At 51.2% G+C, this 72,089-nt stretch overlaps 1 protein-coding gene and 2 long non-coding RNA genes across 3 annotated transcripts; 2 read left to right on the top strand and 1 right to left on the bottom strand.

The window, feature by feature from the left end:
* Positions 1 to 9,529: 9,529 nt before the first annotated feature.
* On the top strand, positions 9,530 to 11,895 carry LOC149365354 (uncharacterized). Its single transcript, XM_089581758.1, has 3 exons — positions 9,530 to 10,177; positions 10,333 to 10,433; positions 11,195 to 11,895. The coding sequence occupies exons 1-2, from the start codon at positions 9,750 to 9,752 to the stop codon at positions 10,421 to 10,423; spliced, it is 519 nt and encodes a 172-aa protein (XP_089437884.1). The 5' UTR covers positions 9,530 to 9,749; the 3' UTR covers positions 10,424 to 10,433; positions 11,195 to 11,895.
* LOC149365355 (uncharacterized) lies at positions 10,755 to 11,886 on the bottom strand. The gene is made up of 4 exons (XR_016290834.1): positions 11,173 to 11,886; positions 11,039 to 11,107; positions 10,908 to 10,955; positions 10,755 to 10,844 (listed from the first exon to the last, which is right to left on the bottom strand). It is a non-coding gene; the product is annotated as an uncharacterized LOC149365355 (long non-coding RNA).
* A 13,822-nt stretch (positions 11,896 to 25,717) lies between the features above and the next one.
* Positions 25,718 to 32,963, top strand: LOC149365356 (uncharacterized). The gene is made up of 3 exons (XR_016290842.1): positions 25,718 to 25,878; positions 30,163 to 30,279; positions 32,799 to 32,963. It is a non-coding gene; the product is annotated as an uncharacterized LOC149365356 (long non-coding RNA).
* The last annotated feature ends 39,126 nt before the right edge of the window (positions 32,964 to 72,089 follow it).

Here is a 72,089-nt window from a genome sequence, read left to right on the forward strand (position 1 = left end):
CCAACTCGTGGCAGATGGACCACTTCAGAGTTAGAAGCCCTGGCTAGAGTATAAATTTCAGTCGGCAACGTTCGCGCCAAGGTAGATAGTATAGCCGCACTTTTCAAATCTCGTAGTCGAGAGGCAATAGAGAAGGCCAGACGTTTTCCTGCCTACAAGGAAATTTTGGATAACATCTCCAAATCGCAAGAGGTTTCTACCTCTGGGTCAACGGAGGTCGATTTGGCTTCAGACTCTCCCATATATTCCCATTGTAGATGGGCAGAGTCTGATCTGGTTGCTTTGGCTAGTGCTGAACTTAAACTTGGGTCATCAGTTAACATCAACCAAGCTCTCCATGACAGTTTTTCTTCCCGTTCCATCTCGGCGATCGCGCAAGCTCGTCGCCGGGAGGACTACCAGAACATTCTGTCCATGATGCGTGCAAATAGCGTAACACCTCCACCAGCTCTCCCTAGCTTCCATCAATCGGCCCCCGTTGCCCCACTGGCGCAATCGTTTTCATTAGACTTAGAAGCCACCAAGCAGGCCCTTCTAGAGGCAGGAGTGGAGAATGAAGGTCTGGCATCAGCTTTAACCGTTGGGCCCCTCTCCACGACAGACCTTAGGGACCTGTACAGGGCCTTCGGTGTCCGCATTAAAGTACCTAGATCCAAAGAGCGGACGGAGGTACAGGTGAATCATGGTACAAATAGAAGTAGTCGCCGCAGAGCGCGTTTCCGCGAACACCAAAGGCTTTATGCTCTGGGGCCGAAGGTCCTTGGAGACAACCTTTTGCTTGACGGCACTAAAGCATGCTGCTCAATGGACGATTTGCACTCTCTCTATGACGATATTTTTGGCAGTCCATCAGCCCTTGTATCTTCTCCTCTCATCACGGAGAAGAAGATTGACGTTGATGAGGGTTTGTTTTCAGTGGGTGAGGTGGATCAGGTCCTCCATAACACATCAAAACACTCCGCCCCCGGTCCAGATGGAGTATCAGTTAAGGAAATCTGTAAAATCCCTTCCGCTATCTTAACAGCAGTACTTAACAATTGGTTTGCTTTTGGGGCTTTACCTCAAGAGATGAAGGAAAGTCGCACAGTTTTTATTCCGAAATGTTCACAACCTAAAGGTCCCTCTGACTTCCGCCCAATTTCAATTTCCCCAATCTTGTACCGATTATTTTCCAAACTTCTTTTGTCTCGCCTCCAAATCTCTAGCAAATTTAATTCCTTCCAATCTGGCTTCGCAGATGACCGGTCCACCTCTTCCAACTTGATCATCCTCCAAGCACTAATGAAGTTTTTGAAAGCACAGCATCGTCCTTTCTTTGCTGTAAGTCTAGACTTGAAAAAGGCCTTCGATTCAGTTTCCCATCACGCCATTTTTTCCACGCTCGAGGCACACAAAGTGCCCCTAAAAATTCAACTCCTCTTATTGGAAATGTACACTAACTGCTCCACACGGTTCTGGTGCTCCGGCGCCACTGATAATGTCAAGGTGCCCCTTAGAAGAGGCATCAAGCAAGACGATCCTCTATCTACCTTTCTTTTTAACTTAGTTCTAGATCCCCTCCTTGACCAGCTCAATTCTTTGGGTGCGGGGGTCCATCTCACTAACTCTTCTGTTTCGGCTTTCGCTTTTGCTGATGATCTTCTTTTGATTTCCGATACTTATGAGGGCCTAAAAACCCTCATCGATCGCACGTCCGCCTATTTAAAGAATGTAAATCTAGAGATCAACCCCACAAAAACCCAGTACTTTGGTTGGCGCCCGGATCACCAGTCCAAGTGGTTTAAATACGGCCTTCCTTCCATCAAAATCAACAATGTCCAAATCCATAGTAAGCAACCCAACGAACCAATTAAATACCTCGGTCTCTCTCTATTTGTTAATAAGCCTCCTCAGGTAATCTCAGAAAAGGCAGCTGCACTACTTGAGCTGGTGGGACGGGCATCACTCAAGACATTTCAAAAAGTTCATTGTTGGCGGCAGCTGGTCCTGCCTGCATTTCTTTATGGAGCCTCCAATAGTCTTCTTCTCCAAACCGAAGCATGCCGTTTGGATCGTATGGTTCGACTTAAAGTTAAGAAAACACTACACCTTCCGCCTGGCTTCCCCAACTCCCACATTTGGCTACCTTCCAAGTGTGGGGGCTTGGGATTCATTCACCTTGAGCGCGTTGCTCAAGTTGTCCATTTTAAATCTCTGTCACGACTCCTCAGACTTAACGAACGTTTCATCTCTGAATTATTCGATGCAGTCCTAATGCCCCACTATCGGCGCCTCGCTGAGAGGTTTGAAGTTCCAGAAGGTGTTACTGATTCCAAAAATGTAACCGCGGCACTGAAGCGGGGTGCCGAGAAGTGGTGGCAACAGTACTTAGCCCGCTATGAAAACTTAGACTTATTTGCTCATCAGCACCAACCCTATGCCAACACTTGGCTTAACACAAATTCCAAACTTCTACGTGATGGGGACCGCATAAAGGCCCTGCGTTTGCGGACAAACCTTTACCCAACTCGATCACTCACTAATAAACAGAGTAGCGACGCAACTGCCCAGTTATGCAGGAGATGTGGTCTCCGAAGGGAGACCACTTTCCACATACTGCAAGAGTGCGGGTCTATTTCTCTTCCGCGCACAGAGCGCCACAACTACATCGCTAAGCAAGTCGCTCGACTTGCAAGGGAAAAACTCCCTGGGGTGGAGGTCCGTGAAGAGCCTATCTTCACTACGGACTAGGGGACTAGGCTAAAACCCGATCCCGATCTAGTCATAGAGTCAAGCTCCCAGGTACTGGTAGTAGACATAGCGGTAGTGTGGGATGCAAATGAGGGTGTCCTTACAAACAAGAACAATGAAAAGGCTTCCAAGTACAGAGTACTCCGGGCCAACTTTCCGGCCAGGAAACAATTCCTGGTGCACGGAATGGCTTTTGGTGCCCGGAGTATGCTTTGCCCATCGACCATCAAGGTGGGCAAGCTGCTTGGTCTCAGTTATTCCGACCTTTCCTGGCTAGCTTCGCGAGTGCTTCTCGGAAGCCTCATTTGTCTCGGACGATTCACCAAGAAGGTGATCATGTAGTTTTTACTTTGGGGTTTTCTTTTGTTTGATTGTCCTCGCGTTGGGTTTTCACTTTCATGAGTTTTAGGGGGCTGGCCGCTGCTTTTTTCCATCTTCGGGGTTTTTAATTTCTTCACTTCTTTCTTTCTTCCTCCTAAGTCAAACATGAACTTGCGAGGTCAAGGTGTGCTTGCTACCAAATGCGGTGAGCTCCGGCTTGCTCATTTTGGGCTCGCAAACCATGTCTTTCCCCAGCAGCGGCCATGTTCACTCTGGGTGGCATTCTTGCTACCCAGGGAAATGCATGTTTTTAGCGGACAGACGAGAACTCAGTGTCAGATTCCTCACCAATGAGGATATAGCTGGCAACATAGAAGAGTTTTATAGTACTAACGAGAAGGTGGCAGCTATCGTAATTAGGCTTAACAATATGTACACGCTGAGGGTGGTTCAGACCTACGCACCTACATCAAGCCATGATGATCAGATCGTTGAAAGCTTCTATGAAGACGTGGAATCGGCAATGACCAAACTAAAATAACACTACACTGTACTGATGGGCGAATTCAGTGCGAAGGTAGGCAAAAAGCAAGCTGGAGACCAGGTGGTAGGTGACTATGGCATAGGTTCTGGGAACAGTAGGGGAGAGTTATTATTAGGGTTCGCAGATAGAAATAATTTACGGATTATGAATACCTTCTTCCGCAAACGAGCAAACAGGAAGTGGATGTGGAAGAGCCCCAATGGTGAGACTAAAAATGAAGTAGACTTCATACGGTGCACTCACCCTGACATCGTAGAGGATGTGGAGGTCCTCGGAAAAGTCCGTTGTAGTAACCACAGATTGGTAAGGCCTCATTAATATTAGCTTAGATTTGAAAAGGGAACGGAAGAAATTAGTGAAGTGAAAGCTTCACCAGTTAGCTGCAAGAAGGAAAGTAGAGGAATTCAGGATACTGCTGCAGAACACCTGTTCGGCTATAACTGAGGAATACGATCTTAATGTTGAAACAATGAATGATAATCTCACACATATCGGTACGGAGTGCGCCGTAGTAGTAGGCGGTAGGATGGTTCCACAGGATACCGGCAAGCTATCAAAGGAGACGAAAGATCTGATTAAGAAACGCCAAAGAATGAGGACGTCTAACTCCATCGACAGAATAGAACTAGCAGAGCTATCAAAGTTGCAATAAATAAGCGCAAGGTAGCCGACATAAGGAGGTTTAATATGGAGAGAATCGAGCGTGCTGCAAAGGATGGAGGTAGCCTAAACACGGTGAAAAGGAAACTAGGCGTAAAAAACAAGATGCATGCGTTAAGAGACAAAAAAGGGCAATGCCACTATCAATATGAGAGTAGCCTAAGAGTTCTACACAAATCTATACAGTAGCCAATGTAATTAAAAGGTTAATGAAAGAAGCAGTAGCAAACAGCAATAGGACATTCCGCCAGTAAAAAAAAAAGAGGAAGTAAAGAAAGCCTTAAGAGCAATGCAAAGGGTTAGAGCAGCTGGTGATGATCAGGTAACAGCATGTCTCTCCAATTTGCCACCCAGGTAGCACACGACGGCGGGCCAATATTGGAAATCCACTGGCAAAGCGTGGCCCTAACTAGGCCCAGAGTTGCCAGTGAGCATCCGATATTGGTTGTGTCACTCCTTAGCACATCCAACAATGGCCCTGGTTGTCCGTCGCTTTACCAGTATTGGCTGAGCCCTCATTAGATCCTGGCTATCATGGGCCAGGTTAGCCAGGATTGCCCCACTGTTTGCCATTGCTGGCTGTGCCATCATCGAATCATGGCTATCATGGGCCATGTTAGCCAGTGTTGTTCCACTCTTTGCCAGAATTGGCTATGCCATTTCCGGGAGCTGGCTATATTGGCCTAGGATTACCACCGCTTATCCAGTGTTCAAAGTATACTGGCAAACGTTGGTAAACATTGTGTCATCCATTAAAATGGGTTCAAAATTAATTTTATTGTCGAGTACCATATCGGCAGTTCATAATTTTCGAACGCGCTAAAACATGCGAGTTCAAAGATTTGGTTTTATTTATTATTATATTTTAAGCGAACACTTTTGCAGTTTGTGAGCAAAGCTATCCATGATTCCGTTGGAAAAACTGCACTCTGGTTGCGCAGTGAGCAGCAATAATACGTTTAGAATTGCGATCGAAGTCCTGTTGATCAGAATTAACGTTCTGATTACACCCGAGACGCCTTCAACAAAAATCAAATAAGTTTCATTTTATTAAATTTTTGGAATAAAAAATCACTTTTTTTTATTCGCTCTAGGAATTCACTGCCGCAGTGCGCAGCTGGTGTCTGCTTCAGGGAGATCGCGATACAAACGTAATAGATTAGCGCAAGTGCATTCGCTAAACCGAAATTGTGCTCAGTTTTGGCAACGTCCAGAAACGAAGGAGTCGCCTCGCAATTTTGAATTATGCGTTGCGCTCGTGAAATATTAGGCGGGTGCTTCATAAACGCACGCGGACACGTGCTAAGCGATTCCTACGCTTCCCTACGTCGTGCCCTGTGATTGCGCCTTTCCCGTGTTTTCTGATTTGCTATTTCCTTCGTTTTCTGCAAATCGTTGTGTTGGAAATTGTTGTTTTTGACCATTTTATTCTTCTGTTGCGTAATTTGCATTGGGGGCAATATAGCTCTTGCTCACGTCCTTGCATATTTACTCGCAAGTTTTTTTTTTCTTTCGAACATGACCTTTATTGATGAAAACCGTCGAAAGTAGTTGCGAACCACAATTCAACATGCCTTTGTTTGTTTTTGCTTTTTTGCGCGAAACTTCCACACCAACAAACAATTTGAGGATTCTTCGACGACCACTGAATAAATGGACTGACAAGTGGCGTTAGACGCATGTTAACCTAGCTTGTTTGGCGCATGTACGGTACATGAAACTATGAAAGAGCGCGCATTCTGCTTGGATATTTTTTTTGCTTTATATTTTTGTTATTATGTGGTAACATTTTAAGCTATCTTGAACTAACAGAAGCCACATCATACGGCCCCACAAAATACGCGAGTGTCTCAAGTCGTTTTGGCGAAATGCATCTTGAAGCTCCAAGTTTTTCACTTCAAAATTTTCAGGCTTTTGCTGCAGCTTTGTAGCAATACTTTGACGCTTCCGTGTTTCCCATCCACTTCTCTCTTGTAGATATTCCTTTCTGTACTGCCTGTGGCCATGTGACTCATTCTCCAAAAATTCCAAACCCTTTTCACGTGTTTTGGCCTCTTTCCCTTTCTCTTTCAAGTCTTCAAGTCCAATATCTCCCCACCTGTTCTCCCGGCCATGCCCCTTTCCAGGTAGCGGGCTAACACCCCACCCCGCGAAGCGCTATTTTTTCTTTCTGGTTGTCACTTTCTCAAACCTGTTTTCCCTCGCGCGCAGCTACGCGCTTCGCTGTTCCTCCACCTCCTGGCTCGTTCACACTTGGTCATTCGGCGGCGAGAGCGAGCGGAATCCGCCGCCGCCGAAACGCTTCGTCGTTCACACTCCTCCCGGCCGTCCGGGCCAGCATGTCGCCGCTTGACAGTGAACTCTCGTTAACTCCCGAGAATAACGAGGTATCACGATATCTTTGCTGGCGCCATCTGACGACAGCCCGAATAACCTGTTATTTTCGCGCGCGCGCGCCTCTCTGCTCACCCGTCTCCGCGGCTGCTCACCGGTCTCCGCGGCTAGAACTTTTGGGCTTTCGCGCGCGCTGCTTTCGTGTTCGTAGTACGAGCCTTGATCAGCAATGGCAAATTCTGAAGAGGAGGAGATTCTCCTGATACTTCTCGCAAACTCGCTGTTGGCCGCGCGCCAACAACAGCGAGTGCGGGAGGCGCCGACGACGCTGGTGGGTGCGACCTGCGATCCTACAACGCGATGAGCTCGGCCACGCCAGCAAGTTGTTGCCACTTCTTCGTTCCCGCGACGTGGAATACTACCGAGAGTAAGTTTGGACAACACTATGCATTTTCTTTTAGTGTCCAGGTTATGTTCAGTTTAGAAGTGATCGAGTGAATAGAAGAAGCAGTGAATAAATAAATGACTAAACTCTAACTCGCCGCGGTAGTGTTGGGCTGCTGATCGCAAAATCGCGGGTTCGATCTCGTCTGGGGAGGCCGTATCCGGTGAAGGCAAACCACAAAAACGCAGGTGTGCAATCCGATTTAGCGCAGTCGAAAAATGCTCAGATGGTCTAAACTAATTTCATCGGTATCCATCTATTACGGTATCGCGTAGGGACGTCAACCCCAATACAATAAATGGAGACACGCCGCAGTGTCTGTGTTGAAGGCGCTCTACTACTGAGTAGGAGCACCCGTGTTGGAACCCGGCCGGGGCGGCCTTGTTTCGATGGGAGGCTAAACTTAGTATGCGCCCGTGTGCTGTCCTATGTAAGCGCACGGCAAAGATTCCCAGGTGGTCGAAATTATTCCCGAGCCCTCCCTTACGGCATTTCCCTCTTCTTTCTCTCACTTCCTTCTCGATTCGACACCCCCCCCCCCCCCCCCCCCCCTTCACCTGCGCGTTTCAGGTGTGACCAAAAATGTCTGCCATTTACAGCACCTTTCCTTTCTGACAACTAGTTATTGTTCATTCCTTTGTTACAGCATATGGCAAATTATTGCTTTTGCTTTATTTTTCAGTTACCTAAGGATGCCTCCAAGAGTATTTGACACCCTCTTGGAGCTGGTTGGACCTGCAATCAGCAAGAGGGACACGAAGTTTCGAAAAGCAATCCCGGCAGCGCACCGACTTGCTCAAACTGTGAGGTAATAGCTTTTCTTCAACAAATGCATTAGTCCGTACACTATCATCGAAGACTGCTGCATTGTGTACATGCACATGATCTCATTGCTTGCATGAAATAATTCTTTCTTCAGGTTCTTAGCTGCCGGTGATACAATGCGGTCGTCGTCCTTCTGTTTTTTGAATGGCCGCTCCACCACTTGTGGGATTATATCTTCGACATGCCAAGCGATTTGGGACATCCTTGGCCCGATATATGTTCCGGTCCCAACAACACCTCAGGAGTGGTTGCAGGTAATCAAATAACTGGGCATACTCATGGCTACCACACCGAAACTTCTTTACGCTTTCCATCTAACATCCCTAATTTTCAAGCATCTCAGCTTGCTCCCTGATTGCTTTACGTATGAGAGTCAATTATTTCTTTCACCTCATTTTTCAGATTGCTCACGACTTTGAAGAGCGATGGAACTTGCCACATTGTTTGGGTGCGATTGATGGCAAGCATGTTGCCATTGAATGCCCTGCTAATTCCGGCAGCCTCGACAGAAATTACAAGAACTTCTTCAGCAAATCACTGCTTGCTATCAGTGATGCTTACTACAGGTACAACTCCTTGGTAGCAAACTGTGCTCTTTGCATGTTCATCAACAGGTCCATTGAAACGAAGAGCTTACTTCATTTATATTTTTGTCAATGTTGCCTTGCATAAACACCCATCACGCCCACATGTAAGGATAAAGAGGTGCAAACTTCCTTATGTGCGATAGATGCTTATAATGAACACATGAAAATAGCTCTGTGCATTGTTGCAGTGCTGTACACACTGTATCATGCATTAGCTGCCTGCCAACGTGATATGATTGAAATTCATGCACAAATATAAGTGTGGTGTGAATTGACTTGGCGTGCCTATGAAAGCACTTATATAAAGTGCACCATTTCACATCTTCATTTTAAGTTACATAAACATTCTGTGCCTGTTGTTTCATTTTTCAGGTTCATTTATGTCGAGGTTGGACACTTCGGGAGCGAGTCTGATGGCGGAGTATTTGGCCGCAGTACCCTCCACGAATCAATTCAAAGCAACCAGAGAGGTCTCCCACGTGATGCGCCACTGGGAACAGCAGGCAATATGCCTTATTTTTTGTTGGGGATGAGGCTTTTCCCCTGAAAACGTGTATGATGCGTCCGTACTCCAGGAAAAGTAAGCTTCATCAATATGTTTGCATGAGTACTTTGTTGCAGTAGCAGAAAGCACCGATCTTTGAAACTATGCTTGAGCTCTTTTTTGACAAGCACTATCATGAAACATTTAGGCCGACATGCGTTGAAGAAAGTGTGAAGTGGGATTCACCACTTCCTGTATTTCGTTCGATTTCTAACCACAAGAAAGCTAGCCAAAGGTGTTTTCCTCCGCTTTCTCCGCAGCTTGACAGCAATGTGCATGAGAGCAACGTTTAAAACCTGGCACCAGCTATCACTTAGTGGTATAATGTACTAAATTAGTAGCAGTGGTAATCATGAGCCTGGGCGAGCAGTCATACCGATGCCTCAGTGACCCAGGGCTCGCAAACCTTCTGGTTGGAGGTGCACAGTAGCCATTGCAGCAGAAAAATGGGCTGAAGGCACTGAAACAAGAAAAATGTCTGCCCGACGGAATATAGTGCTAAAATTGACCTGCGATATGCTAGTCCCACATATTCAAGGCTCATTTCTTATATAATAAACTTGTTCATTCCAAAATCATAGCTAACTTTCTTGCATGAAGGTACTATTGCAGTAGAAAATATCACTTGGCCCAATATTATGACATATTGGCTGACATGTCACTGATATATGCTGTCCATGCTGGTGTTTCATCAGAACTCTGTAGTGAATTGCTGTTGTCAGCTTGTTAATTTTTAATGTATTCAATTGTTCTCTGCTCATGGTTCACATTACAGGCCTTCATCCGCTGTTTGCCGCCAGTGGTTCTAGTGGACCACAGCCCGGCAGTCAAAGCGCTGCCCCAAGTGCTTTTGAAGAAATGCACCAGAAAAGAATATTCAATTACCGTCTAAGCCGGGCTCGCAGGGTTGTTGAAAATGCCTTTGGCATTATGGCCCAGAGGTGGCGCATTCTGCGTCGCCCTTTCAAGGCAAAAGACGAGAACATCAGAAAAATAATATCGGCATGTATTGCCTTGCATAATTTCCTGATGAAGGAGTCACATACTTCTCAATCTTCATATTGCCCGCCCGGTACAGCTGACAGCACTGATTGGCAAGGAAATGTTATTGATGGAAGTTGGAGGGCAGAAGATGGTGCAAATTCTGCATTGAGGGGCTTGCCCCACTCTGGCAGCAACTCAACCAGGTACTAAGAGCTTGCTGCTGAATGCGGGTCTTTTGCATGCCGGTGTTCAGTAATTTTTTCAGAACTGTGCTTGCATGTTGTTAAAACTTGCATCACTTGCTTCAGTAACAGTGTTTCTCTATTTGACGTGTGTTTACACCACATTTATGTTACAGGCTTGCGTATGACGTAAGGGACAGATTGTGCCGGTACCTTATTAGCGACGGCAAAGTACCATGGCAAGTGTCCATGATAAGGGGGAAATAAGATTCATCAGGTAAAATATCACATTTTTATTCGCAGATGAACCGCTTCACAGTTGCGAATAGTTGTCATGCTTCACAAGTTCGCCTCCTATTTTCATTGTCATGCATGGCACCTAATTGTGCTCAGGTGAATATAATATATTAGGTAACATAGACTCAGGAAACATATCACAGCTCTGTTTACAAAATAACTGCAAAAGATTTAATTATCAAAGAGTAATGCTTCCCTCATTTTTGGGTACATAACATTGTCGATTTCATGCATGGCATCAAGCTTCTGCACTTTGCTCAAACTTCGCAGTTTGACAGCGAGTGCCATGCAATAATGGTGTGGCAGATCTTGTGTTTGCTGTTCCGACTTCATTGATGATAATCGTTGCAGGCACGCCGAAGCTACTTGCAGATGCATATCCTCTGAAGAGCTGGAAATATAATTTTTGTGTGTAAATTACAGTTAATCCTGTTTGAAAGCATTTTCACTTTACCTTCCTGTGGTGGTCGCAAGTTTATGAGCCTTTGCTGGCTTAGGAGTGCTAGAAAGAAGACAGCAACTCAATTTAGCAAAATTTCATAAGTACACTACATGAATAGCAGCAGGCTATCATAAGGAAAATACCTTTCAATGTCCAACTGAGCGTCCAACTCGGCATCTAGCCCAGCTTCCAATTCGCTCCTTTGCAGTGACCTACGATGAAGACAACATTGCTGTTTTACCATTCTGTAATGCAGTAGTGACCAGTTTTTCTTCACCTTTCACTTTCCGCACTTGCAGGTCGTGTAGGTCGAGGTGGTCCAGCTGGACTTACAGGAGTGTGAAGGAGCTCCTGTGACTGAGGCTCTTCAATTGCTTGAGTAGCCTCTGTATGTGCAGTTCTGCAGCAGGATCATATCATCATCATCATCAGCCTGACTACACCCACTGCAGGACAAAGGCCTCTCCCATATCTCCAATTAACTCGATCCTGTGTTAACTGCAGCCATGTTATCCCCGCAAACTTTCTAATCTCATCCGCCCATCTAACTTTCTGCTGCCCCCTGGTATGCTTACCTTTCCTCGGAATCCAATTCATTACCTTTAATGACCATCGGTTATCCTGCTATCTCATTACATGTCCTGCTTGTTTCAACTGAGGTGTCACGAGCTCGTGTGTGTTCCCTGACCCATTCTGCTCTCTCCCTGTCTCTTAGCGTTACACCTATCATTTTCCTTTCCACGGCTCACTGCGTTGACCTCAACTTCAGCTGGACTCTTTTTGTTAGCCTCCACATTTCTGCCCCATATGTGAGGATCAGTAAGATACAGTTGTTACACACTTTCCTCTTGAGGCATATTGGTAAGTTGCCATTCATAACCTGAGAGCGCCTGCCGAATGCACTGTGCTCCATTCTTATTCTTCTAGTGATTTCAATCTCGTGGTCTGGAACTGCGGTCCTGCAGTAAATGTATGTATTCACTCATGCAGTATCATGTAGTGTGCCATGAAGCAAGCTTGCGTGCACCAACCAATGCTTTAGACAAGAATCTTTGCATCGTGGCTTAACTCTGTCATGAGTTCCTGTTCCTTTCTTGTCCTTGCTACCAAAAAAACTAATCATAGCAAGTGGCTTTCGTGTTATGCATGCCTTTGGGTGTTGGCACTTTTGTAGTTTGACATACTGTTTTAAAACAAACTACATTCTAGCAAAGCAAGAGAAGAAATTCTCTGCCTATTACTTATGTATATAGTTCAAGCCTGTAATTTGTAGTTTGACATACTGTTTCAAAACAAACTACGTTCTAGCAAAGCAAGAGAAGAAATTCTCTGCCTATTACTTACGTGTATAGTTCAAGCCTGTAACAAAGAAATTTTTTTCTACACTGAGGTTACTTTTGACTCCACCTGATGCCTGTAATGACAACGCTTCTATTACCCCCCTCTATTGACATGTGAGTTGAAGGTAAAGTGTGTGTTCAGTTCAGAGTACAAAAGAAAGCTTTGGCTTCAAACAGTACTGCAGACCTACTTAACACACATGTAGTGAGTGCTGTTTAATGTGAAAGGAGTGGTGAATGCCTACCTGCTTCAGGGCATATTGAAGTTAGTTACGTGTACAGGCTTTGTCAAATAAAATATATAGCTCAAATGATCTGACTTGCTTTCGTGCTGTGCCATGCGGCTTCTTTGCCGTGATCTTCCGTGTTCCAAATGTCTAGTAGGGGAGACAAACTTTTGTTTGCACACTGAATTCATTCTGGATCTCCAAGGGTTCAGCATGCCCCAAAACACGCCTCAGAAATGAATCATAGGGGCTGTATATTGTTGACAATGGCTGTATTTGTGTCCTTCAGAACATGCTTCATGTGAGGTTCCCATTCATATTAACGCTCACACAGTGCTAATAGTTGAAAGTAGTGTTATAACTCACTCTTGTACAGTGGCAAATCTCACATTGCTGCAAAGGCTGAAAAAGTTTTAAGAAGACAAAGCATTTATTAGCCAAGTTCAAGCACAGCAATACGACATGGAGTCTCTAATATCTTGCACAAGATATAGAGTTGCATTGAAAAAAGGGGTGTTCTGCATCAGTGCATTCGCGTGAAGGCACTTCATGCTACAAATCAACAGGACCATTCAATATGAAAAGGAAAACCATATTGCAGAAAAAGAAGGAATTTTTGTTAATTCATATTAAATTCGAAAATTAGTTTCCAATATTATACACAAGGAGGAAAACTAGCTAAGAAACAGGAAAAAGTGTGCTTGTCACACATAATGATAGAGTAATAAATAATTGAATGCCCAAACTTCGATTCATATTGAGAGAGCCTGTTGTGTCAGTTCACTTTCGGTAGGTTACCTAGAGGGGTTGTCAACATGAGAAAAGCATTCTGCTGTAGTATTGACATAACTGCAGTAACATGTCCACAGTAATGTTAGTGGTGTAGGAAAGTACATTCTCGTTTCTCTGTTGGAGTATGCAAACCCTTATCTGAGGCATATGTCCCTCAGCTACTGCCCAATTCCAAAACACGCAACAGATTTCAAGACAAACAGCATGATTACTGAACTTACATTGGTTGCCGTGAAACTGGCTCTATAATAACCATCATGGAGTCAAAATGTTTCCACTTTATGACTGGGATGTCATTCCTTCCTGCACCACTTTTCATTTTGTTTTTTATCTGATTGTGGCACTTAAGAAAAGTGTCTTTTAAGTTTTTAAATTTCTTCTGGCAGGTCATCCCTGGAATAAAGAACTCATGTTCACACTATTTCTTAGCTATATATGCATGCAATGATCTGGTTTTGCATCGATCCACAAACATGCAGCATATACCATAGGCATGGCAGTGACCGTAAAGGAAGCCTTGGCTGCGCGAACATTGTAAATCGGCAGCAAAAGTTTACGGGATGCATGCTCTCAGAAAAGAAATTATTCTAGCTCTGCCTCGTCACCCAGTCCCGTAGTGTTACCAGCTGACGAGTGTGCACGTCCCCTCATACGTTGAGACATTTCAGGTGACGTAGATTATGTGGCGATACCGAAATAATTTTTTTTACGCGTACTCGCGTACCGCAAAATTTTCCTGGCGGTTAGCGGATGGTTAAAAACACAAACGTAAAATCTGGGCTTCGCGCACAACCGCGATGACAGCGGGGGCGCGTACGCGTTCTGCTGTTCGCAGTGATTTTCATCGTGATTGTACATTCCACAACACATGCAGTTGGTTTGCGGTTCTTGAATGTATTGCACTTAAAACTTGATGTACTGATTCGTTTCCGCGCGTTTGGCGAATTCATTGAGCTTTCGAGGAAAGGTACCCAGCCAAGCAAGCGTAAGCAGAACACCATCCGCATTCCGAGAGACTCAGCTGTGGGCGAGCCACAGGTTTTTATGCATCGTTATAATCCGGTAATAATAAGTGGTTCATCTGAGGAAATATTCGCCTGCTTGCTAACAAAGTTTTCAAGAAGCCATTACCGTTAGCACGCATATCGCGGCATATTACCACTTCACCGAAGCTACGCACGCCATCGGACAGCTCATCGGACAAGTTTGGTGACGGGAAAATGCACACTAAATCCCTCGCAAGTTGATGGCGTGAGTAACCCATGCACTGTGGCAACAAACTGGGACATACTCTGTGCGGGCATAGTAAACAAGAGGTGCGTACGTACCGCTCATGCCGAGTTCGGCGCCGATCTTGTTCCAAAGGTCATCCTTTAGAAGATTGTTCTTGTGTTCTGGATGCCGCTTGTCGTACAGAACCGAATAATTTTTCACTGCGTCGATGAGCATTTCGGTTGTGGCTGGAGATATGGCCATGGAAGCACTCGCGCACACCGACGCCATATTGCAAACTGCCGGGGCCCGCGGGTGCCGTCCTATTGGCTGATGGCAGTCGGCGGATTTTTTCCGCCGGCGAAAATCGGTCCTTGACCGAACGGGCATTCCGCGGCGTATTTCGGCGGATTCTCTCCCGCGGCAGCGGATTCCGCTCTCGCTCGCCGCCGAATGCCCAAGTGTGAACGAGCCATCCCTGTCTCCACCTTTCAGCTCGAGGACTTTTCTCGGAACCGCAAAACCTGTGTAAAGGAAAATTCCTCTCTCCCCTCCAGCCAACCCCCCACCCCCCCACACCATCGTCTCCACTGCTCGTCTTGGAACCGCGCGACTCATCACAATAAGACATTCTTGACTGCACGGCGGAGCTCAACCACGTGCAAACCAACGCGACGAAAATGCATGCACACTCGAGCTAGCACCGTTCATAGTCTGCGCACGCGAAAAGCCACACTCATATATTAGGAGAGCTCCGACGCTGTTCGTACCGCCTGCAAGATCTTTTGTAAGTACTAAAACTCTTTTATCTTGATATACGTCTGGAAGTTAAAGTGGTTTTTGTAGTAAATGTTGCTTTGACTACATGCGCCTTTATTTTTTAGGCAGGAGAAGAGAGCGAGCCAAAAAGCACGAGGACGACTTCTGTGTACCCACTCTCATTGCGAAATGGCTTGCTTGACGTCGTGCGCAGTGGAATTGTGGCCGAATGGTGAGAATTTAATTTTTCGTCTTTGGTGAGATGAACTCACTAAAGATTCACTACTTTGGCTAACAGCGGGTTTGAACTCATATGAATTGAGATAGGATGCATTCGGGAATATGTCCTTTACCGCTTATGCACGACGGAAATCAGAACCGCTTAATTAATTTTCCACTTCAGACTAGTTGGTAAGGATATGTGTAATACTTCCGTAGTGTTTCTTTTTGCCTTCTACTCTTGCAGACTCAATAGAAAATCCGCAATTACTGGTTAAAGCTTTTGCCCAAGTTCTCTCGCAATGAAAAAGGGCATTACTCTGGACTATCAGACTAGTATTTTTGTGTGGTTTTCAAGTTGCAGTTTCGAATCCAACTATAGCATGCATGCGAAGCAACTAAGGTAAAACAAAGGTGCCCTGAGTTCCTTGCGTTCAGCGTATTTCGTCAAAAGTCGCAAGCCGCATTTTTGACCCCATTAAATAAAACTAATCAAAAATGTTGTTTTGACGTCCATGTGGAAGAGACGCTACAACCTGTGCATATTTACTGGAATAAAAAATTACCTCGCAATTTAGAGACACAAGTTATGATATTAAAACAAAATAATACATTAATCTGTTTTCAATATCACATTAATTTCCTTATCTCGCATTGAGTATATTTACTGGGAGTGCGACACGACGCATTAAACTAAATTAAACCATTTGGTGTAAGGGAAGTTTAGTAAATTAAATTCCACTTTGTGCAACAAATGTGGGGCTGGTTCTTAAGAATAAATTAAAAATTATCCTGTAAAATATGTTGCTAGTGTCTTCACGATTACTGTGTTTCACAAAATTCGGTGTTATCTTTGTTATGTTTGTTTTTGTTCTGTGATGGCCATAATTCAACTTACCATGACATCATGCATCTCTTTGCACGCTTGGCACTTCGTGAGGCCATCGTGCAAGAACTGGACGAGGAATTTGTTTGAATGCAGTCCAGCAGCCCCCTTGCAAGTGGAGTGCAACGATTACTTCGGATATGACTGATCAGTTCACTGGAGGACAGCTCCGTTGAGCGCTTTTTGGATGTCTTAGCCGTGCCGCAGCAGCTTGCCGAGATGCTTTGTCCAACCTGATCGGCACTCACCAAACTTGAAAATAAATTGTTTTCCCACAGCCTCTGCCACCATGCTCTTGGGCCCCTTTTCTTTACTCCCCAGGGTGGCTGGTGGTAGCGCAAACCATCCTGTGTGCGCTAGAAGCGTGATTCTTGTAACTCAAAGCAATAAACGGGTCTTTTTTCTGGAATTCTTTCGCACCCTCATTTATGAATATTTGCTAGGTAGAATGTTATGTATGTATACATCTATCCACAGTGCCGGTCATTGGCGAGTGGGTTAATTGCATGTGCCAGCGTTCGAAAGCTGGATGCCATTATTCGAAAGCTGGAAACCATTATTCGAAAGCTGGATGCCGATATTCGAAAGCTGGAAACCATTATTCGAAAGCTGGCTACCAATGTTTGAAACTTGGCTACCAATGTTTGAAAGTTGGATGCCAGTATGAGACCTTTGCTGGTCCATGCTGCAGAACGAACATCGGGACTGCGTTGGCCGCTTGATCGGCCGAGCGTTGGCCCAAAACTGGCATGAAAGTAAGGCCAATGTGTGAAGTGGTAGCGCTCGGCCCAAATGCCAGTGTAGGACCGATGTTCGTGCCAAATTTTGCCAACACTTGCGCGACGTTCGGCCAATGTTGTTGTGCTGCCTGGGCAGCTGCAGCCACCGTATCCCCGCCAAATTCTTAATCTCATCCGCCCACCTAACTTTCTGCCTCCCCCTACTACGTGTGCCTTCTCTTACAATCCACTCCGTTACCCTTAAGGACCAGCGGTTATCTTGCCTTCGCATTACATGCCCTGCTCAAGCCCATTTCTTCCTCTTGATTTCAACTAGGATATCATTAACGCGCGTTTGGTCCCTCCCCCACTCCGCCCTCTTCCGATCTCTTAACGTTACACCTATCATTTTTTTCCCTTGGCTCGCTTCGCTGCGTGGTCCTTAATTTTGCTGAGCACTTTTTTGGTAGCATTCACGTTTCTGACGCATAGGTCTGTAGACGTTTTCTCTTCAGGGATATCGGTAAACTGCCATCCGTGATCTCAGAGATTCTGCCATATGCGTTTCACCCCATCCTTATGCTAGTTATTGCCCTTATGCTAGTTATTGACATATTCTTTTACTACTTGCTGCATCTAGCTACCAATTTTGTACTGCTGTTCCCTTGCCAGACTTATGACCATGACTTTGGTTTTCTGCATGTTAATTTTTAGCCTCACCGTTCTGCTCTGCCTTTCTAACTCATTGATTGTGTTTTGCACTTCATGTTCTGAGTGACTTAGCAAAACAATGTTATCAGCGGATCGCAGATTACCTAGGTATTCTCCATTAACTCTTATTCCCAACTATTCCCAATTCAGTCCTCGGAACGCCTCCCGTAAACAGGCGGTGAAGGGCACTGGCGAGACCGTCTCTCCCTGACAGACACCCTTCCTGATTGGAACTTTATTGCTGACTTCATGGAGGACTAGGGTAGCTGTGCAGTCGTTATAGATATCTTGCAATATTTGCACGTAGCACTCTCATCCACACGCAGATTGCGCAATGCCTGCATGACAGCTGATGTTTTCACTCAGTCAAATGCTTTGTTCTAATCAACGAAGGCTATAGTAGGGGTCGTTTATATTCTGCTCATTTCTCTATCACCTGATTGAAAGCGTGAATAATATGGTTTATTGTCGAGCATCCTTTACTGAAGCCTGCCTGATCATTTGGTTGATTAAAGTCTAAAGTTGACCTGACTCTATTAGCGATTACCTAAATAAATACTTTGTAGGCAAAGGACAGTAAGCTGATCGGTCTGTAATTCTTCAAGTCCTTCACGTCCCCTTTCTTATGAATTAAGATAACGTTAGCGTTCTTCCAAGATTCTCGTACGCTCGAGATCACAGGGTATTGCGCATACAGGGTGGCTAGTTTTTCTAGCACACTCACTCCTCCGTCCTTCAAAAAAATCTGCTGTTACCTGATCCTCACCACCTGCTTTCCTACTTTGCATTGGTCCTAAGGCTTTCTTTACTACCTCCTTCGTTACTGATGGAGTGTCCCTTTGCTGTGCTCTGCTGCCTCTCTCGCTAACGTTCTGATTACGTTAGCTAATGTATAGATTCGTGTAAAACTCCTCGCCTACTTTAACCATCTTATCCATATTGCTAATGACATTGCCATCTTTGTATTTCAACGCACGCTTCGGCGGTCCTGGCTGTTCCTGCGGCCATGGCTGCCGGTTCCTGCGGCCGGTCGGAGGTATTTCGGCCGTTTCTTCCGCTTGGGATTGTCCACCCATTGCCCTGCTGTGGTCAGCCGCGGCGCCTGCCCTAGTCTGGAAAACACTCGGTTTGTCCGGCCTACGGCGCTGGGAGTCTGAGGTGGGCCGTTTCATCGCACTCCCGCGCGCTGTCGTGTCCTCGCTAGCTCCCTTTTCTGGGGCACTGGCTTTTTTTGGCCGCGTTTTTCCCGACGCTGGATCTCCGGGCCTCGCGCTGAGCCTTAGCCCTAGCAAGGCGTAGGGCCGTTGCCGCCCCCTCCCTGGGCCCCCGGTGTTCACAATTCTCCACCGCGTTTTTTCTTTAGAAAGAGGACACTTCATGTGTCGATGGAATTGTACAACCAGGTCTGGGGTGCGGCTTGATCTCGGTGACTAGAACCGAGGACGCACTTCCTCACCAGAGCAGGATTCGGCCACCCTGGTGTAGTACTTGGCCGAATCCTTCTTTGACCAACTCAATTAACCCTCGGCCCTCAGTCCCCAGCGGCTGCGGAGCAACTGACCAAGGCGGCGGTCAGGCCTGTGACGCAGCGGAGGGTGCTAGGAATCGTTAGCTCCGGGCAGGCCGCCATTGGAAACTGAACCTATTAACGTTTAACGCAAGAACCTTATCCAGTGAGGCTAGTTTAGCAGTTCTGTTGGAGAAATTAGCGGGTATTAAATGGGATGTTAAAGGGCTTAGTGAGGTTAGGAGTACAGATGAGGTGTATACAGTCCTAAGGGCGGGCACGTACTGTGCTTTCGTGGATTAGCAGAGAGACGAGAACTAGGCGTGGGATTCCTCATCGATCATCATATAGCTGGCAACATAGTAGTTTTATAGTATTAACGAGAGGATGGAAGCTATCGTAATTAGGCTTAATAAAAGGTACAAGCTGAAGGTGGTGCAGGCCTACGCGCCTACATCAAGCCATGATGACCAGATCGCTCAAAAGCTTCCATGAAGACGTGGAATCGGTAATGACCAAAGTAATATCACAGTACACTGTACTGATGGGCGACTTAATGCGAAGGTAGGCAAGAAGCAAGCTGGAGACCAGGGGGTAGGTTACTATGATGTAGGTTCTAAGAATAGCAGGGGGAGTTATTAGTAGAGATAGGAATAATTTGCTGATCATGAATACCTTCTCCCGCAAACGAGCCAACAGGGAGCGGGCGTGGAAGAGCCGCAATGGTGAGTCTAAAAATGAAATGGACTTCATACTGTGCGGCCACCCTGGCATCGTAGAGGACGTGGTGGTCCCCGGAAAGCTCTGTTGTAGCGACCGCAGAGTGATAAGATCTCTTATTAGCTTAGCTTAGGTTAGAGTAAATTAGCGAAGCGGAAGTCTATTAACGAGTTAGCAATAAGAGGGAAGGTAGAGGAATTCAGGATTTTGCTGCAGAACAGATTTTCCGCTTTAACTCAAGATGACGACGTAATATTGAAACAATGATCGATCATCTCACAGATATCATGACGTAGTGCGCCGTAGAAGTAGGCGGTAGGTTGGTTTGACAGGATACCGGGAAGCTATTTCAGTAGACTAAATATCTGATGAAGGAACGCCAAAGAATGAGGGTGTCAAACTCCACAGACAGAATTTAAGTAGTAAAGCTCTCGGAATTTATACCCAATAATCAAGTGGTGCAGTAGGGAAATCAGAGTCATTAGTGCTGACAAATTCAACACGAGAAAAAGCAAATCCAAGGATCCAGTGAAGAACTGCAGGGTCAACGTTCAGCACACTTAATTAATGTAATAGTAGTTCATGTTATAGTTCTTAGCCTCATCGAATACTTCACTAAAGCCAAGAAAGATGCAGTAAGTTGAAAAGCTGAGTCCAAATAGAAGTAGAAGCCGTAAGTGAAGGAAAGTAGTTGAATGCCAAAAGAGAAACTTTTGGAAGCCTTACTCAGAGAGAGGAAATTGTTATCCTCCAAAAAATTAACAAGATGTGCAAACATATATATATATATATATATATATATATATATATATATATATATATATATATATATATATAATATATATATCATTGTTTTGTATGCTATTGATCTGAAAGATATTGGTCAATGGTTAGATGGATTATGTTTATCTTCGGCTTTATGTACTGGTATGACCAGCAGCCTTGCAGTCTTCAGTAGTACACCATGATGATACGATTGTGAGAGTATGCATTTCGTGGTGATAGAACTATACCCTTCAGCATTCCGTATAAGTTTGTCATTTATAACATCAATTCCACTAGAAGAGGTTAGCTTCAAATCGATAATCGGTACGATTCCTTGCGAGTCGAGCATGGTGAGTTCATCGCGAAATGATCGCACAGTTTGAGATCGGGATATTGGATGAGATTGGATGAAGAAGGAAACGACTCTACGGAAGTATCATTTAGTACAGTAGAACAGAGGTGGTCGGGAGCAGATTCCGCGGTGGTGGCAAAAACGACGCTTTATTAGTGTTTCCATGTATCATTATGTTCCAGAAGCGTTTGGATTAGTTGTCATAATGTTCAGGAGGGTTACTTTAAAGAAGGTGGATTTAGTCGACTTCACTATTCGTTAATGTGCTGAAGTAGCGACATCGCTCACGGCAACTCCCCGTCGCCCGTGCGAATGTGCCAGTCCGTAGCAAAAGATGTGCTAACCCTTGACCCCATCGCTCAGTCTCCAGGAGGGGGAGGAGCCTTAATCTCCACTTCTCCCCCGCAGTCGGCTGCTATGGCCTTTTGTAACAATGCTGTTTGTGAGGTTGTCGTTTACTATTTCTTCTATGCAAACGGTGACTGCGTAACATTCGGTAGTGAAGATGGATGCAAACTGTGAAAGTCGTGGTGTTTCGTCGCAATTCCTTAATAATGCTGTGCTGCCAACGCGAACTTTTGTTTTCGAACCATCAAAGCAAAATCCGCAACCCCCCCCTCCCTCCCTATTTTACCTCGAGTGCAAGGAATTCCTGTATGCCATGTTCTTGTGGAGTTTGTTTTTTGTGGAATTGTGTAAGAGTGACACGACATATTCCAGGAAAATTGTACCACGGAGGTAGTGGATCTCGTCTTTTTGTTACACCAGGTAATGCGTCCAGTACACCGAGATCATGGCACATATCTTCATATCGCAAGAGCAATGGCCTTGTAGCTTGCAGCTTGTTGTTGAATACTATTCTTGAAGCACAGTTCGTTAGAATTGGATAGCAGATGTGCTTGGGTACAGATTGTATTTTAGGAATATATGAACTAGTCGGAGCGGTTAGTCTAACTTCAAGAAGTTCGTTTGTTTCTACATAGAGGCTGGCTATGTGAGATGCTCTGTATGCTCCGCATGAGACGCGTAGCCCTAGGTTATGTACTAGATCAATTTTTTTTAGGTATACGGTATCATTAAATACCGATTTGTTGCTGCTAACAGTACTGCTAAGCTAGCCTCATTGGATAAGGTTCAAGCGTTAAACGTTGCGAGATTGTTAAGCCTGAATAGGGCTTAGTGAGGATAGGGGGACCGATGAGGCGTATATAGTAATAAAGGGTGGGCATGAAAGGTGCTATCGTGGATTAGCGGAGAGACGAGATCTTGGTGTGGGATTCCTGATCAATTATGATACAGGTGGCTGCATAGAGGAGTTGTTTAGTATTAACGAGAGGATGGCAGCTATCGTAATTAGGCTTAATAAGATGTACAAGCTGAAGGTGGTGCAAGCCTACGCGCCTACATCTAGCCATGGTGACGCGATCGTTCAAAGCTCTTATGAAGGAGTGGAATCGGAAATGAGCAAAGCAAAGTCAAAGTGCACTGTACTGATGGGCGACTTCAATGCGAAGGAAGGCAAGAGGCAGGCTGGAGACAAGGCGGTAGGTGACTATGGCATAGGTGCGAGGAATGGCTTGGGAGAGTTATTAGTAGAGTTCGAAGATAGAAATTATTGACAAATCATGAATACCTCCTTCCGCAAACGAGAAAACAGGAAGTGGACGTGGAAATGAAATAGACCACATTATGCGCTCACCCTGGTATCGTGGTATCGTAGAGGATGTGGAGGTCCTCAGAAAGGTCCGTTGTAGCGACCACAGATTGGAAGGTCTTGTATTAGCTTAGTTTTGAGGATGGTACGCAGGGAAGTAGTGAAGCACCAGCCCATTAATGAGGTAGCGGTAGGAGGGAGCGTGGAGGGATTCAGGATTTCGCTGCAGAACAGATATTCCGCTTTAACTGAGAAAGACGACCGTAATGTTGAAACAATTAACGATAATTTCACATCTATCGCTACGGAGTGCGACATTGAAGTATCCGGTAAAATGGTTCTACAGGATGCCAGCAAGCTATCTAGGAGACGAAAGGTCTCCTAAGATAGACGAAAGACGAAAAGGGCGAAATAAACGCCAAAGCTTGTGGTCGTCTAACTCTACATATAGAATAGAACTAGCAGAGCTATCAAAGGTAATGAATAAGCGCATGGTAGCCGACATCAGGAAGTTTATTAGCATGGAGGAAATCGAGCGTGCTCTAAAAATTGCAGGCAGCCTAAAAGCAGTGAAGAGAAAGCTAGGCGTAGGTAAAAACCAGATGTATGGGATAAGACACAAAGAGGGCAATGTAATTAGAAATATGGATAAGGTAGTTAAAGAAGCCGAAGAGTTTTACAGAAATCTATGCAGTAGCGATTGTAATCAGAATGTTACTGAGAGAGGCAGTGGAGCACAGCAATGGGACATCCCGCCAGTAACGAAGCAGGAAGTAAAGGAAGCCTTAGGAGCAATGCAAAGAGGGAAAGCAGCTGGTGAGGATCAGGTAACAGCAGATTTGTTGAAGGACGGAGGCGAGATTGTGCTACAAAAACTAGCCACCCTGTATACGCAATGCCTTGTGACCTCGAGAGTACCAGAAGCTTGGAAGAACGCTAACATTATCTTAATTCATAAGAATGGAGACGTTAAGGACTTGAAGAAGTACAGACCGATCAGCTTATTGTCCGTTGCCTACAAGGTATTTACTAAGGTAATCGCTAATAGAGTCAAGACAACCTTCGACTTCAGTCAACCAAATGATCAGGCAGGCTTTCGTAAAGGATATTCGACAACAGACCACATTCACGCTTTAAAAGGGGATAGAGAAATGCGCAGAATATAACCAACCCCTATATATAGCCTTCATTGACTACGAGAAAGCATTTGACTCAGTGGAAACCTCAGCTGTCATGCAGGCATTGCGGAATCAGGGTGTAGAAGAGTGTTATGTGAAAATATTGGAAGATATTTATAACGATTGCACAGCTACTATAGTTCTCCATAAAGTCAGCAATAAAATTCCAATACGGAAAGGTGTCAGGCAAGGAGGCACGATCTCGCCAATGCTCTTCACTGCCTGCTTACAGGAGGTATTCCGGGGGCTGGAATGGGAACAGTTGGGGATAAGAGTTAATGGAGAATACCTGAGCAATTTGCGATTCGCTGATGACATTGCTTTGCTAAGCTACTCAGGACATGAACTGCAAAGCATTATCAATCAGTTAGACAGGCAAAGCAGAACGGTGGGGCTAAGAATTAACATGCAGAAAACCAAAGTAATGTTCAACAGCCTAGCAATAGAACAGCAGTTCGCAATTGGTAGCGAGGTGCTGTAAGTAGTAAGAGAATATGTCTACTTAGGGCAGGTAGTGACCGCAGATCCGGTTCATGAGAGGGAAATAACTAGAAGAATAAGAATGGGGTGGCAGATTCTCTCAGATCATGAATGGTAGCTTACCAATATCCCTGAAGAGAAAAGTATACAACAGCTGTATATTGCCAGTACTCACCTATGGTGTAGAATCGTGGAGGCTGACAAAGAGGGTTCAGCTTAAGTTAAGGACAACGCAGCGAGCAATGGAAAGAAAAATGATAGGAGTAACGTTAAGAGATTGGAAGCGGGTGGAGTGCATGAGGGAACAATTGCGGGTTAATGATATCCGGGTCGAAACCAAGAGGAAGGGCAAGTAATGCGAAGGCAAGCTAACCGCTGGCCCTTAAGGGTAACGGAGTGGATTCCAAGAGAAAGCAAGCGTAGGAGGGGGCGGCAGAAAGTTAGGGGGGGGGGGGGGGGGGCTTGTGGGAGGTTGTGGGCAGAGTATTAGTTTGTATTCTCCTGGTTATGTTCTCTTCATATTTGCTGAGACTTTTGTGAGGAAGGGGATGTTCTCTTCTTCTGACCGTTTTGTACTTCGTAATTTCTGCATAGCTTAGTAAGGGTGAGAAACGCTGAGTGCCAGATGTTTAGAGGAGAGCTCAAGCAGCTGTGTTGGCCGCCTCATTGCACGCTGTTGAGAGGTGCCTTGGCGTCCAAAATATCCGGGAATTCGGAGGATTAGAAGTTTCAAAAATTTTCCAACACGGCCACACAACCACTGTTGTAACAGCGTAGCGCTGCTTGTGAATCGTTCATAATCGTTGCCTCGCTATTCTTGGATATCGCTAGTGCGATAGCTTCCGATGTTCTTCTTGAGATCAATGAAGCCGCAGCATCAGTTCAGAAGCGTTGTCGTTTCAGTGTAATGCAGGGAGTCCAAAACCGTGCTAGGCTGGTCTTGTAGCCGCTGTCGATGAAATGGTCTGAGCAATGACACTCGCGCTCGGAAAATATTCATGATCCCAGCGTAGCACGGACCCATGGATGTCCTCTGGAGATTGGTATAAAATCTCGTCAGAGGAACACACGGCGTGTCACATGGAATCGCACAATCGAGGCACACACTAACGCGCTGTTGCAACATTTTTTTTTAGTTTTCCAAATGCTATAGACTCAAGCCGCAAGGAATCGTATGCACCGTATGCTATCTGCGCTACTGGAAAGACTAGCCCGATCCGCTACCCTACTGGAAAGACGCACCGAGGCAGCTGTAGCAGGGGCGCGCCGAGCTAATCTGCTGTCCTGGAAACATTTGGCGGGATGGCTACGAAGACCCTATTTCAAGCCCTGTAACAAATGTGTGCAGGCGTTGGTGACGTGAGCGCGGCGTTGGTGACTGGACGTGCAGGACGTGTGCTCCACGCAGCTGCACGTGAAGCTTTGGAAGGCATGACTCACCGTTCCCGAGGACAGGAATGCGGTGAGCACATCACACATTTCAGCCTATGTGAGAATGTGAGTGTCAGCTAAATGGTTTGTAGCAGCAGCACGAGCACGGACAGCAGGGCAAGTAGCTGCACAACGATGGAAAGCGAAATTTTCTTGGATGCCTAGAGTATGTGCACTCCCCGTAATGGCACACTTGTGTTGTAGCCATGTTGCTCATGAACTCTCACAAGGCACCCATTTTTGGTTTATTAAAGGACCAGTCATGCTCGTCAGTCGGAGATCCGAATTGAATTCTGCATGATTGCTGAACTGTGTTTCACATCTTGCAGTCCCATGATGCTAGGAGATGTGAAAAAAAAACACTAAAACAGATGCCTAGCTTTTATTTCGAAGGTTACCATGTCTGAGCGATGAGCTTTCGATGACAGTATGATACTGGTAATTATAGGGCAAGAAAGGAACGCGGTTTCGCGTCGAGTACTCACGTGACGCGCAGTCTTCCCAATTGGCTTACGCGAGTATGGAGCGAAAGGCATTTCGAAACTGCTAGAAATATGGCAATCCAACGTGCTGGTGTACTTTCTCAAAGGATTTTTGCAACGCCTAGTTTGTAAAATGTAAAGCCCGGGGTTCGTCAGTTTAGCTGCTTTTTGCATCCTGTAGAATGAAAGCTGGTAGCAGGTTACACCCTGTCTTTTAGGTTCTTTTCCCTTGTACGGACTTGTTCGTGGACATTGACCGCCCCGTGGAAACGTTCTTCGCTGCAATCAGTCTCATATCCTTTCGTTCCCAGGTTCTTTCCGCGGAGAAAGAATTCCTTGTTGGTAGAGGCAAAACGTAATTCGGTTGGTAACGGCTTATGAAGTGTAGGAACATAACTATTCAGAAAAAGACATTCATTTAGGCAGCCTCAATCTGCCATTACGTTTGTGGCGCTCCCATTGGTATTTCCCCTTTCGGCGGTAGAACTTCTATGGAGGCGAAATTCCAGAGGCCCGTGTATAGTGCACTGTCAGTGCGCGTTAAAGAACGCCGGGTGGTCGAAATTTCCAGAGCCTTTCAGTACGGTGTCCCTCATAGCTTGTGTAACTTTCGGACGTCTAACCCCCCTAAATCAAAAGTTCTGCACTTTTCAAAAGTAGATTTTTTGACTTAGTTTTTCGACATAGGACTCTCATTGGTGTAGCGCATCAATATATAGCTCAGACGTGCTAACTAGTAGGCTGGTTAAATAATACTAACCAAATTCTAATTATTACTGCCAGTCTCTTCATTTATTGCGTGGAGTGTAGCCCCCCTGTAAGTATTATCCACATCTGTTTTCGGATTTTGAAATCCTAGTTACGCTGTAGCCCTCTCCTCTTCTCTGCTGTCTTCGTTGTTTAGCGCTATGATGTATTGCCCAACAAATTTTTGTGATTTAGAAGAGCTACCTGCCCTCTGTGGACTGCTTTCCTTGCAATACTCTCGAAAGCCCATGTATTTTGGCCGATGTAGACCAAATTCGTTCGGCCACAGCGACGAGTGTAATGGTATTTTCGAAAACTATGGATATTATTTACGGTTGGCTACACGCCTTTCAGTAAATAATGAGCCTAACAGTAATTGTTATAAAGGTGACTACTCAGTTATAGTTATCCAGCTTACTAGTTAGAACGTCTTAGGTGTACTGTGATGCACTAAACATATGTGAATACTGTGCGAAAAAAGTGCTGTTTTAATTTGGCAAGCTTATTTTTAAACATTATATGTCTGAGACAAAGCACCTGGTACTATATTCTTCTCGTTTCTATTTTCATCGTTCCGTGTTCATCGACCGCTATGCTCTTGTAGCTGCACACTTTGCTGGAACAAATGAATCGCTTTGGGGATGCGCACGAACTGAGAAAGCGAAGTAGTGGGTCACCATCGGGAGAAGAGCGAGTTTCCGTGGGCAAATTCAAAAACTTGGTGAGTGTGCACACGACTACAAGCTGTACTAGAGCAGGGCAGTATTGTAACCCAATGGCCGGCCGCATGCCAAAATAATGATCACATATTGCAAGCATCCCGTCAAGGATTCCTCCACGTCTCGGCAGTGCAGGTCGAAAACCAGAGATCAGCCAACGTAGTACCAGCACGATAGCAGCTCTCTGGGAAACCGCAGCAGGGCGGCCAGCGCCAGCCCTGTACGTGGGAAAAAAATACCAGGGCAATGGGAGGGCTCTGCTACCTGATAGGTGAGCTGGGCAGACCGGGTCTTCCACCTTTTACAGGGTCGCTGTAAGTCCGGCGAACGCGATCAATACTAACAAACTCCCAAATATACTCAACCAGAGCATGATTATGCTCTCAGAAAGGAGGGAGAAAAAAGCTTTACAGTATCGCTCTCCAGCAAAACTGGCGTACGTCGACGCTGTGGAATGAAGCAGTCGGGAAGCGTGTGCAATAGCAGTCGTGAACGGGAACGTGCAACCCTGCTCGAGACTCACCGTATACCGGGTCCCGCACCCAGTCGAGGCAGATTAGGTCATTGTCTTAACGATTGTGCAAACTAAAGCCGATTAGATCCGATCAGTTTCCAAATCATCCATACGCAGTTTAACAGCACGGCAGATTCGCGCACCTTCCCACCCTATTCTGCTAAGTGCCCCTCCCCCTCACCCGACAAATTACCCTCCTCTGGGTTGCTGCGCACTTCAACACCACCGCCCACTACTACACCCGCCGCCGCGGTGGCTATGGTGCTCGGCTGCTGACCCGAAAGACGCGGGTTCGATCCCGGCCGCGGCGGCTGGAATTTCTTTGGAGGAGAAATTCTAGAGGCCCGTGTACTGTGCGATGTCAGTGCACGTTAAAGAACCCCAGGTGGTCGAAATTTCCGGAGCCCTTCACTACGGCGTCTCTCATAGCCTGAGTCGCTTTGGGGCGTTAAACCCCATAAACCAAACCAAACTACTACACCCGAACACTTGACAACAAGGACGAGGGAGTCTACCCCCCCGCCTTCGCTCTCAACGCCAAAGAAACTATGTACGCCAATCGTGAAATCATTCTAACCGCCGTGACGCCTAGTCTACCCCGACACGGCCAAGGACTGCTGCGAAGAGCAACCAAAAGTAGAAAGCATCGCTGCAAGCTACACAGCACCCTCCGTTTTAGCTGTACTGCCTGAATCGGGACGTACAGGAAATAGAGTAGTTACAATTGAAGCATTACTGCTTCCGAAACCATGGGCAGCGGGAACTGCACCAGTAAATATACTAACCGAGAGAACGACAAAATGCAGCACATACTTCTGTTTATTTCTGTGCATGCCAGCAGGAAAACACTGTCACACGAATGCAGGCGCTGTTGCTTCTCCTCTTGCTTGGCTCATACGGTCTTGCAGCATCTACTCAAAGGCTTGAATCACGGGAGGAATGAAGTGTTAGAAAGCTTTGTTCAGAGAAACAAGATATAGGTAGTAAAAAGCCGTCATTTGGAAAACACATTGGTCCGTTCTTCCTTTCCCAAACCTAGTCCTGTCATCCTGTCATTAAAAGGAATGTGGAGATTAGAGCACGTTAAAGCATGTGATATTTATCGAATAAAAGAGAAGGAAAGCAGCTGAGAATATCACTGCAGTAGCTTTGTGCAGCGCGCTGGAAACTGCGGCCCCATGTCTCTTACACATCCTGCAGCAGCTAAATCAGTGCTTGTCTACAGTGCTTGTTCACCACTATGGGATGAAGTAGCGCGCACTCCTTTCTATCTGCTCATCCAAAACACACCGCTGATCCTCGCCCGCTTGCCCCCTTCTTGAGAACACGAAAGGCCCAGTATCAGGTTTGAGACTCTGTCGTTTCTATGATGTGCCGAAGGTTTGCAGCAGTGCGAGACCAGTCTTGTAGCCGCTGTCGACAATCGCTCTATGTGTCTATGTTGATCTTGATGGCTGCGCCGCACGGACCCATGCCTTCGGTGATTTGGTATCCTTTGAAAAGGCTACCACAACTCGTAAGAGGCACACACGGCATGTCACACGGAAGCACACGGTGCAGGTACACACTGAAGCACTATTGCAACTATTGAGCCAAGCAGTACCTCGGCGTCTTGCTTCAAAGGTCGGAATAACTACATACGACATATTCTAACGCTGCAGACTCTAGCCACGAGCGATCGTATACAGCAAGCGACGATGCTATCCGCGCTTCCACTACTGGATAGTTGCGCCGGCACAGCTGTACAGGAATATGCCGTAACTGGCACTGCGCTAACCGGGTGCTGTGGGAGCTTGGGATGTCACGACTGCCAAGAGGCTGCTTCTTCAAGCCCCTCTAACGAATTTGTGCAGGTCACGACTGTACGTGAGCACGGCATTGGGTGACTGGAGGTGCCGGACGTGTTCTCCACGCAGCTCCAAATGAAGCTTTGGACAACAGAGCTCACTGTCCCCTCGGACAGGCCCACGGTGAGCCTATCACTAATTTAAACCTACGCGAGAATGCCGCAGCCCGAGCGCGGACAGCTGGGCGAGTAGCAGCAGAATTGCGGAAAGTGAAATTTTCTTGGATGTCAGAAGTAGTGCGCTCACTATAGTTACAGTTGTAGCCTTAATATTTACGACCTATCACAAGCCAACCGTTTTCAGTATCACTCAAATCAAATCGTACCAATCAAATTCGTCCAATCAATTCGGACCAATCAAATTCGTCAGTGTGAGCTTCAAACTAAGTTCTCCATGTTTGCTGAACTGAGTTTTCGGTATAGGAGCATTCTGGAAACTCGCAGCGCAGCGATGCGAGGAAATGTGAAAAGAAACACTAAAACAGATGCCTCGCTTTTATATCGAGGGTTACCGTGCCTGAGCAATGACCGTTTGACGACAGAATGAACCTGATTATTATAGTGAGACAAGGGAACGCTGTTCCAATACGCAGAGGCTTCGCAATTGGCTCACGCCAGTATGGGGCGAAAGATATCTCCAAACTGCATGGAATATCACAGCATGCTACTGTACTTCCCCCAATGGTAGTTGAAATGCGTAGTTTTTCAGATGGTTCCTCAGTTCATCGGCTGGTTTTATGATTATGGTAGCTAATATGACAGCCGCACCTGAAAATTAAACAGACGTTCAAAGACGCTGTGTAAAGTTTTCGGTGTACAAATATTTTTTTTTATAGGATATACGGATACAAAAGTACTTTCTTAAAAAAGTTCCGGACTACCTGATGTCCATATAGCTGTGGACACCAGGCACCTTGGGAGAATTTTTTTTAAAGGAGGTACTTTTATATCCGTATGTCCCATAAAACAAAAACGTTTGTATCGAAAATATTACGCGGCGCATTTAGGACGTCTGGTTAATTTTCACTTCTTCAGATTATCAATTTCCACTCCATCATATAATGGGGATGAATGGTCAGTTCTCGTGCAGCAACAGCAACATAAGCAGAAATAAACATGGACACCAGGCAATCCAGAACTGTATTTTTTAAAGGAAGGTGTTTTATATCCGTATGTCCTATAAAGAAAAGTTTGTACCCTCATGTATGCAGTACCGTATATCAGGCGAAAATTAACCAGACATTCTATAGAAACTTTTTTATAGGACATGTGGATATAAAAGGTCCATCTTTAAAAAAAAAGTTCTGGTGTGCCTGGTGTTCATATTTGTGTCTGCTAATGTTGCTATGGAACCAGCACACACGCATTGACACCAGGCACTCCGGAATGTTTTTTTTTTCAAAGAATGTACTTTTGTAATCTTGTCCTATAAAAAAAAGGTCATAGAGAACCTTTACTTTACTTATAGGACATAAAATTATAAAAGTAGATTCTTTGAAAAAAAAAAAAACTGTTCCGATGCGTCTCGTGTCCATAATCGTGTGTTCTGGTGTTCCTATTGTTGCACGTGAACTGAATAATCCCCTTATAACACGCATCGATATTACGTAATAATAAAAAAGAACGCAGCCATGCCTCCCAGGGAACCATACCGGGGAGCAGCGTCGGGCATCCGCCCTTTGGATACCCGGGGGACAGCGAGGTGAGATAATGTGTCTTAAAAGACACACTACCTCGCCTTGTCCACCACACACGGCGGCCGAGCGTACAGCCGGGCACAAATAGCCCGGAACGACCCTGGAAGGAATACCAGTCCCCGCACCGCTGCGATCGCGGCATAAGCGCTGCAGGCGCTGGGATTCGATCCAGGGTCTTCGCGAGTGCGAGCCCCACACTTTACCCACTCGGCTACCGTGCGGCACAGGTTCTTCGGGCGGCAAGCAGATGCTAATACGTGAGGGGCGGAAACGGAGCATGCGCCGTGCCGCGCCGCGCCGACGTAATCGCGAGATATGAAGTTCGACGCTGATAACCGCGGACATGACGAGTGTTTAGCGGTATCGTGAGCGCCGGTGTAGCGTCGTTTTTTTTGGTGGTGTCGGACGCAAAAGCCAAATAATCGACAAATAATCTACCCACAGCTATATACACGTTTAACCTGAACGGAATTACTTGACTGTGAGACGAACTTTTTTCTCCCAAAACACGGGACCTCCACGGGCGTTGCGGGAGGATGTTGAATTGTTTGAAAGAAAACCCCTTGGGCCCGAACCTTTTAATTAGTACGTATTTAGTAGTGAATTAGCACTTTGTTTGAGGTGCTCGTTCCTTAAAATTATTGCACTCCGGGTGGCGCGAAAGTACCTAATCGCAGAGAAACCCGTCGAATTCTGCCAAGCCCCATGAAACGAAAACGTGGATGGCAATGTATCGTTCTACGAACGTTAACCCTGATGAGGTCGATTGGATGATTCGTGCAAACTCGGTGACCCGGTGTTGAACCGAGAGTTATTCCAGCAATTCGTCGACGCGAAACGAACTTATAGAAGTTTTTAAAAAAGAACACCAGTGTACTGCATTAACGCACCCGAACTGCTCAACTCGTCATTTATGTTCTCTGCATTCCCTTTCCCTCTCGCACAGGTATTCGAAAGGACAGGAAGTGGAGCGAGGTGCTAGAAGTCAAGCCGCGGAATCGAGTCCCGGTTCCTCCCGCAGAGTGTCCTCACTATGCTCCAAGAACTGATCACTGATCGATGCTGCTGCAATCAGGAATACCCAACTGTCATTAAAGACATCGTCCTTTTACCTCCGGTGATTCGCATTCCGGTACAGCAGGTGCCCTTTACACGAATTCATCGCGGACTACTGCACGGTGTTCAATCGCCGATCACAAGGAAATGTTCGCCGTTGTAGTGAATCAGATTCCGTGCGAATGTGATACCGTATGAATGTAGACTTCTGTTTTGCTTCGATCGTCCGCGTATATCAAGCAATGAAGCTGCCTTTGAGCACGGAATTGCAATCGTCTGCGCCATGTCCCATTTCGGGACACTACTGCCGCAGCACTGGCCGCATTGCGAAGAAGACGGTAAGCCCCAGTACGAGCGTAGGACCTCTTCTTGAACCAGAGGATGCAGTCCCACAGGATACGCGATATCGGCCGGTACTGAACTGTAAGTATAGAGGCGAATGTTGTAGAGGCTTCACTGCAGGTCGCCCGCCCTGCAGGCCTCCCGTTGAACAGCTCGACCTCGTCGCAGGTCGCCCGAACCGAAGGCCTCCCCACAGGTGTTCCGCACGGCACCTAGCCCGCATCGCAAGCTCCCCGCGTTCCTCGCCCACTTCGCGACAACTCGCCCGCGGGGCAACTCGTCTTCGTGACGCCTTTCCGGTCCGTATCTCGACATATTGCCTGCGTTGACGGCCCCCATCGTGACAGGCCCCTATCGTGCCCACCACTCGCGTCCCTCCACAGCGCAACAGGTCGCTCCGTGCTCTGGCCACAGGTTAACGGGTGCCCCACCAGGTCTTAGCCCCGCGCCACAGGTCGCCCCGCGCCACAGATCGCCCCGCGCCACAGGTCGTCCACACAGGTTGTCCATCGGGTGACCCACAGATCGCCCCACACAGGTTGTCCACGCGCATCAGGTCACCCCACGCGTAACGGGTGCATCACAGGTCGTCCATGCGCGTCAGGTCGCCGCCCCACACGTCACCCCGCACCACACGTCGCACCCGCGCCACAGGTCGCACCTGGGTCCTCCACAGGTCGTACCCGCGCGTTACGGTTGCCGCCACAGGTCGCACCCGCGCCACAGGTGGCAACCGCGTGTAACGGGTGCCGCCACAGGTCGCCCCCGCGACACAGGTCGCCCCCGCGCCACAGGTCGCCCCCGCGCCACAGGTCGCCCCCGCGCCACAGGTCGTACCCGCACGTAACGGGTGCCCCCACAGGTCGCGCCCGCGCCACAGGTCGCAACGGCGTGTAACGGGTGCCGCCACAGGTCGTACCATCGCGTAAGGGGTGCCCCACAGGTCGCCCCCGCGCCACAGGTCGCACCTGCGTAACGGGTGCGCCACAGGTCGCACCTGCGCGTAACGGGTCGCACCTGCGCGCCCCCACAGGTCGCCCCCGCGCCACAGTTCGTACCCGCGCGTAACGGGTGCCCCCACAGGTCGCCTCCGCGCCACAGGGTGCCCCAACTGGTCTCCCCCGCGCCACAGGTCGCACCCTAACGGGTGCCGCCACAGGTTGGCCCCGCGCCACAGCTCATGCCCGCGCGTAACGGGTGCCCCCAGAGGTCGCCCCTGCGCCACAGGTCGCACCCGCGCGTAACGGGTGCCGCCACAGGTCGGCCCCGCGCCACAGGACGCACCCGCGCCACAGGTCGGCCCCGCGCCACAGGACGCACCCGCGCCACAGGTCGGCCCCGCGCCACAGGTCGGCCCCGCGCCACAGGTCGGCCCCGCGCGTAACGGGTGCCCGCACAGGTCGGCCCCGCGCCACAGGTGCGCACCCGCGCCACAGGTTGTACCCGCGCGTACGGGTGCCGCCACAGGTCGGCCCCGCGCCACAGGTCGCACCCGCGCGTAACGGGTGCCCGCACAGGTCGTCCCCGCGCCACATGTCGCACCCGCGCGTAGCGGGTGCCCGCACAGGTCGGGCCCGCGCCACAGATCGCAACCGCGCGTAACAGGTGCCCCCACAGGTCGCACCCGCGACACAGGTCATGCCCGCACGTAACGGGTGCCCCCACAGGTCGCACCCGCGCGTGACCCACACCACACCACCCCCGCACCACAGGTCGTACCCGCGCCACAGGTCGTACCCGCGACACAGGTCGTACCCGCGCCACAGGTCGCACCTGCGCGTAACGGGGGCGCCACAGGCCGCCCCGCGCCTCAGGTCGACCCCGCTACACAGGTCGCACCCGCGCGCCACAGGTCGCACCCGCGCGTAACGGGTGCCCCTCAGGTCGCCACCGCGCGCCACAGGTCGCACCCGCGCGTGACGGGTGCCCGCACAGGTTGGCCCCACGCCACAGGTCGCCCCCGCGCGCCGCAGGTCGCACCACAGGTCGCCCCCGCGCACAGGTCGCACCCGGCAGGTCGCCCATGCGCCACAGGTTGCCCCCGCGGCACAGGTCGCACCCGTGCGTAACGGGTGCCCCCACAGGTCGCACCCGCGCCACAGGTCGCACCCGCCTAACGGGTGCCACCACAGGTCGCAACCGCACAGAGGTCATGCCCGCACGTAACGGGTGGCCCCACACGTCGCCCCCGCTACACAGGTCGACCCCGCTACATCGCGCTGTATCGTCTTGCCTTTCTTTGTCCGTGTCTTAAGAGTGCGCTGTGTTTTTCCTCAAGATGAACTACCAACTAGCCCGCTCTTACACCCTTGCCCGCTACACAGGTCGTACCCGCGCGTAACGGGTGCCCGCACAGGTCGCGCCACAGGTCGCATCCGCGCGTGACGGGTGCCCCCACAGGTTGGCCCCACGCCACAGGTCGCCCCCGCGCGCCGCAGGTCGCCCCCGCACGCCACAGGTCGCCCCCGCGCACAGGTCGCACCCGGCAGGTCGCCCATGCGCCACAGATCATACCCGCGCGTAACGGGTGCCCCCACAGGTTGCCCCCGCGGCACAGGTCGCACCCGTGCGTAACGGGTGCCCCCACAGGTCGCACCCGCGCCACAGGTCGCACCCGCGACACAGGTCATGCCCGCACGTAACGGGTGCCCCCACACGTCGCCCCCGCTACCTACACAGGTCGTACCCGCGCCACAGGTCGCACCTGCGCGCGTAACGGGTGCGCCACAGGCCGCCCCCGCGCCTCAGGTCGATCCCGCTACACAGGTCGTACCCGCGCGTAACGGGTGCCCCGCACAGGTCGCACCCGCGCGCGCCACAGGTCATGCCCGCACGTAACGGGTGCCCCCACACGTCGCCCCCGCGACACAGGTCGCACCCGCGCGTGACGGGTGCCGCCACAGGCGGGTCCGCGCCACAGGTCGCACCCGCGACACAGGTCATGCCCGCACGTAACGGGTGCCCACACAGGTCGCCCCCGCGCCACAGGTTGTACCCGCGACACAGGTCGTACCCGCGCCACAGGTCGCACCTGCGCGTAACGGGTGCGCCACAGGCCGCCCCGCGCCTCAGGTCGACCCCGCTACACAGGTCGTACCCGCGCGTAACGGGTGCCCCTCAGGTCGCCACCGCGCGCCACAGGTCGCACCCGCGCGTGGCGGGTGCCCCCACAGGTTGGCCCCACGCCACAGGTCGCCCCCGCGCGCCGCAGGTCGCACCACAGGTCGCCCATGCGCCACAGGTCATACCCGCGCGTAACGGGTGCCCCCACAGGTCGCACCCGCGCCACAGGTCGCACCCGCGACACAGGTCATGCCCGCACGTAACGGGTGCCCTCACAGGTCGCCCCCGTGCCACAGGTCGTACCCGCGCCACAGGTCGCCCCGCGCCACAGGTCGCCCCGCGCCTCAGGTCGACCCCGCTACACAGGTCGTACCCGCGCGTAACGGGTGCCCGCACAGATCGCACCCGCGCGCCACAGGTCGCACCCGCGCGCCACAGGTCGCACCCGCGCGTAACGGGTGCCCCTAAGGTCGCCACCGCGCGCCACAGGTCGCATCCGCGCGTGACGGGTGCCCCCACAGGTTGGCCCCACGCCACAGGTCGCCCCCGCGCGCCGCAGGTCGCACCACGCGTAACGGGTGCCCCACAGGTCGCCCCCGCACGCCACAGGTCGCCCATGCGCCACAGATCATACCCGCGCGTAACGGGTGACCCCACAGGTTGCCCCCGCGGCACAGGTCGCACCCGTGCGTAACGGGTGCCCCCACAGGTCGCACCCGCTACCTACACAGGTCGTACCCGCGCCACAGGTCGCACCCGCGCGTGACGGGTGCCGCCACAGGCGGGTCCGCGCCACAGGTCGCACCCGCGACACAGGTCATGCCCGCACGTAACGGGTGCCTCCACAGGTCGCCCCCGCGCCACAGGTTGTACCCGCGACACAGGTCGTACCCGCGCCACAGGTCGCACCTGCGCGTAACGGGTGCGCCACAGGCCGCCCCGCGCCTCAGGTCGACCCCGCTACACAGGTCGCACCCGCGCGTGGCGGGTGCCCCCACAGGTTGGCCCCACGCCACAGGTCGCACCCGCGCGTAACGGGTGCCCCTAAGGTCGCCACCGCGCGCCACAGGTCGCATCCGCGCGTGACGGGTGCCCCCACAGGTTGGCCCCACGCCACAGGTCGCCCCCGCGCGCCGCAGGTCGCACCACGCGTAACGGGTGCCCCACAGGTCGCCCCGCACGCCACAGGTCGCCCATGCGCCACAGATCATACCCGCGCGTAACGGGTGACCCCACAGGTTGCCCCCGCGGCACAGGTCGCACCCGTGCGTAACGGGTGCCCCCACAGGTCGCACCCGCTACCTACACAGGTCGTACCCGCGCCACAGGTCGCACCCGCGCGTGACGGGTGCCGCCACAGGCGGGTCCGCGCCACAGGTCGCACCCGCGACACAGGTCATGCCCGCACGTAACGGGTGCCTCCACAGGTCGCCCCCGCGCCACAGGTCGTACCCGCGACACAGGTCGTACCCGCGCCACAGGTCGCACCTGCGCGTAACGGGTGCGCCACAGGCCGCCCCGCGCCTCAGGTCGACCCCGCTACACAGGTCGTACCCGCGCGTAACGGGTGCCCGCACACGTCGCACCCGCGCGCCACAGGTCGCACCCGCGCGCCACAGGTCGCACCCGCGCGTAACGGGTGCCCCTCAGGTCGCCACCGCGCGCCACAGGTCGCACCCGCGCGTGACGGGTGCCTGCACAGGTTGGCCCCGCGCCACAGGTCGTATCCGCCCATTACGGGTGTCCCCACACTTCGCCCCTGCGACACAGGTCATGCCCGCGCGTAACGGGTGCCCCCACAGGTCGCACCCGCGCCACAGGTCGCACCCGCGACACAGGTCATGCCCGCACGTAACGGGTGCCCTCACAGGTCGCCCCCGTGCCACAGGTCGTACCCGCGCCACAGGTCGCCCCGCGCCTCAGGTCGACCCCGCTACACAGGTCGTACCCGCGCGTAACGGGTGCCCGCACAGGTCGCGCCCGCGCCACAGGTCGCAACGGCGTGTAACGGGTGCCGCCACAGGTCGTACCATCGCGTAAGGGGTGCCCCACAGGTCGCCCCCGCGCCACAGGTCGCACCTGCGTAACGGGTGCGCCACAGGTCGCACCTGCGCGTAACGGGTCGCACCTGCGCGCCCCCACAGGTCGCCCCCGCGCCACAGTTCGTACCCGCGCGTAACGGGTGCCCCCACAGGTCGCCTCCGCGCCACAGGGTGCCCCCCCTGGTCTCCCCCGCGCCACAGGTCGCACCCTAACGGGTGCCGCCACAGGTTGGCCCCGCGCCACAGCTCATGCCCGCGCGTAACGGGTGCCCCCAGAGGTCGCCCCTGCGCCACAGGTCGCACCCGCGCGTAACGGGTGCCGCCACAGGTCGGCCCCGCGCCACAGGTCGGCCCCGCGCCACAGGTCGGCCCCGCGCGTAACGGGTGCCCGCACAGGTCGGCCCCGCGCCACAGGTGCGCACCCGCGCCACAGGTTGTACCCGCGCGTACGGGTGCCGCCACAGGTCGGCCCCGCGCCACAGGTCGCACCCGCGCGTAACGGGTGCCCGCACAGGTCGTCCCCGCGCCACATGTCGCACCCGCGCGTAGCGGGTGCCCGCACAGGTCGGGCCCGCGCCACAGATCGCAACCGCGCGTAACAGGTGCCCCCACAGGTCGCACCCGCGACACAGGTCATGCCCGCACCTAACGGGTGCCCCCACAGGTCGCACCCGCGCGTGACGGGTGCCGCCACAGGCGGGTCCGCGCCACAGGTCGCACCCGCGACACAGGTCATGCCCGCACGTAACGGGTGCCCCCACAGGTCGCCCCCGCACCACAGGTCGTACCCGCGCCACAGGTCGTACCCGCGACACAGGTCGTACCCGCGCCACAGGTCGCACCTGCGCGTAACGGGGGCGCCACAGGCCGCCCCGCGCCTCAGGTCGACCCCGCTACACAGGTCGCACCCGCGCGCCACAGGTCGCACCCGCGCGTAACGGGTGCCCCTCAGGTCGCCACCGCGCGCCACAGGCCGCACCCGCGCGTGACGGGTGCCCGCACAGGTTGGCCCCACGCCACAGGTCGCCCCCGCGCGCCGCAGGTCGCACCACAGGTCGCCCCCGCGCACAGGTCGCACCCGGGAGGTCGCCCATGCGCCACAGGTTGCCCCCGCGGCACAGGTCGCACCCGTGCGTAACGGGTGCCCCCACAGGTCGCACCCGCGCCACAGGTCGCACCCGCCTAACGGGTGCCACCACAGGTCGCAACCGCACAGAGGTCATGCCCGCACGTAACGGGTGGCCCCACACGTCGCCCCCGCTACACAGGTCGACCCCGCTACACAGGTCGTACCCGCGCGTAACGGGTGCCCGCACAGGTCGCGCCACAGGTCGCATCCGCGCGTGACGGGTGCCCCCACAGGTTGGCCCCACGCCACAGGTCGCACCCGCGACACAGGTCATGCCTGCACGTAACGGGTGCCCCCACACGTCGCCCCCGCTACCTACACAGGTCGTACCCGCGCCACAGGTCGCACCTGCGCGCGTAACGGGTGCGCCACAGGCCGCCCCCGCGCCTCAGGTCGATCCCGCTACACAGGTCGTACCCGCGCGTAACGGGTGCCCCGCACAGGTCGCACCCGCGCGCGCCACAGGTCATGCCCGCACGTAACGGGTGCCCCCACACGTCGCCCCCGCGCGTGACGGGTGCCGCCACAGGCGGGTCCGCGCCACAGGTCGCACCCGCGACACAGGTCATGCCCGCACGTAACGGGTGCCCACACAGGTCGCCCCCGCGCCACAGGTTGTACCCGCGACACAGGTCGTACCCGCGCCACAGGTCGCACCTGCGCGTAACGGGTGCGCCACAGGCCGCCCCGCGCCTCAGGTCGACCCCGCTACACAGGTCGTACCCGCGCGTAACGGGTGCCCCTCAGGTCGCCACCGCGCGCCACAGGTCGCACCCGCGCGTGGCGGGTGCCCCCACAGGTTGGCCCCACGCCACAGGTCGCCCCCGCGCGCCGCAGGTCGCACCACAGGTCGCCCATGCGCCACAGGTCATACCCGCGCGTAACGGGTGCCCCCACAGGTCGCACCCGCGCCACAGGTCGCACCCGCGACACAGGTCATGCCCGCACGTAACGGGTGCCCTCACAGGTCGCCCCCGTGCCACAGGTCGTACCCGCGCCACAGGTCGCCCCGCGCCACAGGTCGCCCCGCGCCTCAGGTCGACCCCGCTACACAGGTCGTACCCGCGCGTAACGGGTGCCCGCACAGATCGCACCCGCGCGCCACAGGTCGCACCCGCGCGCCACAGGTCGCACCCGCGCGTAACGGGTGCCCCTAAGGTCGCCACCGCGCGCCACAGGTCGCATCCGCGCGTGACGGGTGCCCCCACAGGTTGGCCCCACGCCACAGGTCGCCCCCGCGCGCCGCAGGTCGCACCACGCGTAACGGGTGCCCCACAGGTCGCCCCCGCACGCCACAGGTCGCCCATGCGCCACAGATCATACCCGCGCGTAACGGGTGACCCCACAGGTTGCCCCCGCGGCACAGGTCGCACCCGTGCGTAACGGGTGCCCCCACAGGTCGCACCCGCTACCTACACAGGTCGTACCCGCGCCACAGGTCGCACCCGCGCGTGACGGGTGCCGCCACAGGCGGGTCCGCGCCACAGGTCGCACCCGCGACACAGGTCATGCCCGCACGTAATGGGTGCCTCCACAGGTCGCCCCCGCGCCACAGGTCGTACCCGCGACACAGGTCGTACCCGCGCCACAGGTCGTACCCGCGCGCCACAGGTCGCACCCGCGCGCCACAGGTCGCACCCGCGCGTAACGGGTGCCCCTCAGGTCGCCACCGCGCGCCACAGGTCGCACCCGCGCGTGACAGGTGCCTGCACAGGTTGGCCCCGCGCCACAGGTCGTATCCGCCCATTACGGGTGTCCCCACACTTCGCCCCTGCGACACAGGTCATGCCCGCGCGTAACGGGTGCCCCCATAGGTCGCCCCCGTACCCGCGCGTAACGGGTGCCCCGACAGGTCGCCTCCGCGCCACAGGTCGCTTCCGCGCCACAGGTCGTACCCGCGCGTAACGGGTGCCCCCACTGGTCGCCCCCGCGCCACACATCGCACCCTAACGGGTGCCGCCACAGGTTGGCCCCGTGCCACAGCTCATGCCCGCGCGTAACGGGTGCCCCCAGAGGTCGCCCCCGCGCCACAGGTCGCACCCGCGCCACAGGTCGTACCCGCGCCACAGGTCGTACCCGCACGTAACGGGTGCCCCCACAGGTCGCGCCCGCGCCACAGGTCGCAACGGCGTGTAACGGGTGCCGCCACAGGTCGTACCATCTCGTAAGGGGTGCCCCACAGGTCGCCCCTGCGCCACAGGTCGCACCTGCGTAACGGGTGCGCCACAGGTCGCACCTGCGCGTAACGGGTGCCCCCACAGGTCGCCCCCGCGCCACAGTTCGTACCCGCGCGTAACGGGTGCCCCCACAGGTCGCCTCCGCGCCACAGGTCGCACCCGCGCGTAGCGGGTGCCCGCACAGGTCGGCCCCGCGCCACAGGTCGCACCCGCGCCACAGGTTGTACCCGCGCGTACGGGCGCCCCCACGGGTCGGCCCCGCGCCACAGATCGCAACCGCGCGTAACAGGTGCCCCCACAGGTCGCACCCGCGACACAGGTCATGCCCGCACGTAACGGGTGCCCCCACAGGTCGCACCCGCGCGTGACGGGTGCCGCCACAGGCGGGTCCGCGCCACATGTCGCACCCGCGACACAGGTCATGCCCGCACGTAACGGGTGCCCCCACAGGTCGCCCCCGCGCCACAGGTCGCACCTGCGCGTAACGGGGGCGCCACAGGCCGCCCCGCGCCTCAGGTCGACCCCGCTACACAGGTCGTACCCGCGCGTAACGGGTGCCCGCACAGGTCGCACCCGCGCGCCACAGGTCGCACCCGCGCGTAACGGGTGCCCCTCAGGTCGCCACCGCGCGCCACAGGTCGCACCCGCGCGTGACGGGTGACAGGTTGGCCCCACGCCACAGGTCGCCCCCGCGCGCCGCAGGTCGCACCACAGGTCGCCCCCGCGCACAGGTCGCACCCGGCAGGTCGCCCATGCGCCACAGGTTGCCCCCGCGGCACAGGTCGCACCCGTGCGTAACGGGTGCCCCCACAGGTCGCACCCGCGCCACAGGTCGCACCCGCCTAACGGGTGCCACCACAGGTCGCAACCGCACAGAGGTCATGCCCGCACGTAACGGGTGGCCCCACACGTCGCCCCCGCTACACAGGTCGACCCCGCTACACAGGTCGTACCCGCGCGTAACGGGTGCCCGCACAGGTCGCACCCCCGCGCCACAGGTCGCCACCGCGCGCCACAGGTCGCATCCGCGCGTGACGGGTGCCCCCACAGGTTGGCCCCACGCCACAGGTCGCCCCCGCGCGCCGCAGGTCGCACCACGCGTAACAGGTGCCCCACAGGTCGCCCCCGCACGCCACAGGTCGCCCCCGCGCACAGGTCGCACCCGGCAGGTCGCCCATGCGCCACAGATCATACCCGCGCGTAACGGGTGCCCCCACAGGTTGCCCCCGCGGCACAGGTCGCACCCGTGCGTAACGGGTGCCCCCACAGGTCGCACCCGCGCCACAGGTCGCACCCGCTACACAGGTCGTACCCGTGCGTAACGGGTGCCCGCACAGGTCGCACCCGCGCGCCACAGGTCGCACCCGCGCGCCACAGGTCGCACCCGCGCGTAACGGGTGCCCCTAAGGTCGCCACCGCGCGCCACAGGTCGCATCCGCGCGTGACGGGTGCCCCCACAGGTTGGCCCCACGCCACAGGTCGCCCCCGCGCACCGCAGGTCGCACCACGCGTAACGGGTGCCCCACAGGTCGCCCCCGCACGCCACAGGTCGCCCATGCGCCACAGATCATATCCGCGCGTAACGGGTGCCCCCACAGGTTGCCCCCGCGGCACAGGTCGCACCCGTGCGTAACGGGTGCCCCCACAGGTCGCACCCGCTACCTACACAGGTCGTACCCGCGCCACAGGTCGCACCTGCGCGTAACGGGTGCGCCACAGGCCGCCCCCGCGCCTCAGGTCGATCCCGCTACACAGGTCGTACCCGCGCGTAACGGGTGCCCGCACAGGTCGCCACCGCGCGCCACAGGTCATGCCCGCACGTAACGGGTGCCGCCACAGGTCGGCCCCGCGCCACAGGTCGCACCCGCGCGTAGCGGGTGCCCGCACAGGTCGGCCCCGCGCCACAGGTCGCACCCGCGCCACAGGTTGTACCCGCGCGTACGGGCGCCCCCACGGGTCGGCCCCGCGCCACAGGTCGCACCCGCGCGTAACGGGTGCCCGCACAGGTCGTCCCCGCGCCACATGTCGCACCCGCGCGTAGCGGGTGCCCGCACAGGTCGGGCCCGCGCCACAGATCGCAACCGCGCGTAACGGGTGCCCCCGCGACACAGGTCGCACCCGCGACACAGGTCATGCCCGCACGTAACGGGTGCCCCCACACGTCGCCCCCGCTACACAGGTCGTACCCGCGCCACAGGTCGCACCCGCGCGTGACGGGTGCCGCCACAGGCGGGTCCGCGCCACAGGTCGCACCCGCGACACAGGTCATGCCCGCACGTAACGGGTGCCTCCACAGGTCGCCCCCGCGCCACAGGTCGTACCCGCGACACAGGTCGTACCCGCGCCACAGGTCGCACCTGCGCGTAACGGGTGCGCCACAGGCCGCCCCGCGCCTCAGGTCGACCCCGCTACACAGGTCGTACCCGCGCGTAACGGGTGCCCGCACAGGTCGCACCCGCGCGCCACAGGTCGCACCCGCGCGTAACGGGTGCCCCTCAGGTCGCCACCGCGCGCCACAGGTCGCACCCGCGCGTGACGGGTGCCTGCACAGGTTGGCCCCGCGCCACAGGTCGTATCCGCCCATTACGGGTGCCCCCACACTTCGCCCCTGCGACACAGGTCATGCCCGCGCGTAACGGGTGCCCCCACAGGTCGCCCCCGTACCCGCGCGTAACGGGTGCCCCGACAGGTCGCCTCCGCGCCACAGGTCGCTTCCGCGCCACAGGTCGTACCCGCGCGTAACGGGTGCCCCCACTGGTCGCCCCCGCGCCACACATCGCACCCTAACGGGTGCCGCCACAGGTTGGCCCCGTGCCACAGCTCATGCCCGCGCGTAACGGGTGCCCCCAGAGGTCGCCCCCGCGCCACAGGTCGCACCCGCGCCACAGGTCATACCCGCGCCACAGGTCGCACCCGCGCGTAACGGGTGCCGCCACAGGTCGGCCCCGCGCCACAGGTCGGCCCCGCGCCACAGGTCGCAACCGCGCCACAGGTCGCACCCGCGCCACAGGTTGTACCCGCGCGTACGGGTGCCCCCACTGGTCGGCCCCGCGCCACAGGTCGCACCCGCGCGTAACGGGTGCCCGCACAGGTCTGCCCCGCGCCACATGTCGCACCCGCGCGTAGCGGGTGCCCGCACAGGTCGGGCCCGCGCCAGAGGTCGCACTCGCGACACAGGTCATGCCCGCACGTAACGGGTGCCCCCACACGTCGCACCCGCGACACAGCTCATGCCCGCACGTAACGGGTGCCCCCACACGTCGCACCCGCGACACAGGTCGTACACAGGTCGTATCCGCGCCACAGGTCGCACCTGCGCGTAACGGGTGCGCCACAGGCCGCCCCGCGCCTCAGGTCGACCCCGCTACACAGGTCGTACCCGCGCGTAACGGTTGCCCGCACAGGTCGCACCCGCGCGTAACGGGTGCCCGTCAGGACGCCACCGCGCGCCACAGGTCGCACCCGCGCGTGACGGGTGCCCCCACAGGTCGGACCCGCGCCACAGGTCGCACCCGGCAGGTCGCCCATGCGCCACAGGTCATACCCGCGCGTAACGGGTGCCCCCACAGGTTGCCCCCGCGGCACAGGTCGCACCCGCGCCTAACGGGTGTCACCACAGGTCGCACCCGCGACACAGGTCATGCCCGCGCGTAACGGGTGCCCGCACAGGTCGCACCCGCCCGCCACAGGTCGCACCCGCGCGTAACGGGTCGCACAGGTCGCACCCGCGACACAGGTCATGCCCGCACGTAACGGGTGCCCCCGCACGTCGCCCCCGCGACACAGGTCGTACCCGCGCCACAGGTCGCACCCGCGCGTGACGGGTGCCGCCACAGGCGGGTCCGCGCCACAGGTCGCACCCGCGATACAGGTCATGCGCGCACGTAACGGGTGCCCCCACAGGTCGCCCCCGCGCCACAGGTCCTACCCGCGACACAGGTCGTACCCGCGCCACAGGTCGCACCTGCGCGTAACGGGTGCGCCACAGGCCGCCCCGCGCCTCAGGTGACCCCGCTACACAGGTCGTACCCGCACGCCACAGGTCGCCACAGCGCGCCACAGGTCGCACCCGCGCGTGACGGGTGCCCCCACAGGTTGGCCCCGCGCCACAGGTCGCACCGCGCGTAACGGGTGCCGCCACAGGTTAGCCCCGCGCCACAGGTCATGCCCGCGCGTAACGGGTGCCGGCACAGGTTGGCCCCGCGCCACAGGTCGTATCCGCCCATTACGGGTGCCCCCACACTTCGCCCCTGCGACACAGATCGTACTCGCGCGTAATGGGTGCCCCCACAGGAAGCCCCCGCCCCACAGGTCGCACCTGCGCGTAACGGGTGCGCGACACGTCGCACCCGCGACACAGGTCGCACCCGCGCGCAACGGGCGCCCCCACAGGTCGGCCCCGCGCCACAGGTCGCACCCGCGCGTAACGGGTGCCCCCTGTTACGTCTCGCCTTCGTCGCGGGGAAGACAACGGCATGGCTACAGCGGTGGGGTGCTGCTACCTCGTCTTTAACAAACTGGTGGCAGCGGTGGGGTGCTGTTACCTCGTCCCTAACAAACTGGTGGCAGCGGTGGGATGCTGTTACCTCGTCCCTAACAAACTGGTGGCAGCGGTGGGATGCTGTTACCTCGTCCCTAACACCCCACAGGTCGGCCCCGCGCCACAGGTCGTACCCGAGCGTAACGGGTGCCCCCCCCAGGTTGCCCCCGCGATACAGGCCGCACCCGCGACACAGGTCGTGCCCTCGCGTAACGGGTGCCCCGACAGGTCGCAACCGCGCCACAGGTCGCACCCGCGCGTAACGGGTGCCCCATAGGTCGCGCCACAGGTCGCCCCCCGACGGTGCGACCTGTGGTGCGGGTGCGATCTGTGGGGCTCCCGTTACGCGGGGCGTCGACGTGTAGCGCGGGGGGGGGGGGGGCGACCTGTGGCGTGGGGCGGCATCCTGTGGGGCACCCGTTACGCGCGGGGCCACCTGTGGCGTGGGGTGGGGGGCACTCGTTACGCGCGGGGCGATGTGTAGCGCGGGGTGGCGACCTGTGGCGTGGGGCGGCATCCTGTGGGGCACCCGTTACGCGCGGGGCCACCTGTGGCGTGTGGTGGGGGGGCACTCGTTACGCGCGGGGCGACGTGTAGCGCGGGGTGGCGACCTGTGGGGCACTCGTTACGCGCGTGCCGACCTGTGGCGCGGGGCGAAGACCTGTAGACCGGGTGTTGGGAAACCTTTGCGCGCGGATTAACCTGTGGCCGGAGGACGGAGCGACCTGTAGCACGGAGGGACCTGTAGCGCGGGTGGAGGGACTCGAGTGGTGGGTCCCCGTTACGCTCCTTTTAGGGGGCAGCCGTTATGCGCGGGGAGACCTGTCAAGCGCAGATGGAGGGGAGCTGCCACGATGGGGGCCTGCCCCGCGGGTGACTATCGCGAAGGGGGCGAGGAAGGCGTGGAGCTTGCAATGCGGGCTAGGGGACATGCCGGGGACATGGGTGCGGGGGACATGCCGCGAGGGGGGGCCTTTGTTTCGGGCGAGGTGCGACGAGGTCGAGGTGTTCAAGGGCAGGCGTACTGTACCGCTCACGCAATCCTTACCGTTCTGCAGTGAAAACTACAACATTCGCCTCTCTACTTACAGTTCAGTACCGGCAGACATCGTGTATCCTGTGGGACTGCATCCTCTGGTTCAGGAGGATGCAGCCTACAACAGCTCTTACTGGGGCTTATCGTCTTCTTGGAAATGCGGCCAGTGCTGCGGCAGTAGTGTCCCGAAACGGGACACAGCGCAGACGGTTGCGCTTTTGTGCTCGAAGGGAGCTTCATTGCTGCAATGCCTAAATATACGCGGACGATCGAAGCAAAACAGAAATCCATATTCATACAGCATCACATTCGTACGGAAGCTCATTCACTATAGCGGCCAGCATTTCGTTCTGATCCGCGATTGAATATCGTGTCGTAGTCCGAGGCGGAAAGGGCGCCTGCTGTACCAGAAGACGTATTGCTGGGTGAAAGGACCATGTGTTTAATGATAGTCGCGTATTGCTGATTCCAGCAGGATCGATCAGGTCCTGGAGGGAGGACAGTGAGGGCTGTACGGGAGGAACCGGGCCTCGATTCGTCGGCTTGACTTCCAGCGCCTCGCTCCGCTTCCTTCGAATACCTGTGCGAGAGTGGATGGAAATGCAGTGATTAGAAAGAGACGGATAGGTTCAGCAGTTCGAGCACGTTAATGCAGTACACTGACGTTCTTTTAGGTTTCGGAATACCCCCGCGTAGACGAGTGGCTGGAATGACTTTCGGTGCAATAGCGGGCATGTGGACTTAGGAGTCGCCGGGTTTGCATTAATTATCACTGAATGAACCACATCAGGGTTTACAACTATATTCACATTACCATGCACGTTATCGCTTCATGGGGGCTGCCAGAAATCCTACTGAAGGGCTTCTCAGCGGCAGAATACTCCCGCTCCACCAGCAGTGTAATACTTTTAGGAAGGAACGAGCACCTCAAACGAAGCACATAGGTGTAGAAATCTATTGCAGTCCTAATTCGAGCACCAAGCGTCTCCTTTGAAACCATTCAGCATCCTCCTGCAACGTCCGTGGTAGCTCCATATATTGTAAGGGCCGCGAAAACAGTTCTTCTTACACGTTATTCTGCATATATTGTGTGGAACAGCACAACCGAGCACTTTGTCTTTCGTCCGGTTGCGTTGTTCCACAGAATCATCACCGATACCAACTCCCCCAAGTTAACAAGAGTCTGGACGACCAAGACGATCGTAATTGTTTCGATCTGCATTTTAACGAGGGCGCAACACCCGATGTTCCTTCACATCGGACAGAAGCAGGACAGGAACTGCGCAAGGGGTCATCGCTCTTGTTTGTGAATGTCGCGATTTTTCGCGGCAATCTTTTTTTCACCGCGAAAAACCATGGTTAAGAATGTCGCGGTATTATTTTTTCCCAGAGATGTTTGAAACATTCCATGAATCTGCGAATACAGTGCTGTGCTTCTATGTGCATCACCTGTGTCTGCGGTAGGCTAGAAACAAGATGTTCCGTAACATCTATCAGAAGCCCAAGGAAAGGTACTTCGCTGGAGATGATCGCTCTTGCTTGTGAGTGGCGCCATCTTGCTGCCGGTATTCTTTTTTTCCCTAGGGGCGACATTCAACTCTTAAATAGGAGGCGCTCGCATGCTCCAGGGGAATGCGTAAAACATATATCTCCAGCCATCTCCTTCCAACTAAATACATTAAATTATTCCGAGAACCGCAGTCATCTTGTTCGGCTGCTGGCGGTTCTTTTCCGTCCCACACGACTGCACCAAGACGGGAAACGACCCGATATCGCGAAAAGCGCAGGATGCTTATCACTGTCGAATTTCATATCTCACGATTGCATAGCCGTCGCCGAACGGTGTAGCGGAGAGGCACTGTGCATGCTCCCTCTCCGCTTGATTCGTTGTATCGCTTCCATCCGCAGCCACAATCGGCACGACGAAGCCGTGCCGCACGGTAGCCGAGTGGGTAAAGTGTCGAGCCCGCACTCGCGAAGACCCTGGATCGAATCCCAGCGCCTGCAGCGCTTATGCCGCGATCGCAGCGGTGCGGGGACTGGTATTTCTTCCAGGGTCGTTCCGGGCTATTTGTGCCCGGCTGTACGCTCGGCCGCCGTGTGTGGTGGACAAGGCGAGGTAGTGTGTCTTTTGAGACACATTATCTCACCTCGCTGTCCCCCGGGTATCCAAAGGGCGGATGCCCGACGCTGCTCCCTGGTGTGGTTCCCTGGGTGGGTTCTTTTTTTTTTTTACACTGTAATATCGGATGCATGTTAGGGGTGATTATTCAGTTCACGCGCAGCAATCAGAACACTAGGACACGAACACCAGGCACTCCGGAATTATTTTCTTCAAAGAAGGTGCTTTTATATCCGTATGCCCTATAAAAAAAGTAAATATTTTCGGTAAAAACATTTTTTTCTATAGGACATACGGATAGAGAAGCCCGTTCTTTAAAAAAATAGTTTCGGAGTGCCTGGTGTCCATGGTGCCCTTGTTTCATAGCAACATCAACAGATGCAAATATAGACACCAGGCACTCCGGAACTATATTTTTTTTGAAGAATTTACTTTTTATCCATATCCGAAACAAAAAAAAGTGTGCACCGAAAGCCCTACGAGGCACCTTTAGGACGTCTGGTTAATTTTCGCGTGCGGTCGTCACATACGGTACCGCATTTGACGGCCACATGCAAAAATTGACGTGGCGTCCTAAAGATGTCGCGTAAGGTTTTCGATAGAAACTTTTTTTTGAAGACTTAAGGATAAAAAATTACATTCTTAAAAAAAATTCTGGAGTGCCTGGTATTTTTATTGAACATACCGCTCCCTGGTTTGGTTCCCTGGGAGGTATGGCTGCGTTCTTTTTTTAATTACGTAATATCGATGCATGTTTGGGGGGATTATTCAGTTCACGTGCAACAATAGGAACTCCAGAACTCACGAATATGGACACGAGACACATCGGAACCGTTTTTTTTCAAAGAATCTACTTTTATAATCTGATGTCCTATAAGTAACGTAAAGGTTCTCTATGACCTTTTTTTATAGGACATTAGATTATAAAAGTGCATTCTTTAAAAAAAAAACAGTTCCTGAGTGCCTGCATGGTGTCCATATTTGCGTGTTCTAGTGTTCCTATGCTTCAAATGAACTGAACAATCATCTCCATTATACGCCGGCTGCACGTGAAAATTAACTAGACGTCCTAAATAGGCCGCGTAAGGTTTCCGGCTAATACTGTATTTATGGAACATACGGATATGAAAGTACCTGCTTTAAAGAAATAGTTCTGGAGTGTATGGTGTCCATGGTTTCATAGTACCTGGTGTCCTGGTTTTATAGCAACGTTAGCAGACACAAGTACGGACACCAGGCACTCCGGAACAATATTTTTTAAGAATGTACTTTTATACCCGTACGTCCTATAAAAAAAGTTTGTATACTGAAAACCTCACGCAACATCTTTGGACATGTGGTTAATTTTCGCGTGCGGCCGTCATATTAGCTACCCAAATCAGCAGCTGAACTGATATGAAAAACTGGGCGTTGCAACTACCATTGAGCAAGCTACACTAGCATGCTAAATTTTGATATTTCATGCAGTTTGGAAATACCTTTCGCTCCATACTGTCGAAACTCCTGTTTTTAACTTTCTATCTCCTACATTCCACTCCCCCTCTCCGAACTTACGCCTCATGGCACACTTCTCGAATAAAAAAAATTGCGACGCCTCTGAGTGTTGCCACCAAAGGGCGGGTATCCAAAGGGCGGATGCTGCTCTGTGGTATGGTTCCTAAACCTTGCTTGTTATACTTCAGGGTGCGCGCTGTGCCCTCATCCATGCGTAATGTCCTCATGCTGAATAGAACAGAACTGAGCTGAGCTGCGGAACGAACTAACATTTACTGCTGCTGCTATGCAAGGGGTTTCATCACTATGCTCAAACTGTGCCCCATCGACAGTCCTCTGCTAGCTTGATCTCAGTGAAGAGTTCTCAGCATGTGCACGGGTTATCCGAGAGTCACATGTGATGCCAACGTGTGGTCACTAAATCTACCTTCGATTACATGCGACACAGTCGCCAGGGATGCCAATTATTCCCATAGCGTGCCGTATCCCGCACAGTACACTTTTATGTAATTTATGCACAGTACACTTTTTTTCCCCCTGATATGTCACCTCTCAGTGGTACTATGGTGCCTGATGATCTCAGTGTGTTCGAATGAAGCATGCAGACCGCGGTGTGCAGCTGCTAGAGCACGTGTGAAACCAAACAAAGCAAACAGAAAAACATGCAAACAAAAAAAAACAGCATGAAAAGACTGTCATTGAACGCCTGGGGTTAGCCTTTTGCGAAGCTTTCCGAGCGCAAAGAAAGCATAAAGATCCTTCAATATGGCTTGGCTAACGAGAGGCAGGAAAACGAACATACTGAGCGCAGGTTATGGCTGAGTGAGGTTACGTAATTGAAAGGTCTCTTCTCCAGAACTAATTAAATCATCTAAGCAGTTATCAACAGCTAATTTTAGCTTCCGTCAAGAAGGGATTCTTCCTCTCAGAAAGGATCCACAAGAAAGAAGACGCTGACTGCTGGGATGTCTGCTGCCGTCCGTGTCTGAGCACGGACGGCTCGTAGCGTGCAGCACGGACAGCAACGACGGGACAGCACGGAGCGTGCTGTCCCGTCGGTTCCTTTTGTCGCTGTCCTTGTGCTTTCCACGCTAGTTGCAATGTGGCAGTCACTAGCAAATCACTGCGCCGTGAAGCTATACGCGCAGAAAAAAACGAACCGAAAACATAGGAGTAGCACGAGCTACCTCCACAAAACAAGCGGCTGAACTGACAAACCTTGGGCGTTGTATGAGATAAACTAGGAGCTAGAGTTACCCTCTAAAGAAGCAGACTAGCATGGTGAATGATCAGATTGGTGTCAGTTTCAAAATCCGTTTCGCATTCTGGCTCGAGCCATTCCTGAAGTCCAGCTGCGCGTGTCAACGCGAAATCTGTGATCCTTTTTCCTTCGTAATTATGAGGTTCATTGTAGGTTAAAAATAAATATACACCTTGAAACCAGAAGCCACGCACCACCCTAATGGCACCCATCGGATGCTAATGGGCTAACCTTGTTCCAAGCTTTTCGCTTACAATGCTGTCATCACCATCCCTCAGCATAGCCATGCTTACGACAGAAGCACGAAAGAGAACATGCCCATGGCAGCGCCACAGAGGTAATGGCAGTCAAGGCTACATACATGCTAGTTAATTTAATAGTTAATTAAATGACATTCCTAGACGTCTTACGTGGTTGCCAATGCCGATATATTTTAACTTCCAGCCAATTCTCTCTCCGCCGAAAGGACTGGAGAACGCAAAGATGAGTCCGGCTCCTAGGAAGGAAGTTTTCGTGGTCACTAGAACGTTACAAGGAAAAGGAACCCAAAAATACTGGGTTTAAAATTTGCTACCGAAAGGTTAAAACAAGCAACTGAACTGAAGAATCATCTGACAAACTAGCCGTTGCAACTTTTAAGAAAGCATATTAGCATGCTGGATTGCAATATTTCTAAAGCAATTTCGAAATACCTTTCACCCCATATTGCTGTGAGCCACTGGCAAAGCCAAGGCACAATAACCATCGAAATAAAAGCTAGGCCTCTCTTTTTGTGTTATAGTTCGCATTTCTTCGCATCGTGGTGCTGCAAGTTTCAAGAATACCTGCCCTTAACCAAGAACTCTTCGAGCTCTAGCTCGGAGCCCACACTGACGAGTACGATTGGTCCGTTAGTACACCCAAAATGGTTACCTTGTGGTTGGTCATAAACATTATGGCTACAATACAACTGTGACAGTATGGGAAGAGCTCTACTTTAGGCATACAAGAAAACTTCGCTTTCCTCAGTCTAGTTTCAGCTGCCCGCCCAACTGTAAATAGCTGCTGCTACTGACCATTTAGCTGACGCAGCGGCATTATCGCATTGACTGAAATGAGTGATGTGCTCACCATAGGCTTGTCCTCGGAGACGGTGAGCTCTGTCGTCAAAAACTTCACTTGGAGCTGCATAGAGAACTTGTCCTGCTCCTGCTCCAACGCCACAATCACGTACAGTCATGACCTGCATAAATTCATTCATCATCATCATCAGCCTGACTACACCCACTGCAGGGCAAAGGCCTCTCCCATGTCTCCAATTAACCCTGTCCTTTGTCAGTTGCCGCCACTGTATCCCCGCAAACTTCTTAAACTCATCCGCCCACCTAACATTCTGCCGTCCCCTGCTACGTTTGCTTTCTCTTGGAATCCACTCCGTTACCCTTAAGGACCAGCGGTTATCTTGACTTCGCATTACATGCCCTGCCCAAGCCCATTTCCTCCTCTTGATTTCAACTAAGATGTCATTAACCCGCGTTTGTTCCCTGACCCACTCCGCCCTCTTCCGATCTCATAACGTTACACCTATCATTTTCCTTTCCATAGCTCGCTGCGTTGTTCTTAACTTAAGCTGAACCCTCTTTATTAGCCTCCACGTTTCTGCCCCATAGGTGAGTACCGGTAGGATACAGCTGTTGTATACTTTTCTCTTCAGGGATATTGGTAAGCTACCATTCATGATCTGAGAGAACCTGCCATATGCGCTCCACCCTATTCTTATTCTTCTAGTTATTTCCCTCTCATGATCCGGATCTGCGGTCACTACCTGCCCTAAGTAGACATATTCTCTTACTGCTTCCAGCACCTCGCTACCAATTGTGAACTGCTGTACCCTTGCTAGGCTGTTGAACATTACTTTGGTTTTCTGCATGTTAATTCTTAGCCCCACCATTCTCCTCTGCCTGTCATTGATCATGCTTTGCAGTTCTTGTCCTGAGTGGCTTAGCAAGGCAATGTCATCAGCGAATCGCAAATTACTCAGGTATTCTCCATTAACTCTTATCCCCAACTGTTCCCATTCCAGTCCCCGGAATACCAGCAGACAGTGAAGAGCATTGGCGATATCGTGTCTCCCTGCCTGACACCTTTCCGTATTGGAATTTTATTGCTGACTTTATGGAGAACTATAGTAGCTGTGCAATCGTTATAAATATCTTCCAATATTTTCACATAACACTCTTCTACACCCTGATTCCGCAATGCCTGCATGACAGCTGAGGTTTCCACTGAGTCAAATGCTTTCTCGTAATCAATGAAGGCTATATATAGGGGTTGGTTATATTCTGCGCATTTCTCTATCACCTGATTGATACTGTGAATGTGGTCTATTGTCGAGTATCCTTGACGAAAGCCTGCCTGATCATTTGGTTGACTAAAGTCCAAAGTTGTCTTGACTCTATTAGCGATTACCTTAGTAAATACCTCGTAGGCAATGGACAATAAGTTGATTGGTCTGTAATTCTTCAAGTCCTTGACGTCTCCTTTCTTATGAATTAAGATAATGTTAGCGTTCTTCCAAGCTTCTGGTACTCTCGAGGTCACAAGGCATTGCGTATACAGGGTGGCTAGTTTTTGTAGCACAATCTCTCCTCCATCCTTCAACAAATCTGCTGTTACCTGATCCTCACCAGCTGCTTTCCCTCTTTGCATTGCTCCTAAGGCTTTCTTTACTTCCTCCTTCGTTACTGGTAGGATGTCCCATTGCTGTGCTCGACTGCCTCCCTCAGTAACTTGATTACATTCGCTACTGTATAGATTTGTGTAGAACTCTTCGGCTAATTCAACTATCTTATCCATATTGCTGATGACATTGCCCTGTTTGTCTTTTAGTGCATACATCTGGTTTTTACCTATGCCCAATTTTCTCCTCACTGATTTTAGGCTACCTCCGTTCCTTAGAGCATGCTCGATTTTCTCTATGTTAAACTTTCTTATGTCGGCTACCTTGCGCTTATTTATTAACTTCGATAGCTCTGCTAGTTCTATCCTGTCTGTGTAGTTAGACGTCCTCATCCTTTGACGTTTCTTAATCAGATCTTTAGTCTCCTGAGATAGCTTGCTGGTATCCTGTGGAACAATCATACCACCTACCACACCATACTCAGAAGTGCCGACCTTAGCATACAACGATACGCTACCCGCCTGGCAGCAGAAGCTGCGCGACTATACCGTTGCTAGTCTTCCAGCTGCGACGCTGCCCCTCCCCGGACGCCTGCGTGCGGACCCGGAGGGGCACGGGTCTTCTTCTGGCGGAAATAAAGTTTATTCACTCACTGTTTTGCAGCGACATTCTGAATTCCTCTACCTTCCCTCTTAATGCTAACTCGTTATTAGCCTTTCTCTTCACCACTTTCCTCCGTTCCCTCTTCAAATCTAAGCTAACACGAGACCTTACCATTCTGTGGTCGCTACAACGGACCTTACCGAGGACCTCCACATCCTCTACGATGCCAGGGTGTGCACACAGAATGAAGTCTATTTCATTTTTAGTCTCACCATTGGGGCTCTTCCACGTCTACTTCCTGTTTGCTCGTTTGCGGAAGAAGGTATTCATAATCCGTAAATTATTTCTATCTGCGAACTCTACTAATAACTCTCCCCTACTGTTCCTAGAACCTATGCCATAGTCACCTACCGCCTTGTCTCCAGCCTGCTTTTTACCTACCTTTGCATTAAAGTCGCCCATCAGTACAGTGTACTGTGATTTTACTTTGGTCATTGCCGATTACACATCCTCATAGAAGCTTTCAACTATCTGGTCATCATGACTTGATGTAGGCGCGTAGGCCTGCACCACCTTCAGCTTGTACCTCTTAGTAAGCCTAATTACGATAGCTGCTACTCTCTCGTTAATACTGTAAAGCTCCTCGATGTTGCCAGCTATATCCCGATTAATGAGGAATCCCACACCTAGTTCTCGCCTATCTGCTAATCCACGATAGCACAGTACATGCCCGCCCTTTAGTACTGTATACGCCTCATCTGTCCTCCTAACCTCACTAAGCCCTATGACATCCCATTTAATACCGGCTAATTCCTGCAATAGCACTGCTAAGCTAGCCTCACTTGATAAGGTTCTTGCGTTAAACGTTGCCAGGTTCCGTTTCGAATGGCGGCCTGTCCGGAGCCAGAGATTCTTAGCACCCTCCGCTGCGTCACAGATCTGACCGCCGTCTTGGTCAGTTGCTCCGCAGCCGCTGGGTACTGAGGGCCGAGGGTTGATTGGTTTGTTCATAGAAGGTTGTGGCCAAGTACTACACCAGGGAGGCCAAATCCTGTTCTGGTTAGGAAGTGCGTTGTAGGTTCTGGTCACCGAAATCAGGCCGCACCGGAAGCCTGGTAATGCAATTTCATCGAGACGCGGAGTTTTTTTTTTAATCCGGTGGAGAATTGCGTGGCACCGGGATTCGAACCCCGGTCCTCTTGCACGCGAGGCGGATGCTCTACCTCTACGCCATCGCTGCATAAATTCATTACGGGGGCTTAAAACAGTAGCCGCTTGGCTATCACGATGTCAGATATTTCCACACCACTCGGTTAGCCTAGTGCAGCTACCGGGAACCCCTGTTGCACCTGCGTCGGCGAGACTTCCCAGTAGTGGAAGTAGCATCGTCGCTTGGTGTACAAGGTGTGTCACCTAAGAAAATGAAAATTGGCTTTTGAGAAAAGCACATGGCACAGTAATTGTTTCACTTATGTCGGTGAACACCCGAGCCAACTGTAACGTAAGGGAAGGAAGGAAGGTGGGACTGAAAGAAGAAAGAGGGAAAGAGATGCCTGACATCGCACAGACATCGCACAGCACTGACATTACACAGAACGGCCGCTGCAGTCTGGGTCTCTCCGGTTCAGTAGATGAGCGCCTTAACCACTGAGTCCCGAATACTTCACACAATTTTAGAAAATATGCTTTTTGAGTTAGAAAACCGCTTTTTTCGGCTTAGCATTTTAAGCAGTGTAGTACATCAGGATGCAGCTAAGACGTGCTAACTAGCAGGCTGGATAACTAATATTGAATAGGTAACTTTTCAACTATTACTGTGAACCTCATGAGTTACAGAGTGGCGAACAGCCCATCATAATTAATGACCATAATAGTTTTTTAGAATGTTGAACATCCGGTTACCCAAGAAGCTGTGGCCCGACAAATTTCGGCTATTTCGAGGAGTTGCGTTCACTGGAGAAGTTGCTTTGCCTGCAAGCTTCTCGAAAGCGCATGCATTTTGGTGCGGCAGCGCCAAGGGGGTTTCTGGAATCCCTAGAACGGATATGGATATTACTTACAGTGGGCTGCATGCCTCTCAATAATTAGGGATTGACAGTTGAAAAGTTAACTATTCAATATTAGTTAATCAGCTGGCTAGTTAGCATGTCTTAGTTGTATTCTGATGTACAGCACAACTGAATGCTATGTCGAGAAAAAAGCGCACTTCTAACTCAAACAGCACATTTTTTTTGAAATAGCTCAAAATCATGGGTGAAACACCATGTATATCGGTTGTGGCTTTAGCCTGCTACATTAGAATCTGTTGTATATAGTTATGTTACCAATGAAGCAGGACGCTGAGGTATTGCTATTGCTCGACTGAAAATTGTAGCAATAGTGCGTTAGTGTGTGCCTCCACCATATGCTGGTTTGGTTTATTGGTTTATTGGGGTTTAACGTCCCAAAGCGACTAAGGCTATGAGAGACGCCGTAGTGGAGGGCTCCGGAAATTTCGACCATCTGGGGTTCTTTAACGTGCACTGACATCGCACAGTACACGGGCCTCTAGAATTTCTCCTCCAAAGAAATTCGAGCCGCCGCGGCCGGGATCGAACCCGCGTCTTTCGGGTCAGCAGCCGAGCACCATAACCACTGAGCCACCGCGGCGGCTCCACCATATGCTTATGTGCCTCTGACCAGCTGTGGTAGCCTGACAGAAGATACGAATCTACGTGCGACACAACCATCTCGATCAACATGGCCACTTTCTGAGAGGGAATTTTTTTGCTCACACTGTTTCATCGACACCGGCTACGAGACTAGCTTTGCACTGTTGCAGACCTTCGGTATACCACTGAAGCGACAGCGCCGGAAATCTGATGCTGGGCCTTCCGGGCCTCAAGAAGGAGCAAGCATGAGAGGACCAATGAGGCGTTTCAGAATACACGAAAAAAAGTGCCTGTTATTTCGGTTATTTCGTCCCTTAGTGGCAAAAAAGTGAAAGAGAGCAGCAGAAAGCGAAGGAAACGCTATGGACCACAGTTTCTAGAGACGATCACGGAAATGGGGAGCAGAATGAAAGTCATGAGCTTTGCTGCATATAACGCGGATCAATTTTTTCTGGATGACAAGCAGTCTGTGAATGTTTGTTCAAGTTCTTGACCCCCATACAATTAAGATGACTTGGAAAAAGTGCATTATATGCAAACAGTTTTACGGGAAAAAAAAGCATCTGACAGAACGGAGTAGACCCAGCACCTGAGGCAGCTTTCTGGTGAGAAAATTTTTATGGGAGTGCCAAGACATATTATGATCAAAGTGCACGCCCAAGCATTATAATGTTCGTACAACTCAGATTTTAAAAGTATTTGGTAGTATATCACCAGGTAAAGCAGTGTTCATGTTTTTCTGTTGAAAGAGTAAGGCTTTGGTTTTAACAGGCCGTTTTCACGATCTCGCCAATGCTCTTCACTGCCTGCTTACAGGAGGTATTCCGGGGACTGGAATGGGAACAGTTGGGGATAAGAGTTAATGGAGAATACCTGAGTAATTTGCGATTCGCTGATGCCATTGCCTTGCTAAGCCACTCAGGACATGAACTGCAAAGCATTATCAATCAGTTAGACAGGCAGAGCAGAACGGTGGGGCTAAGAATTAACATGCAGAAAACCAAAGTAATGTTCAACAGCCTAGCAAGGGAACAGCAGTTCGCCATTGGTAGCGAGGCGCTGGAAGTAGTAAGAGAATATGTCTATTTAGGGCAGGTAGTGACCGCAGATCCGGATCATGAGAGGGAAATAACTAGAAGAATAAGAATGGGGTGGAGTGCATATGGCAGGTTCTCTCAGATCATGAATGGTAGCTTACCAATATCCCTGAAGAGAAAAGTATATAACAGCTGTATCCTACCGGTATTCACCTATGGGGCAGAAACGTGGAGGCTAACAAAGAGGGTTAAGCTTAAGTTAAGAACAACGCAGCGAGCTATGGAAAGGAAAATGATAGGTGTAACGTTAAGAGATCGAAAGCGGGCGGAGTGGGTGAGGGAACAAACGCGGGTTAATGAAATCTTAGTTGAAATCAAGAGGAAGAAATGGGCTTGGGCAGGGCATGTAATGCGAAGGCAAGATAACCGCTGGTCCTTAAGGGTAACGGAGTGGAGAAAGCAAACGTAGCAGGCGACGGCAGAAAGTTAGGGCGGATGTGAATAAGAAGTTTGCGGGGATACAGTGGCGGCAACTGACAAAGGAGAGGGTTAATTGGAGAGACATGGGAGAGGCCTTTGCCCTGCAGTGGGTGTAGTCAGGCTGATGATGATAAAACGGAAGCTAGATCGAGGAAGGTCACATTTCCAGAGCTTGGGTGACAGTATGTGGCCTCTTTTGCATTTAAAAGAAATACATTATTTGCAAGGATGAAAGCTTCGATTTTCTGGCCCCTAGAGTCGCAGCGTTCGCTTCCCAAAACGGGGAGCGAAGGAAGACGCACACAACGTTATGATTTTGCAGCTGACCATGCTGATGGCAACTGCCTCAAGTTTTCTTTTAAGTTTGATTTCTTCAGCAAGGACACCACTTTGGATGACAATTGGGACGCCTCCTGAGTCTATTTGCACCGCGATCGCGCCACAAAATTTTGTCTCAGGATATTCATATGTTGTGGACAATGGTTAGTTTCTTGAAGACATAAAGCTACAGGAGACGTCAACCCTAAGATATGGGTTATGTCACTAATTCCCAAGCAGTCCTCTGGAGTTCCATTGAACCACAGATGTCATGTTTGTATGTTTTTGGGTTGGAATGGGTGGGATTTACTTCTTTTCTGGGCCCGCGTAATCAGGCTCTGTCTTTTTTTACACTCAAGAGAGCAGTTCAGCCACTGCAAAGCGGGCAGACCGGGGGTTACATCCATCACCTTACCAGAGGTGCTGCACGACCATGGAGAAGCTGCGGATGTGCAAGTGTCAGGCCTACCCCAGCTCAGGGAAGTCCTGAGGGATGCTGACCCATGGGACGGCGCTCCCTGCTTAGGGATTGGCAGAGCAGCTAGCCTCGCTGTCCCTGCCATAGGCTCGGTGAAAGTTACCAAGAGTGACCTGGGCAAGTGCCGGAGTGCTGTGCGATGCACCGTCCCTGTGCACCGAACTCCAGCGCCTACCCGGGCTACATCAGCAAAGTCTGTTTTTGTGAAAAGGCCGAAAGCATTCTTCACATGAGAGAGTTGTCGCGCTTCCGTAAACGTGATATTATGTTTAGTTAAGACAGTAATAATTGCTTTCTCGTTCATCTCTGATGGATGTGAACTTGAATATGCAGGGTGATCACCTTCACAGTGGTTTGGTGGTGCGTGCAAGAGTTGATATTTCCCCTGCAAGATAATTTTCACGGCCCAGCGAGAGTCTCTGATAACCGTTCTCGATTTTAGATCGGTGGCAGCGAGAGCTTTTGCGACTTCCTCCGCTCGTGTTGAATTTGGGGCCCGAAAAGATAGCCCATCGACATTCATTCCCCGGTGTACTACGGTAGCCGTGTAGAATCCCGCGGGCGACGGCCCTGTGATGTCCACGTAGTAGACGCCCTCTGGCACCACCACCACCATCTTCACAGTTTGCGCATCGAAGTGCTGCTCTTTCACGGTTTTTGGATGCATGCTCTTTTCAGGCGCATTGACCATACTTTACTTGAAAAGCTAGAACACCTTCGTGGATTTTGGATGTAATAATGGACGTTTATTTTCAAGCAGCCTGGTTGTATGGACTTCTGGAGTGTAATCATCATCATCATCAGCCTGACTGCACCCACTGCAGGACAAAGGACTCTCGCATGTCTCTCCAATTAACCCTGTCATTTGACAGCTGCGCCCACCATATTCCCGCAAACTTCTTAATCTCATCCGCCCACCACACCTTTCTGCTGCCCCTGCTACGCTTGCTTTCTCTTGGAATCCAGTCCGTTACTCTTATGGACCATTGGTTATCTTGCCCTCGTATTACATGCTCTGCACAAGCCCATTTGATTTTGACGGGGATGACATTAACACAGGTATGTCCCCTCCCCTACTCTGCCCACTTTCAGTCTCTTATCATTATCCCTTTCATTTTCTTTCCATAGCTTGCTGCACTGTCATTTGCTTAACTTGAACCCTTTTCGTCAGCCTCCACGTTTCTGCCCCACAGGTGAGTACCAGTACGATACAGGTGTTATACACTTTTCTCTTGAGGGGTACATGTAAACTTTCATTCATGATCCTGCCATATGCGCTCCACCCCACTCATTCTTCTAGTTACTTCGCTCTTGTGATTCGATCGGTGGTCACTCCCTGCCCTAAGTTGTCGCATTCGCTTACCACTTCCAGCATCTCTCTACCAATTTTAAACTGCTGTTCCGTCCCAAGACTGTTGAATATTTCTTTGGTTTTCTGCATATTAATTTTTAGACCAAAGGTTTAGACACAAAGTACTGCTCTGCCTGTCTGACTCAGTGATCATGTGTTGCAGTTCGTCTCCTGAATGACTTAGCAAGCCATCAGTGAATCCTAGATTACTTAGGTATCTCTTTAACTCTTATCCCTAACTGTACCCAATCTAGGCCTCTGAATATCTCCTGTGAACAGGCAGCGAATAGCACTGGTGAGAACGAGTCTCACTGTCTGACACCTTTCCTTATTGGAATTTCACTGCTGACTTCATGGAGGACTATGGTAGCTGTGCACCCACTATATTATTTTTACATAAGGTTCTTCAAAGCTCCGATTCCGCATGAATGCTGAGAGTTCAACATATCAAATGCTTTCTCGTAATCTATAAAGGCCCCTATATATAGGGGTTGGTCATACTCTGCACACTCCTCTGTTACCTGACTGATTGTGTGAATATGATCGATTGTCGCGTGCCCTTTACGAAATCACACCTGATTATTCGGTTGATTGAAGTCTAAGGTTTTACTGTCTATATTAGTGATTGCCTTAGAAAATAGCTTGCAGGCAGCAGACAGCAAGTTGATCGGTCTAATTTTTCAAGTCCATGAGGTCATAAAGCATGTACAGGGTGGCTAATTTTTCTCAGCACAATCTCCCCTCTGTCCTTCAAGAAATCTGCTGTTACTTGATCCTCACCAGCTGCTTTCCCCTTTTTCATTGCTTCTAACGCTCCCTTTACTTCGTCTTTCGTTACTGGTGGGATGTCAATATGCTGTGCACTACTGCATCTTTCATTAAGGTCCCGATTTCGTTGTATTGAACTCCTGTATAGAACGTCCGTAGAAAGTCCTGTAGAACATCTTGTATAGGCTTGTGTAGAACTCTTCAGTTATTTTAACTGCCTTATCCATATTGCTAATGACATCACCTCTTTGTATCTTAACGACTACATCTGGAGTTTTGCCTTTTCACATTTTCCTCTTCACGGGAGTGTGCTCAAGTTGAATGTCAGGACTGGATGTTTTGTTGGGATTTATTTGTCTTCCTACAAGGTATTTACTAAGGTAATCGCTATTAGGGTCAGGACAACCTTAGACTTCAATCAACCAAATGATCAGGCAGGATTTGTCAACGATACTAAACAATAGACAATATCCACGCTATCAATAATATCATAGAAAAATGCGCAGAATATAACCAGCCCTTATATATAGCGTTCATTGATTACGAGAAAGCATTCGACTGAGTAGAAACCTCAGCAGTCATGCAGGCATTGCGGAATCAGGGTGTAGAAGAGTGTTATATGAAAATATTGGAAGATATTTATAACGATTGCACAGCTACCATAGTTCTCCATAAAGTCAGCAATAAAGTTCCAGTAAGAAAATGTGTCCGGCAGGGAGACACGATCTCGCCTATGCTATTCACTGCCTGTTTGCAAGAGGTATTCCGGAGCCTGAAATGGGAACAGTTGGGGATGAGAGTTAATGTAGAATACCTAAGTAATCTGCGATTCGCTGATGACATTGCCTTGCTAAGTCACTCAGGACATGAACTGCAAAGCATGATCAATGAATTAATTAGACAGGATGAGCAGAACGGTGGGGCTTAAAATTAACATGCAGAAAACCAAATTAATATTCAACAGTCTAGCAAGAGAACAGCAGTTCTCAATTGATGGCGCGGTGCTGGAAGCACCGCGCACGCCACCGCAACGATGCAGGTCACAAGAATGCCCTTTTTCATGCAGGCCTTACTGATATGGATTACCACGTCAACGCCGCCGGGCTGTCAAGGCAGCTGTTACAACCTGGACATGGAATCCGACGTTCGGCAGCAAGTTGACTTCATGGACAACGAAATCGACGCCGTGCAGTACCCGCTTGTATCAACCTTTCCCCATCTGGCGAACCGTTTCCACATCTGGCAACCAGGAACTACGCTCAGCGCCACCGCGTTGGTTGGACTACAAATACCGCCATCACACTGCGATCACTCGGGGCACGCCACCGCAACGATGCAGGTCACAAGAATGCCCTTTTTCATGCAGGCCTTACTGATATGGATTACCACGTCAACGCCGCCGGGCTGTCAAGGCAGCTGTTACAACCTGGACATGGATTCCGACGTTCGGCAGCAAGTTGACTTCATGGACAACGAAATCGACGCCGTGCAGTACCCGCTTGTATCAACCTTTCCCCATCTGGCGAACCGTTTCCACATCTGGCAACCAGGAACTACGCTCAGAGCCACCGCGTTGGTTGGACTACAAATACCGCCATCACACTGCGATCACTCGGGGCACGCCACCGCAACGATGCAGGTCACAAGAATGCCCTTTTTCATGCAGGTTGGTTACTTACCAAATTCAATTTGCATTCGCTCTGATAACGCGTTTTTGGTTGCGGTGTCGTGCCTCATCGACGCTGACTGCAGTTTGCGAAGGTTCTTGTGCTCTTCATGCTACCAGTGTATCAACGCATATGTCGTTTGTCTTATGCTTGTGCTAGCCGGGGATGTGGAATTGAATCCAGGACCCCCAGAGAATAACGCCCCTCAGCCGTCCCTCGAATCAATTGCCTTGGCTATATCCCGCATTGAATGCTCTCAAAATACTATGCTTAGTGAACTAGCGTTGATTCGCGCTGCTCAGTCGAAGGTCGAGGATTCAATATCCAGCCTTTCAGCGCGAGTTGACGCCCTGGAACAATCCACGAGCTCAAATCAGTTAAGTAGCCAGAGTTTATCAGCCGATCCTGATATGGCTAAACTTTCATCCGACATTAAGCTACTTTCAGATAAATGCGATGACGCTGAGAACCGCCTCCGACGGTCCAATTTGCTGTTTTTTGGAATCGTAGATCAACAAGATGAATCTTGGTCCGAGTCTGAATCGCGGATTATTTCATTCTGCGCGGACGAGCTCGATGTCACAATTGATAGCCACGATATTGAGCGTGCTCACAGACTTGGCCGTTTCCAACAAGGAAAAAACCGCCCTATCTTAACTTTATGAGATTTAAAGACAAAGGGCGTATCCTTTTTGCCAGCTCCAAGCTTAAAAATTCTTCCTTTTCTGTCCGTGAGGACTACTCTGCACGCGTTCGCTTGGCAAGGAAGAAACTTTTTTCGTATGGTCAGCAACGAGGTGGCTCATTTAAAATCCGGTTTGATAAGCTCATCATGAACAACAAACAGTTTGTGTACGATGCTGTTAAAGATTCTGTGGTTGAAATAAATTTATAGCGCTCACCGCAGGCACACAGGTCCTTTATGCACCAATGCTTCCAAAATCGCACGCGTGCAGCCCCTGCCCCAATCGATAAATCAGTTTCCGTTTTACTAACAAATATCCGAAGTTATTTTCCAAAGAAAGAAGCCGTGGAAGCTATATTGCAAGACAACAGCACAGATATTGCGATCTTTACTGAAACGTGGCTCACACCTGATATACTGAATGACGAACTTTTCCAAGATAAGCAATCCTTCACTTGTTTCCGCCGTGACAGACCAGGGCGTAGGGGAGGCGGCGTGATGGTTCTTGTTAAAAGTATTCTGGTCTCTTCTGCTGTCGCAGTCAATAGTAAAAGTGAAATAATTTGCGTGAACGTTTCTCTTGCTCATTGCACCAATATAATAATCGCATGTTACCGAGCACCTGACTCCGATCATTCCTTCATCGACGACCTAAGTACCATTCTGCTCGACATAAATAAACAGTTTCCCAGAGCCAACCTTATAGTTAGCGGCGATTTTAACTTCCCTGACATCGATTGGGACAATCTAACCGCATCTTCCCGCCATTCCAGAGAATTTTTGGATCTTATTCTTTCGTTTGACCTCTCTCAAGCAGTCTGAACACCAACTCGGGGCACTAACATCCTAGATCTTGCACTTGCATCTAATCCTGATTTAATCCAGTCTTTATCATCCATCGCCGGTCTTAGCGATCATAGCATAGTGTTGTTCAATTTTTCAGTTCGCATCACTCCACGACAACGCTCAGTGAAATACATACGCGACTACAAAAAGGCCAATTTTTCTAAAATCAATGAAGAACTAGCAAAATTTCTTCACCACTTCGAACAGACTGCCTCTTTCAGGTCTATTGATGATAACTGGTCCATGTATAGAGATAAAATTACCTCTTTAACTGAATCTTATGTACCCCTCGTTTGCATTCGTGGTGATGCCGGAAAACCGTGGTTTACCAACTCTTTAAGAAGTCTGTGCAATAAGAAAAAACGATTATTTAGAGAAGCTAAGGGCTCCTACTTAGCGTCTAAATGGGAAAAATATTTTAGCTGCCTGAGAAATTACACCAAGTTGCTTAAGAGCACTAAACAAAATTTTTACAGCAATGACCTACTCGATATCCTTCGAAACAACCCAAAAAAGTTCTGGACTATTTTAACTCCAGGTCGTAGCGGTTCGCATAATATATCTTTATTAGATCAAGATGGTTGTCATGTTCCAAATGAGCTTCGCTCGGACGTAATGAATGCGTATTTCTCATCTGTTTTCACCCACGAACCAGCCGCAAACATTCCTACATCACAGAGCCTAAATGTATCTGAAATGCCACCTGTTAGTATCTCAGCCGAAGGAATATGTAAACTTATTGAAGATTTAAAGGTATCAAGTGCTCCTGGGCCCGACAATATTTCTGCGAAAATTCTTAAATGTACCAAAGTAATATCCAGCCACTTCCTGCAAATCATTTTCACGCAATCTATTTCTAGTGGCCAAATTCCGTCTGAGTGGAAGATTAGCCGAGTCGTGCCTTGCTTTAAGGCAGGAAACCGCTCTGATCCATCAAATTATCGTCCCATCTCGCTAACATGCATTGCGTGTAAACTACTTGAACATATTATTTACTCCCAAGTAGCTAATCACCTCGATAGAAATTCTTTTTTCTTTCCAAACCAACACGGATTCCGTTCTGGCTACTCATGTGAAACTCAACTTTTTGAATTTACGACTGACCTCCACCTAAACCTTGACTCCTTGTTTCAAACAGATATCATCTATCTCGATTTTTCTAAAGCTTTCGACCGAGTTCCCCACCAGCACCTTTTGGCTAAACTTTCCTCCCTTTCACTGCACCCGCTGATATTATCATGGATTCGCAGTTTCCTAACTAATCGTTCGCAATACACCGTCATCGACAACCATCCTTCTACCGTTACTAAAGTTACCTCCGGAGTGCCTCAGGGCTCAGTTCTTGGGCCGCTCCTGTTTCTTGTCTTTATCAATGACCTTCCTGCTGGCATTTAATCATCCATCAGTTTGTTCGCAGATGATTGCGTTCTTTACCGCCGTGTTAGCACTACGAACGACCAGTCATTGCTGCAGGACGACCTGAACTTGATACAAAGTTGGTGCTCTACCTGGCTCATGAAATTGAATGAAACTAAATGCAAGTTTATGCACGTGTCCCGTAAACGATCTAACCTGCACTTTTCATACTCGCTAGACAGGACCGCGCTATCTGAAGTTGAATCCTACAGATACCTCGGCATAGAAATAACAAGTAATCTTAACTGGTCGAAGCACATTACGTCCCTGGCTGCTAGCGTTTCTAAATCACTAGGATTCATCAGACGATCGCTCACATTTTCTCCCCCTAAGGTTAGACTAATCGCATACGAAACTTTCATCCGCACTAAACTTGAATATGCATCGAGCATTTGGAATCCCCATCAAGAGTATTTAGCACATATGTTAGAGGCCATTCAAAATCGAGCAGCTCGGTTCATAACATCAAATTATGATTCTTGGTCGAGTGTTACTAATATCAAATCCTCCGTTGGTTTACCTTCCTTGGCATCCCGTCGTAAGATAGCAAGGCTCTGTCTATTTCATAAACTTTATTGTAATTTTCCCCAACTGCGTGAGAGCCTAATTTTGCCCCCTTTAAGATCATCGCGACGTTTGTTTAATTGCCGTAGTATCCAACGCATTCATGGTTCAACCAATGCGTTCAATTCCTCGTTCTTGCCAGCTGCCATAGCCGAGTGGAATGTCCTTCCTGACAGTGTTGTGAATGAAGTTAATTCCCTAAAATTTAAACAGATGTTAATTGATTTATTCCGCAAATGATTCCCGTTGAAGGCCCTTTCTCTTTTTTTTTCTTTTTTTTCTTTTTCTTTTTTTTCTTTCTTTTTCTTGTGTTTTCCTACTTACTCGCTTGTTTTTCTTTTGAAGTGTTCACAGCTGTATCTACATGTGTCTAAGTTTATGTTCCAACTTTGTTCTTTGTTCTTTGTGACTTGATTACTGTTCGACCCCCCCCCCCCCTTATGTAATGCCCCCTGGGGCCCTTAAGGGTAAATAAATTATGATTATGATTATGATTATGAGAATATGTCTATTTAGGGCAGGTAGTGACAGCTAATACGGATCATGGGAAGGAAACAACTAGAAGAATAAGAATGGGGTGGAGCGTTGGGGTGGAGCGTATATGGCAGGTCATCTCAGATCATGAATGGCAGTTTACCAATATCCCTCAAGAGAAAAGTATACAACAGCTGTATCCTACCGGTACTCACCTATGGGGCAGAAACGTGGAGGCTAACAAAGAGGGTTCAGGTTAAGTTAAGGACAACGCAGCGTGCTATGGAAAGAAAAATGATAGGTGTAACGTTAAGGGATCGGAAGCGGGCGGAGTGGGTGAGAACAAATGCGGGTTAATGACATGAGGAAGACAAGAAGAAGAAGTGGGCTTGGGCAGGGCATGTAATGCGAAGGCAAGATAACCGTTGGTCCTTAAGGGTAACGGAGTGGATTCCAAGAGAAGGCAAGCGTAGCAGGGGGCGGCAGAAAGTTAGGTGGACGGATGAGATTAAAAAATTTGCGGGAATACGGCGGTCGCAACTGGCGAAGGACAGGGTTACTAATTGGAGAGACATGGGAAAGGCCTTTGCCCTGCAGTGGGTGTAGTCAGGCTGATGATGATGAGTATGATGACGATTTCTCATTTTGATGTGGTGTACATTTATGACATTTTACTCCTTGAGACCTTCCAGCAGCTCTTCCTCACATAGGTGAATGAAATAACACCACGGACGGTGTTTAGGCTTCGATGTGCAGTGATTGACACAGAGATATCCCCCAATGGACACTAGGATGGAAAGTTTGGAGTATTGTGCAGTGTCCGCGTTCTGGTGGTAATTCACCACCATCTTTGATAGTTTGTATCCTGGACCCAAGGCATCATTTATCCATTTCGAGACTAACAAAGAGGACATAGTTTGTGTAGTTTTTCTGTTTCTTCACTCTGAAGGACATGGAACTTAGGGAATATTTTTTGCTTTCTAGAAAAACTCGACTGCGACTGTTAAGCCCTCTTTTGTGAGGGCGATCCATTTGTGGGAAAGTAGGAGTCATTAAGAATATGTATTGCTCATCTGTTGTGCCAGCCACCCAACATGTATCCCAACGAGAGGACTGGACAGGTACTTGCAGGCCCAAATATAACCAAATACAGGGCAACTCAGGGTAGCAGCTACACACAAGGTTAACACTAGCTGTCAAAAAAAAAAAATGACTGAGGCTTAACTTGGTTAACCCTGGTCAGATGCGAAGCATATTGATGGCTAGTCTTGGTAATACATGGCTTTCCTTGGTTGAATACTTGGTCATTTTAATACAACCACTAGAAGCCTTCGTCGTGGGGGAAGACAACGGCATGGCTACAGCGGAACGCCGACTAACCCCGAGACGCGCGTTGGGTGAGCGCCTGGATTGCCACGGAAGCCGCGTCCGCCTGCCCGGTGGAGCGAGCGTTTCACCTACACCGAGTGTGAACGCGCGTTCGAAATGCGCGGGAATGCCGCCCGAGGACATTCCGGTGTCTGTGCGATGGCACGATGGCATCGTTCTCCCTCTCCCAGCGCGTGACGGCGATCTGTCGTGACGTCATGTGTCATGTGGTATGCCACGTGGTGTGACGTCACTGTACCACGTGGTCTGCACGGCGTGCAACCACAGTGACGGCGCGAGGTGGACCCCCGTCTTCCTCTGTCGTGACGTCATGTGTCACGTGGTATGTCACGTGGTGTGACGTCACTGTACCACATGGTCTGCACGGCGTGCAACCACAGCGACGGCGCGAGGTGGACCTGCGTCTTCCTCTGCCGTGACGTCATGTGTCACGTGGTATGTCACGTGGTGTGACGTCACTTACCACGTGGTGTGTACGGCGTGTAACCATGGCGAAGGGCTGTAGTGTACCTCCGTCTTCCTCTGTCGTGACGTCATGTGTCACGTGGTATGTCACGTGGTGTGACGTCACTGTACCACGTGGTGTGCACGGCGTGTAACCACGGCGAAGGGCTGTAGTGTACCTCTAGTAATATGCTTCGCATAAAAAGAAAAAAAACAAGAAGAGAAAAGGCTACAGGATAGTTGTGAGAATGTTTGAGGATAGGAAAGTGAAAGAAGAAGAAGAAGACCAGATAAGGCAACTGCCGATTTCCCCCAGTTGGGTCAAGCCGGAGGTGCCGTTTGCAGGTATTGGAGGCCAAAGTGGTGTGTTGCTTCCACTGATGGTCTTTAAAGGTCCAAACTCACAGCATCGGCGCAACCACCACAATTCCCTTTCCCCAAAACATGGCTAAGTCACGCACAACTAAGAGCGAGTGCTCGGTCCATGGTAATGTACTCTCACCATTATTCTCCAACGAGGACGTCCCTGCGGATGCTCGGGAACCCACGGTGTCGCAACTCACCACCTCTACGTGCTGCAGATACCCCTGCGGGGACGACGAAAATGAGAATGCCACCAAGAAACACCAACACCATCACACAAACCCCAACAAATTTGCGCTGTTGTTCTGCATGGGACTGAAGGAGGTGTCAAATCGCTTTCTGAAATTGGTCACTTGTGAGAAGGCCCATAACTTCCGGTTTGTTCATGAGAACAAGGACTGAATATTAGTTCATACGCTCAGGGAAACTGTCATAATTAAAAACAATAGGTCACTGCAGTTCCAAAATAAAGTATGTTTAATAACGTCTGGCCTCCTGGGCTGCTACATTTTCTCTAAGCTTGGTTTCATTTATGGGGGCTTAACGTCCCAAAGCGACTCAGGCTATGAGGGACGCTTGTAGTGAAGGGCTGCGGATATTTCAACCATCCGGAGTTCTTTAACGCGCACTCACATCGCACAGTATATGGGCCTGCAGAATTTCGGCTTCATCTGAAATCAATTTTCTCTAAATATTATGGAATTGAAAAACGTATTCACGTATAACCTCGAAGTGTTCTCTTTCTCAAAGCAGACAATATTATGACCAGATTGCCATCAACGGCAATGCGCTTCAGACTCTACTGCACTCTCCTATGTGTAACATTGTAGAAGAGTGCGCACTGACAACACCAGCGGTGCTCCATACTGGTGGCATTTTTTTTTTGTCATGCGCAAAGAAGGACCCTTCAGATGGCCCTTCATATTGGGAAATGACCGCAAGTGCGAGAGAGACAGATCCAGACTATGTGATTGGTGTATCCCGTAGCCATCACATATTTCACATTAGATCAGAAAGAATCATCAGGATGCAGGCACTTGAAGGCCGGTTTTAAAAAAAAGTGGTATTATTAAATACCCGGCATAATATTTACTCAATACAGAGGTAAACTACAGGGTTGGCCTAGTGATATGAGCACCCACCTTGTGTGCGGGAGGTGTTGGTATCGATCTCTAGTTCCATTGCGCATCCATATCAGTTTTCTAATCGGTACAAGCTTTCTCTCTGCCTGGCGCTCAGCTTTCACCGATGTGAAATGATTGGGAAAGGCTCTTTGGCTAAAAGCTCCAAAGGAATATAACACAGCATGGTGCAAACGCCAGCTCTCCCTTGAATTTCTTACCCAATTTAAAACAAATTCTTTCCAAAGCTTCCAGTTCAGCCCGCGTTATTGTTATCATAGGGCAAGATCTACAAAGAATATGTCAATGTGTTTATACTCGTCTCTGGCAACAGACTGTTCCTGTATTTCTTGTATAGTGCATGCAGTACTTTGCCAAAAAACATGGTGCAAAATTCGGAAGGTGCCTTTTGTACACGAGATGTCAAGAATTAACAATTTTTTTTTATTTTAATGATTACTGCAGGGGATCCATTTATTTCCTGAATGCATTTCATGCAAGAAAATATACTAACACCCTAGAGCAGAAACTTTTTTGTGATGTTCAGATTCTCACCTTTGAGTTTTGAGACGGTTCTAAATACCACCATTTTGTCAGTTTGGCCGCAGGTGAGGCTTCCACTGCTGCGACCCACGACTGCAATACATCAAGATAGCAGGCA

This window comes from Amblyomma mixtum, chromosome 1 (assembly GCF_055824585.1).
Source record: "Amblyomma mixtum isolate Tamu chromosome 1, ASM5582458v1, whole genome shotgun sequence".
Lineage (NCBI taxonomy): Eukaryota > Metazoa > Arthropoda > Arachnida > Ixodida > Ixodidae > Amblyomma > Amblyomma mixtum.

Excerpts from the sequence above, each read along its gene's own strand:
- LOC149365354 (XM_089581758.1), top strand. The coding sequence starts at position 9,750 with ATGGTTCACATTACAGGCCTTCATCCGCTGTTTGCCGCCAGTGGTTCT. Across the intron at positions 10,178-10,332 it reads TCTGGCAGCAACTCAACCAG|GCTTGCGTATGACGTAAGGG; the intron begins GTACTAAGAGCT and ends TTTATGTTACAG.